Raw genomic sequence first — 72089 nt, forward strand, 5'->3', positions numbered from 1 at the left:
CGTTTTTCCCTGTCTGCATACAGGGCTAACAATCCCGCCTTTTCCGAGAGCAACACTCCCTCTGCTCTACTACGGAACTGTCACCGACTCCCTACATCCCAGAAGCCGTTCACAATACATAGAACTCAACAGGACTTCAACATATAGTGTTAGTACAAATATCAATCAATAATCAACAAGCCTATATACATGCAATTTCGCTAGATCAAGACAATAGCTAACCATCATTCTGCTACCAAGAAACTGGTGCAGATCAGAGCTTCCAAATCCCCTCTACTTCCACAGACGGAATGGTTTCACAGTCACACACGCATACACACATCATACGCTGGTGGGGCCCATTACACCAACATTTACCCTAAATCACACTATCCGTGCCTTGTAAAGGAGAAACACCTTTCACATATGCTCTATTTAATCTGCCTGTACTTTGAGGTCAATGAGACCAGCTAGTTGCTGTGGATCTAGCAAAATACATTTCAAAGGATTCACAATAAAATCAATAAACATGACCAGAAATAACCACCCGAGACAGGAATTCAAACAAATTGATCATTTATCTAAAATTTCAAGAAAAGCCAATTAAATGCAAATTTAATTTCTCTCATATTTACCTATTCTGTCTAAATGTCAGATCCTAAGTCAGAACCGGTCCTCTGGAGAAAAATTAGAGTTTCTGCCGTCATGTAGAGTCTTCGTCCTCTCCGTCAGCATAGGGACCTCGCATCATCAGCTCGGGAAGAAGTGGCACTAGACCTCTCTAGTCTACTATATTTATACTGAATTTTACATTTTAAAAAGTAACATTTCTTTATTCAGAACGGATGAATGGCGGAAATAATGTCATCTTGGTACTTTTTGATATTGTACGGGTTATTCTCACGCATAGATTGTCCCAAATAATGAATAGCAGAATTGAATGTTCATGACTAATTCGCAACATCCACGGATGTCTCTATTAGGTGAATTTGTTGCGAAAATGGGATCACACTAAGTTCGTATCAACTTTTCCGTCTTTCAGGGGCTTTTGGCATCATGCTTATGGCTTTTCAGTTCATCGGAGGTGCAAGGTCACAGGCAGAGCGAAGCCTTTCTGTAAATTTCCAGCAACTCCAATGCAGGCTGCGGGTGGTGGCCATTTTGTGGCAGGCCACAATGGACAACTTAAGCAAAAATAAACATAAAACAGAATTACTGCACGGAAATGATTATACAGTGCTATTGCCCTGCTAATACCCTTATGTGTATGTACTTATCTAGCCATTTGCGACATCAGAAGCCCTTAATGCATATTAATTATAAGCGCAAAACACCATAACATCACATAAGCAACATTGTTTTATGTCAGTTTGCTCACCAACTTAGTTCACTTGTTATTTAGCCATGCAATAGCATTCCCACGTGTAATTCTCTTGTTAATAAGGTTGATTAGACAACATTTGACAAACTTTTAATACTTAATAATTAATCAGTAGTACTTTTAGTTATAACATGCGAAAATGAAACAGGTATTCGGTTTTAGAGTAAAAACCCTGCTCCATCATTACCAGTTTATTCCAATCAAGATGGCTTCAGGTGTGCCATACTTTTGTCATAATGAAGACAGTAAGCGCTCTAGTTGTTTTTAAGAACACTCTGGGACATTCTGTCATTGGGCTTTACTTGGGCTACATCTGGGTGATATTTGGGCTACATTTGGGCTCTTTTGTCTCTGGGGGCCATCTTGGGAGACTTATTTGTTATGAAGTTTCCTAATTTCCTCATTTACTGCAGTCTCCTCAGTAGGAAATACTTTCAGTTTTTTACTTTGATTCCATCAAGGAGGCATTCAGATGTGCCACACATTTGCCATAAATTCAGAATGTTAGCACTCTTTTTGCTCATTCGATCACTGTAGTAAAGCTACTGCTCACCAGGGAAAACTGCTGCTGGTATTGAAAGTGCATGTTTCAGTCTGCATGTCAGAATTTTTTAATGAAATAAAAGAGGATTTCAGAAGTCAAAATGTGCCCTAGTTTTTCTTTCTGCAGCACTAATCATACTTGTTATGGAAAAATGAACCCCCTCATTTTGTTCCTTTTTAAATTAAATGTTTTAAGAGTTACCACTTTAATCCAAGCAAGATGGCTTCAGGCGTGCCATACGTTTATCATAAGTAGGACTGTTAGCGCTCTAGTTGTTCTTTGGAACACTCTGGGAAGCTGCAGTGGAACACAAAGGAATCAACTGACAGTCTCTGCCCTTGTTGGATGTACATGTTTTACTGAGAATGTCAAACTTCATTCTCACATGACTGAGAAAGATAATGTGAATTTACAGAAAATAAGCTCTCAGTTTATCTTATAGATCACCTTCCAAACCTCTGTGGGAAAAGCATGAGAAAATATTTTTCTCTCAATCATGATATCCCAGCAGAAGGCTTTTTCACATGGTGAAATCACCTTAGAACATACCACAATTCCTAAAATGAGTATGGCACCATCAACAAATGATTTATAATGTAACTAAAGTCTTAAAACCTTCTATTAACTGCAATGCTTTTTAATGAGGTGCTATCATGTATATTGGTCCCAAGATGGCTGCCAACACTTCTTGGATGAAGTGCTGACAGCCAATCAGATCTCAGGATGAGATGTGTGGTTAGGCTCCGCCCACATATATATATGATTTTACTTTTGATTTTCTCAGGAACTACTGAACAGATTGACACCAGACCTGCAAAAGGCACTTCCCTGAGCTGAGGACTACCTCTCTGCCAAATTTCAAGTAATTCTGTTCAGCCGTTCGGGCTGTACCTTGGACTAAAGGTCTCTATGGAAAATTGCATGGGGAAAACGTGTTTTGGGACCCCCCTTTTTTCTCAGCCCCCGCTTGGCGAATCCCCCTGAGACTTTCAGGGTAGGAGCGGAGCGGAGCGCCCCACCTATTTTGAAAATTTCGCCAGGATTCGGCAACCGGCGCTAAAGTTATTCTAAATAGAATGTTGCGGATTTCCTATGGAAACACGGTCCTAACTATAACTATCTACTGGCGACCGCCAGTAGATAATATACACATACATATATAAAAATGCATATGCATATATATATATATGTGTGCATATGTGTGCGTGTAGAGAGAGGTAGAGAGGTAGAGGTGTAGAGGTAGAGGTGTAGAGGTAGAGAGGTAGAGGTAGAGGTAGAGCGGTAGAGAGAGAGAGGTAGAGAGGTAGAGAGTAGTAGAGAGGGAGGTAGAGTGAGGTAGAGAGGTAGAGAGTGGAGAGTGAGTAATAGAGAGTAGAGAGTGAGTAGTAGAGAGCAGTAGAGAGAGTAGCAGAGAGTGAGTAGTAGAGAGTGAGTAGTAGAGAGTGAGTAGTAGAGTGTAGTAGATAGTGAGTAGTAGAGTGAGTAGTAGAGAGTAGTAGAGAGTGAGTAGTAGAGAGTGAGTAGTAGAGAGAGTAGTAGAGAGTGAGTAGTAGAGAGAGTAGTAGAGAGTGAGTAGTAGAGAATGAATAGTAGAGAGTTTGTAGTAGAGAGTAGCAGAGAGAGTAGTAGAGAGTAGTAGAGAGTGAGTAGTAGAGTGAGTAGTAGAGAGTAGTAGAGAGAGAGTAGTAGAGAGTGAGTAGTAGAGAGTAGTTGAGAGGGAGTAGTAGAGAGTGAGTAGTAGAGTGAATAGTAGAGTGAGTAGTAGAGAGTGAGTAGTAGAGAGTAGTAGTAGAGAGTGAGTAGTAGAGAGTAGTAGAGAGAGAGTAGTAGAGAGTGAGTAGTAGAGAGTAGTAGAGAGTGAGTAGTAGAGAGTGAGTAGTAGAGAGAGAGTAGTAGAGAGTAGTAGAGTAGTAGAGAGTAGTAGAGTAGTAGAGAGTGAGTAGTAGAGAGTGAGTAGTAGAGAGTAGTAGAGAGTGAGTAGTAGAGTGAGTATTAGAGAGTAGTAGAGTGAGTAGTAGAGAGTAGTAGAGAGAGAGTAGTAGAGAGCAAGTAGTAGAGAGTGTGTAGTAGGGAGTGAGTAGTAGAGAGATTAGTAGAGTAGTAGAGAGTGAGTAATAGAGTGAGTAGTAGAGAGTAGGTGAGAGCGAGTAGTAGAGAGTGAGCAGTGGAGAGTGAGAAGTAGAGAGTAGTAGAGAGCGAGTAGTAGAGAGTGAGCAGTAGAGAGTAGTAGAGAGTGAGTAGTAGAGAGTAGTAGAGAGAGAGTAGTAGAGAGTGAGTAGTAGAGAGTAGTAGAGAGTGAGTAGTAGAGAGTGAGTAGTAGAGAGAGAGTAGTAGAGAGTAGTAGAGTAGTAGAGAGTGAGTAATAGAGTGAGTAGTAGAGAGTAGTTGAGAGCGAGTAGTAGAGAGTGAGCAGTGGAGAGTGAGAAGTAGAGAGTAGTAGAGAGCGAGTAGTAGAGAGTGAGCAGTAGAGAGTAGTAGAGAGTGAGTAGTAGAGAGTAGTAGAGAGAGAGTAGTAGAGAGTGAGTAGTAGAGAGTAGTAGAGAGTGAGTAGTAGAGAGTGAGTAGTAGAGAGAGAGTAGTAGAGAGTAGTAGAGTAGTAGAGAGTGAGTAGTAGAGAGTGAGTAGTAGAGAGTGAGTAGTAGAGTGAGTATTAGAGAGTAGTAAAGTGAGTAGTAGAGAGTAGTAGAGAGAGAGTAGTAGAGAGCAAGTAGTAGAGAGTGTGTAGTAGGGAGTGAGTAGTAGAGAGATTAGTAGCGAGTGAGAAGTAGAGAGAGTAGTAGAGAGTAGTAGAGTAGTAGAGAGTGAGTAATAGAGTGAGTAGTAGAGAGTAGTTGAGAGCGAGTAGTAGAGAGTGAGCAGTGGAGAGTGAGAAGTAGAGAGTAGTAGAGAGCGAGTAGTAGAGAGTGAGCAGTAGAGAGTAGTAGAGAGTGAGTAGTAGAGAGAGTAGTAGCGAGTGAGTAGTAGAATAGTAGAGAGTGAGTGGTAAAGAGTAATAGAGAGTAGTAGAGTGAGTAGTAGAGAGTAGTAGAGAGTGAGTTTTAGAGAGTGAGTAGTAGAGAGTAGTAGAGAGTGATCAGTAGAGAGTGAGTAGTAGAGAGTAATAGTAGAGAGTAGTAGTGAGTAGCAGAGAATAGTAGAGAGTGAGTAGTAGAGAGTAGTAGAGAGCGAGTAGTAGAGAGTGAGTAGTAGAGTGTGAATAGTAGAGAGTGAGTAGTAGAGAGTGAGTAGCAGAGAGTAGTAGAGTGAGTAATAGAAAGTGAGTAGTTGAGAGAGAGTAGTAGAGAGTAGTAGAGAGTGAGTAGTAGAGTAGTAGAGAGTGAGTGGTAGAGAGTAGTAGAGAGTAGTAGAGTGAGTAGTAGTGAGTAGTAGAGAGTGAGTAGTAGAGAGTGAGTAGTAGAGAGCAGTAGCGAGTGAGTAGTAGAGAGTGAGTAGTAGAGAGAGAGTAGTAGAGAGTAGTAGAGAGTGAGTAGTAGAGAGTGATTAGTAGAGAGTAGTAGAGAGTGAGTAGTAGAGAGTAGTAGAGAGTGAGTAGTAGAGAGTAGTAGAGAGTGAGTAGTAGAGAGTAGTCAGTCAGTGTCAGTCAGTCAGTCACAGTCAGTCAGTGTCAGTCAGTCAGTGTCACTGTCAGTCAGTCAGTGTCAGTCAGTCAGTCAGTCAGTGTCAATCAATCAGCGTCAGTGTCAGTCAGTGTCAGTCAGTCAGTGTCAGTCAATCAGTGTCGGTCAGTGTCAGTCAGTCCGTCAGTGTCAGTCAGTCAGTCAGTCAGTCATTGTCAGTCAGTCAGTGTCAGTCAATCAGTGTCAGTCAGTGTCAGTGTCAGTCAGTATCAGTGTCAGTCAATCAGTGTCAGTCACTGTCAATCTGTCAGTGTCAGTCAGTCAGTGTCAGTCAGTCAGTGTCAGCTAGAGCAGCTCTGCTGACCTGATTCTCTGGCTCTAAAGCAGCTCTGCTGACTTTGTTCTCTCCCTCTAAAGCAGCTCTGCTGACCTGGTTTCTCTGGCTCTACAGCAGGTCTGCTGACCTGGTTCTCTGGCTCTAGAGCAGCTCTGCTGACCTAGTTCTTAGGCTACAGAGCAGCTCTGCTGATCTGGTTCTCTGGCTCTAAAGCAGCTCTGCTGACCCGGTTCTATGGCTCTAAAGCAGTTCTGCTGACATGGTTCTCTGGCTCTAGAGCAGCTCTGCTGACCTGGTTCTCTCCCTCTGGAGCAGCTCTGCTGACCTAGTTCTAAGGCTACAGAGCAGCTCTGCTGATCTGGTTCTCTGGCTCTAAAGCAGCTCTGCTGACCCGGTTCTATGGCTCTAAAGCAGTTCTGCTGACATGGTTCTCTGGCTCTAGAGCAGCTCTGCTGACCTGGTTCTCTCCCTCCAAAGCAACTCTACTGACCTGGTTTCTCTGGCTCTACAGCAGCTCTGCTGACCTGGTTCTCCAGCTCTAGAGCAACTCTATTGACCTGGTTCTCTGGCTCTAAAGCAGCTCTCCTGACCTGGTTCTATGGCTCTAAAGCAGCTCTTCTGACCTGGTTCTCTGGCTCTTGAGCAGCTCTGCTGACCTGGTTCTCTGGCTCTAAAGCAGTTCTGCTGACCTGGTTCTCTCCCTCTAGTGCAGCTCTGCTGACCTGGTGTTCTGGCTCTACAGCAGCTCTGCTGACCTGGTTCTCAGCCTCTAGAGCAGCTCTGCTGACCTGGGTCTCTGGCTCTAGAGCAGCTTTGCTGACCTGGGTCTCTGGTTCTAGAGCAGCTCTGCTGACCTGCTTCTTAGGCTCTAGAGTAGCTCTGCTGACCTGGTTCTCTGGCTCTACAACGGCTCTGCTGACCTGGTTTCTCTGGCTCTACAGCACCTCTGCTGACCTGGTTCTCTGCACTCACGATGCACGCACCCGACTTTGCAAAAATATATTTAAAAATAATATAAGTTTATTATAAGTACAAATATGTGATTTTTATGACTATCTTAGATAATCTCTTGCCCTAATATGTATATTAAAGACGCATACATATCATTTTGCAGCATAACATTTTTTTGCGGGAGTTGCGCACCCAGCGTGCCCCAGCACGTATATGAAATCACGTGGGACCCGCCACCGCGCAAGCATCTCGTACCGTAATGCGCATGTGTCGCGAATGAGTGGGAGCAGGAGTCGTGGACTGGTCGCATACCAATCGCGCACATCACATAATATTAAATGTATATGATGTAACTGAAAAACACGCAGCCGTCGCACACCGTACGCGGATCCTTCATGACTTTTCCAAAATAGCGGCTAGAATCCGCACACCCACCGTGATGTGTACGCTTTGAGAAATTTTTTTTTAAAGAAAATAATATAAATATATTAAAATAATTTTGTATGCTTTTTTTGCAATTTTCAGAAAAATATATAATGTTATTTAATGAATAAAATATTTGTAAATGAACAGTTAAAAAACTGTAGAAAATCAGTACAAAAAAATAGGTATAACTACTATCACACTTAAAAATTAGCATTTAAAAAACCTTTGAAATTCACTGAAAAAAAACATAGGTTTCAGAGACATTATAGTTAGAAATTAGCATTTAAAAAACCTTAGAAATTCACAGAAAAAACCTTAGGTTTCAGGGGTGTTATAGTTAACTGGCCATTTCACTCGTACAAAACCATAGAAATTCCTCTGTTATAGTTAGTTCTGCTAACTATAATTCGCGCGTCCGCAATGCACTGCTGATGATGTCGCATATTGCATCATTCATGACATGGTCAGTGACATCACTGATGACATCTCAAATGACATCACTGATGACATCACTGATGACATCCTCCACGTGACAATCTGACACACCTCATCCTACACTGGTATAACCTTTCATCACTCACTGTAAAATACAGAGTACCATATTTGAATCCATTGACACACCAATACCAGTTACTACGTACCCACTCACTGATTCCTAAGTCTACACACACAACTACCCATTCAACAACAGAATCATTTATACATGCAGTCACTAATTAATAGAACACTATTGTTAGACCTGTCTGCTTCTGAGAGTCCCCTCACACCATGATTTATTTTGTTCCCCCGTGCCTCCTAAAATTTGTCGCTTTTTATTTGTCTACCAAGACCTTTTTGTGTGTTGTCCCATGGGGTTAGATGCTCCTTGACGCTCAGTTGCTCACCAAGTTCCTGGCACCTATGTACAAGGCGCCTGACAGAACCGGTGGCATTACACACTGAGGTTGTCAACCCTAAAATGGTGGACACCATTGTCCCCTATGAGAGTGACTCCCATTGGAGTCCTTCTGACCTCTGACCCTTTGGAGGTTTTGGCGCACTTTGTGTAACCTGCAAACCTGACAGGAATCCCCTCAGAAGTTACAAGTACACAAAATGGCTGCCTTAGGAAGCCCAGTATGGTGGCTCCTAATGACCAAAAAGACACCTTGGAAGGGCCATGTCTTTGACACAGCCAGGGAAGGTTCTAGAACCTTCTGGCTCGTACTGGCACCCCAGGGCACTGGCTATAAAAGGCCCAGTCCCTGGCGGCCATGATGAGAAAAAGTGGAGATGAGAAGAAACATAGAAGAGGACTTGACCACCTGCCCTGTTCCCCCCCCTGAGGCAGCTGATAGCGCAGGCAGAAGTACAGCCGAGGTTGTTGGCGTGGACCCTGACTGGCGTTCCAGTCAGAAGCACGAGCAGTGACCTCTCGCCTTCAGCACCTGGCCAGCGAGTGCCCAATTGCCCCTCAGAGACTTTGGCCATAGTTAGAGCCTCCCCGCCTCCCCCAGTGGTGAGATCGCGACTGCGACCCTTGACAGGGCTCCTTCAACTTAAGTGCCTCCTGGCGGGCTTTCGGACGTCTCCGAAACCACCGCCGTCGAAGCGCTGATCGTGGACAGAAGGTGAGGTGCTGCGCTGGGGCGGGGAAAGGCTGGCCTTCATTTGGGCGAGAGTACCGTCTCTGCCCTGCCCGAGTGACTTGGGGACTGTTGTTGTGGGCGGGAGCCCCCCCATGAGTGAGATCGGAGGGAGGATCGCGGAGCCCCTGGAACCCCCCTTCGCCCTTGGGAGAAGGGCCATACCGACTGGAGCGCTTACCGGCGCAGCTAAAGTGAGGTGGGACCGTGTCTTCCCCTGAAGTTGCCGCATTGTTCCGGGACTGAGGTGCGGCTCCAATTTTGAACTGTGCGCGCAGGTAGTTTGACCCCTCCGGCAGCCCATTCAACGGTCTGAGGACTCATGAACTGAAGCCGCCTTCGGAGACCCCGCCTGCGTTGACAGAAGCGCACAGACTCCTCCGGCCGCAGTAGTATTAAACCGGCTGGCCGCGGAGTGTAATTGCCGTAGTCATTGTATGTCTTTATCTTCCAGATACACGCGCAATAGGCTTAAGTGCAACTAAAGGATTATCACGAGTATCTTGTGCCCAGAGAGCCCGAACCCGTGAACACTTCAAAAACTGTAAGAGCGCGCATTCCGGATTAAATGGCAATCTAAATGTGTTTACCCTGAAAGTGATTAATTGGTGGCAGCGATACCAGTATGACCCTGAGATATTTATGTGAAACGATCGGTATCTAACTTGCTATGCAACTGTGATGTTTTGCTGATATTTATTCCAGTCATTGCTGATATTTATTCCAAATGTATTGAATCCTGATATTTATCCAGTATATTTATTTATTAGAGTCCAACCATTTATTCCTACGCAACCAGTACACAGCTAATCAAACCCATGTAAGAAAGGTGAATGTGATTAGCTAATTGAACTTCTTCCAACCCAGAGAACTTTTACATAAACGAAACGTATTTATCTATAACAGTGGTGTGGTGTCCTTCTTTTTATGTGGTGTGCAGGGAGTTATTATTTGGTCATAGCCGGCTTAACACAACAGCCTTCTACCGCCTTGTCACTCGAGCCAAGCTACCCCCCTTTGTGCTGGGCTTGCCCACCGCAGGTCCAACAACTATCAAATGCACTTATACACATATATAGACATTGACACATCAGCAGTCATCTTAGTCGGTTATGCAGTCATCCTACTCACTCATGAAAATAATTAATCAGACTTACATTTACTCACTTACACAATTATCCAACAACACCTCATTTGTTCAAACACATAGTAACTCATAGTTAATATGTTAAAAACTCACCATTGCAATTATACACTGATTCATATAGTTACTCTCACAATCACTGACTCTTACACATACTTATTTATATACACCAACTCGCACATACAATGCCTTTTATTTTTTTACTTTGTTGATGATGTACAACTAAAACATATATTCGCTCACCAACACACAAATAAATACACTCAGTCACCCAAACAACTGTTTCCACATGCACTCTTAAACCTATACACCTAGTCAATCAACCATTCACACATCTATGCATAGAGTTACACACACCCCATCCAACCACACAAGAACTCAGTGTCCCATACAAATACTCACCCAACTAATCAATAACTAATATACACAGTCATGTAGTTAGTGACCAACTGATGCAGCATGTTATACAACAACAGAGACAGTGATGCACACATTCACATAGTTTAGTTACTAATCCATGTATTAAGTGAGACACTTTTAATTACTCACTTAAACAGACAGTCAGACAGCTACTAAATCCTCCATCCAGACAGTTATATATCCACTCAATCTTCAATACAGATTGGTATATATATATATATATATAATACATATTTAAATTTCAAACTAAACTACATTCACTGGATGATGTCATCAGTGATGTCATTTGAGATGTCATCAGTGATGTCATCAGTGATGTCACTGACCATGTCATGAATGATGCAATATGTGACATTATCAGCAGTGCATTGCGGGCGCGCGAGTTATAGTTAGCAGAACTAACTATAACGGAGGAATTTCTATGGTTTTGTACGAGTAAAATGGCCAGCTAACTATAACACCCCTGAAACCTATGTTTTTTTCTTTGAATATATATATATAAATCTATAACCCAGAGTGGGGGTAGCCAAAGATAGGACTACCTCAGATTTTTGCCCTTTAATAACTTTACACCAGTTTGACGTACTTCAGCTAAACTTTCCAGACCTATTGCCCCAGTGGTTAATTTGTAAAATGAAAAGTGCTGGGGCTCTCGTCAGGAGGCAGCGCTAACAGGAGAAATGTGCTGGTGCAAACTGCCTCCTGACTAGAACCCCGGCACTTATTAACATGGAGAGGACTTGGCCTACTGGGTGGAGCTGCCGATTTCAGAGCTGGAGAACCTGGTTCAAGCCTTGGTGTGTGCTCAACTTCCTGTGAGTCTGGGGAAAATCGTGTGCCTTCCAAATAAGTGTGTCCTTAACTGGTGTGCCGAGGATTAGGTGCTGGTGCTTAGCACTGGAAAGCACCAGCTCAAATTAAGCTAATTGCCCCCCTTGCATTGGCAGAGGGTGGAGAGTTTTCCAGCGTTTGGTCAATGAGATTCAAATAAAGAAAGGGGGGTCTCAAAACAGGTTTTGACCCCAATGCATTTTAAATAGAATTTTAGTATTGGATGCAGCAGTAAAATGGCTGAACAAATTATAATGAAATTTTACAGCAATGTACATTAAATGATGTAGTGATCCTTTTTGCTAGTGTTGTTATGAAGTAGTAATAAAGTTGCAAGGGCCAAAAACGTAGTTACATGTCTGTACCTTAATACTTCTAAAAGTAGCAAGGAAGCCCAAAAAATAAACTAGACTGCATATGTAAAGTTTCAGATTTAGTAGATAAACAAATGAAAGACCCATTTATAGTCACTTGCTAATTGAAACCAATGAACAAATACATAACAAATTGAATACGTCTAAATCTAAAAAAGTTGTCTTTGCATGCTTTCTGGCTGACAAAATAAAACTGTGCCCAAAAAGCCAAACAAAAAACATATTTCTTATGCACTCCTATGCAACAGAAGAGAAAATTGACCCCATACTGACCTACACAAACTACTACATGGAGGACATGATAATTAGCCACTAGGGAAAAAAATTATAATCTACATTTTTGTTTTTACAGTGATTGACTTTTATTCACTTTGGCCTTCATATGTAGCAGAATCCTACTAAAAGTAGCAAGGAATCCCAACAAATAAACTAGACTGCATATGTAAAGTTTCAGAATTACAGCATAAACAACTAAAAGAAACAGTTGTGGTCAAATGATTATGTATACCTGTAAGCAAATACATAACAAATATAATAGATATGAAGAAAAAATCACATTAAATCTGATTGCATCTCTTTAGCTATAGTTCGGATTCTCAGAAATAGGAATTCCCCAGATTTTTGCCTCTTAATAACTTTCCATACATTGACAAATCACCACAAAAATTTCCAGAACTATAGCATTTTCTACATTTTGTGATGACATAAATCTTTGTGGTAAATAATTAGGGGGTGCAAAGATAAATGTATTGTATTTGCGGTAGTGGGATTTACATGACACTTGGCAAGATTGTGCATCATGGTGCCTAGATGACCTTTTTTGGTACTGCGGGTAAATATGCTAAGGGCCCCATTATGACTTTATCAGTATGACCTTTGGATCACCAAAGCAGCATCCACCACAAGACTGCAATGCTGATGGTCTAAAACCACTACATTAGGACTGGAATGCCGAGCCGGCGGTGTGCCAGCCGTGGTCTTTATTGACTGCATGCTTTAGCTCACTGAGTGAGCCTGAAGCCAATGAGTGAACCTGAAGCCAATGCAGCAGCCTAGTAGCACCTGCACGGTCGTGCGGGCACTGCTCGCATGCATCATGACTTGCATGCCACACAGTGCACACACAAACGTGTAGGCATAGGGAGCACATCATGTGCCCCCAGTTACATAACAAAACGGGCAACGATGACTGGTAGGCATGTTAGGGCCCAACTCTTTGCCGTTCCACCAGCTTTTTCATGGCGATTTCCCTGCCATGAAAAGGCTTACAGAAGGGCAAGTCGTAATATGGACATGGTGCCGGACTCTGCACCACCTTCATTCCCCCCCCCACTCTGTTCACTGCCGGCACAGCGAGATCCAGGATCCTGGCTGTGCCAGAAGTGTTATGACAGGCTGGTGGCTGTACGACCACCAGAATCGTAATAAGGCGGTTGTACTGCCTAGGTTACGGTGGTCGAACCGCCGCCACGGGTTTCGGGGACCTCAAGACTACCAAACTCGTAATAAGCTCCTAAGGATTTTTACATTTTAAGGTATTTAAATTAGGTAATAGCTGGAAGAGCTATACTTTAACAGAATTCCACAAAAATTCATGAAACTACCACGGTACATGGCGATGACAAGTCAGTGCCAGATTGGATGATGACTGCCTGCGCAAAAGCTGAAGACAGCCATGTTATTTTAAGGCCATTTTGCAGTGTTCTGGCTTAGGCCTTAGATATTGGCAACTATAGGTTTTATATTTTTCCCAATGACTTACCACTTGAGTAAAGTGGTCAGAGGTAGGAAAGTATGATTATAATGTGTTCTATATATTTTTTTAAAATGTTACAAAGTACCGCAGTGCTGCCTAGGGAGTACCTGGTACTTACATTTTCTTTTAAATATCTTAAAAAATAGAAAAAACACTGTAATACCCTATATTTTACAAATAGAGTATAGAACAGTTTATTTATAATTTTAACATAGTTCATTCTGTAAAAGATGTGTACGAAGTACTGCAGAAATACCTAAAATACTGTACAAATGCTGTGCTACTTATAAAAAGCTTTTAAAAAAAAATAATTTCCTAAAAAATACAGTACTTACTAGGTACTAGCACAGTACTCTGTAATGAAATTTAAAAATATGTAAACAATTATAAATACATTTCCTTACCTATTACCACTTTAAAGTGATAATAGGTAGGGGACTACAATAAAGTCAACTATTTGACTATATATAAGGCCCAGACACAGAACACAGCCAAAGTGCACTGTGCGCCACTTCACTATATACCACTCTACTCTACGGAATTCCAGTATAAACCCCTCCAGTGTTCACCACTCCACTGTACGTCACTTCACTCATCGCCATGCCACTATACACCACTCCACTTTACCTATTCCAATCTACGCCAGTCCACTGCTTGCCTTTCCACTGAACGAAGCTACACTTTACGTCACTCCACTCTACTCTATCACACTGTATGCAACTCCACTGTATGCCACTACACTCTTAGACTGTATGCACCACCACTCTATGCCATTCTAGTTCACACCACTCCACTGTATGCCACTCCAATGGACGCTACTCCACTTTGCGCTATTTCACTCTACACCATCACACTGAACTCTACTCCACTCTATGCTATTCCACTGTATGCCACTCAACTCTTTAAAACTCCCCTTCACGCAATTCCACTCCACTGTATGCTACTCCACTTTACACCACTCCCGAATATGGCACTCTACTCTACGCCCCTTCATTCTACATTATTCCATTGGATGCCACTCCAATGTGTGCCACTTCACTGTATGCTATTACGGGAAACACCCATTACAACACAGTCATTACATCGCACTGCTTTTACAATGCAACTGTTACAATGCAACTGCCTTTACATCGCATGCCATTACAACACATGCCATTACAATGCATGCCACTACAACGCATGCCATTACAACGCACACCATTACAACGCATGCCATTGCAACACATTATAAAGTAAGTATTGGAGATTTTTTTGTTTTAGGGTGTGTATGGGTTTTGGGGTAGATGGGAATAGTAATTTTTAGCCCCACACTATGCAACACTTTCCCTACTGTTGCACTCACTGGAGTGGGAATAGTAATTTTAATCCCTACACTATCCAACACTTACCCTACTGTTGCCCTAAAAGTATTATGCGTTGTAATGGAATGCGTTGTAAAGGTATGCATTGTAATGGAATGCGTTGTAATGGTTGTTTTAAAAAATGCATTGTAATGGCATGCGTTGTAAAATCATGTGATGTAATGGTAGTTGCGATGCAAAAACCATGTTGTAAAAGCATGCGTTGCAACTGTTTGCGTTGTAACGTCATATATTCTGCTATTACACTCTGCCCGACTCCGCTGCATGCCACTCCAGTCTACATCACTCCCTTGTGTGTCATTCAACTGTATGCTATAACACTATTTGCTATTACACTCTATGCCACTCCAATACACAAGACTCCACTATACGTTATTGAACAGTTGCACTGTACACAATTCCACTGTACACGACTCCACTCTATGCTATTACACTGTATGTAACCATACTCTATGCCACTTCAGTGTACACCGACTTCACTGTAAGTCACTCCGCTATATGCTATTCTACTATATACTGTTCCACTCTATGCCATTCCACTGTACATGAGTCCACTGTATTGAATTTCACTTTATGCCACTATACTGTATGCTACTCCACGCAATTGCACTCCATTCTATGCTATTGCATTCAACACCACACCACTGTATGTCACTCCATTGTATGCTATTGTATTCTACCCCACTCCAGTGTACGCCACTCCAGTCTACACCACTTCACTTTATGCCACTGCACTGTACACTACTCCTCTACAAATTATTCCACTATGTGCCACTCCATTCTATGCCACTCCACTCTATGCTGTTCCACTGTGTGGCACTCTACTATACGCTACTACACGATATGCCACTCCAGTGTAAACCATTCTATGCCACTCCATTCTATGCTAGTTCATCGGACACCACTCCAATTTGCACCACTGAACTATATTATGGTGTTCCAATTTACCTAACTCCACTGTTCGCCACTCCAGTCTATGCTACTCTACTGTACACTATTCCACTCTACGCTCTTCCACTCCACTCCATGCCATTCTACTCTACGCCACTCCACTGAACTCTACTCTCTGCTATTGCACTGTACGCCACTCCAATCTATGCTTTACACAACTTTAACCTTCCCCACTCTACTGTATGGTATTCCACTCTACCCAGCGCCACTGTACATTGACTTTGCCACACATGGTGAAGGCAAAGTCGAGTTTGAGCAGTTTGTACTGCTTCTGCTGTCTGCAATGGTAGGCCTGCTTTTAGTAGTTTACTTGGATCATTCAGGGTGGCACAAATAGTGCTACAAGCCCTGGGGACCCTTTTACCACCCATGCCCTGGTTATACCACTTGTACTGTATACTAAGGACTTATAAGGGGGCAAAGACCTTGTCAATTGGGGCTGCCAATTTACACCTAGCAGTTGTAGGGAGAGAGTACTGGCACAGTGGCCTTAGCAGAAAGCTCCAATGCACTTTCAGAGACATAACCATCAGCATTGGAGCAAAAAGGTGGGAGGGTGGTGACCATACAAAAAACGCACTTCCCTACAGACTCAATATACCTAACTATACAAACCACAAATATCGAGAACGCAAATATCGTTGTGAAAAATATAAATTTTTAAATATATTGAATACAAAATATCTTTACCTTTAAATAAATATATATTATGGCAAAAATATTGATCCACACAATATCAAGTACAATATTATCACCAAAATAATAAATAGTTATTCATAAAAAACAAAAACACCTCTATTCACAAAGAAAACTTGTTATACACATACTTATTGAAATACAAACATATTATATCAACAAAATATTTGCCATTCACCTCAAAAATTTTAAATCTAATATACATACTATAAAACCCACCCAAAAAGTGCCATTAATATACAAACAAGTAAACACCAACCTACAAATTACTAAAAATACGTATATAATTAATTATAATATGGTGCTATATATTATACATAAATAGTAAAACACAAATTTGTGTTTAACATAGAAAGATTCAACTGAAAAATAAATCTCAGCACACTACATAAACAAGTAAATAATTCTTACATTTAAATGAAAATGTAACTGTTAACAAACTTAATAATATAAAATAGCAAATAAATAATAACACACTTTTCAACTTTTATCTGTTTTTAAACAGACTTCCTGAAAGAAAATATCTTCATCTTGAAAAACAATAAACTGTCACAAAATATCAAGTATCACAAACCTGCAAAAGAAGTAAGAAAGTAAGTATATATCAGTAAATACCTAATGATAAACTCATCCAAAATGCAACCAAAAACAGACCTAATGACCTCAACTCCTTCAAACTATCAAAGAAGTACCAAAAAAAATGTAACTCACAGTTTTGTTTTCAATCATCAGAAACAAAAGCACCTGCTGCACATTAAAACATATGCACAGGAAAAGCTACTGAACCAGGTGAAACATCTCACCATAACCTACATGTAAGTATACAACATAGAAGTAAATGCATTTTAAAATATGTTAATGACAATCATGTAAAACTTAAAATAAAATTATATTTTTACACTATTACAATAATTACAGATATAAGGACAAAGGTTGCCAAGTTTATCACTTACTGAAAGGAAAACAGTCAATAAACCACATGGCCTACACCTACAGCCAAAAAAGTGAATAATCAGAAACTATAAACAGGAAATGTATTGAATATTATTCTAATACATGCTATGGGAGGGAAACCACAGAAGATAATGCAGTAATTCATGTGAGAGAGTACAACCACCCTTCAAATGTGACAAAAGTAGATGTACGAGAAATACTGTAAGATAAAAGAGAGGCAAGCACTACCTCCCAGGAACCCACATGCAAAATATTGAAGGATATTTTACCTGGAGTCCCTGAATATATAAAAGGGTAACTAACAACTATCCCCACTTTAAAAAGATTAATTGCATGCATAAACTAAAAAAGCCACCAGTAATACCCTCTTGCTCCTAGAAGATACCAGTCAGATATACCTGAGCAATTAACAATTACACACATTGAGTAACCTTTTCTTATGCTTGCAAACCTATATATTGAGAAAAAAAAAATGTTCTCTATAGCAGACAACTTATTGAAACTTAGCCAATGTGAAACCTGGATGATGGATGGGACCTTTAAAAATGTGTCCCAAACAATTTACTCTGATATACACCATACATGGTGAATATCAAAACACAAATAGGACTTTTGTATATGCCCTACTATCAAATAAACAAAGCAGCACTTATTACAATTTTATTAAACCATGTAGCGCATGCAACAAATGACTACTACACCCCAAAAATAATAACAGACTTTGAACAAGGCATAATTAGAACAATTTTAAAAATATATCACCACATAGCTATACAAGTCTGTTACTCTCGTTTTAATCAAAGTAAATGGACACATCTCCAAAAATCTGCACTAGAGGCCTTATTACGGGTTTGGCAGTCCATTGAACCGCCTTATAGGTGGTAGCAGTCCGAGCATGGTGAGCTCAGCGGTCCGACTGCAGTACTACAAGTTCAGTAGACCGATTTTGAGAACAAGGCTGCAGGACCGCCGAGACTGCAAGCAGACTGCCAACTGCCGAGTTTGCAGTCAGGGAAAGGCAGCCACCATATGACAATACAGGGGAACTGCACCGCCATCCATATTATGAATTGCTTGTTCCACAAGTTGACCAGGGCAGTCTGACTGACTGCTTCAAGGTGGCGGGGACGTAGGATTTGAGGTGCACACTCACCCCATTCTTGTTCGTCCAGGCAAATTCTGAATCGGATCCCTTTCTCCAGGTCCCCCATTCACAGCAGGATCTTCACCCCGTGGATTATGACCCTGTTTGCAGAAATCTTCCGGTGAGTCCTTTTCAAACCATATACCCATTGCCAGGACTGCCCACATATGGGCTGTACCCCGCTATTAAATATATGGTATTTTTCCAAATATATCGTACATATGTATGCATCCGACACATCTGCAGTCGACATGCACATACAGGCATCAATACATTTGTAAAAAATATGCCTCACTACTGCAAAATCCCTCCCTCCACACTGCCGGCCCTGTGATCGTTGGCCTACCAGCACCATGGGCTGCTGACTGCTGACAAGGGCGGACAAGGTCCTACAGAGGTTGCACCGCCAAACTTGTGAGGAATCCCTTAGTCTAGAATATTCCACAAACAGCCAATTTGCCTTTGAAATAAAAAAAAATTATAGCCCTAGACTATGTCCCTGTCACATAAGTAACCAACCCCTGCAGTCTACTAATAGAATGCCCTTTCTTCCAATAACAAGAAGGGACACTTAGGGGCTGATTAGGATGGCAGAAGGACCAACACCACAGGACCGGGGGTGACGGTCCTTCCGCCATCACACAGGGATTTACCCACCGCCCTATTAGGATGGCGGTGGGTACCACGGCAGACGCAAAGTCCGTCCGCCACTTCATCGCCAAAGGAAACCTGTCCGTTTGCCTGGCGGATGGTGCAGGGTGCCTAAAATAGTGGCGGTGCCTTGCAGGCACTGCCTGCCAGATTACAATGCTGACGTCAGCCAGCCTTCCCATGGCAATGGAACTGCCATGGAAAGGCTGGCGGATGCTGGATTCGGGGACCTGTTGCGGGCCCCCTCTGTGTTGGGGGAGGTGTTGCTGCACTGGTGGGGCATTTTCCTGCACTGCATTGCAAGCACTGCTTGGTGCCTGCCACATAGTGCAGGGATATTCACAGGATGACATTTTGACATTGCATACGGTGATGCAGCTAGCAGCACCGTTCGCAATGTTATATGCCCTGGATGCTCCCGTCATTATGGCGGGCACATCCTAATTGCAGTGGTGGGACTGGTGCTTGTCTGGCGGGCGGTCCCAAACACCGCAATGACAACGGGCGGACTCAGGTCCGCCCACCATTGTAATGAGCCCCTTAGTCCCCTAATGAACTAATGGACTATATTGAATATACTTGGGTTAGGAGATTGCAATGCTCCGAACATAGACTACAACCCAAATTCCAAATACCAAGGTGGAATGACAATGACAGCCCTTTGGCATAGGAAGCCAAAACAAATAACGCAGTGGAAGGATGGCACAATGCCTTCTGATCCACACTAGGCAAAACTCAAGCTACACTTTACAAATTTATAGAAGTGTTGCAAAAAAAACAAAGCTATGGAGCAATCTGTTAGTCAAATTGAGCCTAAATGTAGCATACAAACCAAATAAACAAACCAAAAGAATGTACGACGTGCACCAATAAAAAGACAAACTCTTCATAAATAACAAAGGACTACATTACTTAGAAATGAGAGCCAAAAGCACAGTATAAAATAAATCTTAGCCTACTAGAGACCACAAAACGTACAATAAATTGTAAATCAACATACCAAATCTATTTTTTTAAATAATAGATATAATATTTTTTTAGATCAGTCAAACGACTTTTTAAAATAACAATGTTAATAAAGACTGATATCATGTCATTATAACTACATTATTATTTTTTTTTTAAATGAAGTATCAAACTGCTGTGGCTGCATATTCCTGATTCCATCTCACACCTCTTTGATGCACTACCCCACATTTGCTGCCTCTTTAACACACTCTTGCAAGTAACTTTTTTCCCTGGTTTCTCCCTTTGCCACTTTTTCCCATCTTTCTCTTCCTCCTTCTTTCCCACTTTTGACCTATTTTATATTTTGCTCTGGATCAAAATCTGTTGAGGAAAAATAAGTGCTGATCCTCCAACATGAGTGCTCCACCTGCAAACACTAAGCACTATCTTTGCAACATCTCTTTTTGTGCCTCTATACCTCTGTGTGTTTTTTCATCTCCAGTCTCAGGGCACTGCTGAATTGCCCTCAGCTATAATCACACATAAAAGCTGTGCTCTACAGGTGCCTTCTTTTACAAATACTGGTTGTCCTACTGAATATTGTCCCCCAGGATATTGCAGTACAAGAATATGGATGACAGAATATTGAAAGGTAAGTGCATATATAGAAAGTATAGATTTACTATTCCTAATGACAGATCTACATCTTTTGAAGAGATATATACTGTGTAGGTGCATATCCGTGGAGTGAGACAAAGAAAATCTACCAGTCGATATTTTGGATACAGTATTATGTCCTCAATATTCTGTGCCATCAATATTCTGATTTCGATATTCTGGTGCACACCATGTGATTGTATGTGAAAAAATATGCGGATTTTTTAACGTACATATTAGAGCACGCTCAATTAACTTTCCACAATCCAACTTTAAACCCTATCAATTAGATGGGATTTAAAGTAGAAGGGTGTAAAGTCTGAGTTGCAAATTTATGTATTTTCTTAGCTGTTCACGCTGTGTGAAATGCAAATATTTCAAGGTATTTTTTATAAACAATGAGCTGGCCTCAGCTCAGAGTTATCCCTCCCTCACTTCTTTCCTCAGGTGGAGGATGTCCAGCCTCCAGACTCAACATATTTTTGCCGGAGGATATCCTACTTAAGACATTCTGCATTAGGAAATCCTCACACTTGAAGGGCCGGAAGGATAAACCTTATCTCATGTAAATTTAGGAAACCTCATCTGCTTCATAAAGTGTGGGGTTTCCTAATTCCAACCAACTTCGGAAGCAACATTTTAATGTAATTTGTCATTAGTTTAAAATAACTTTATAGAGAGCTTGGAGTATATCCATCAAGAACACATTGGGAAATTAGTGCTAAACTGTGTGTTTTGAATATTTCACGGCTGCAGTAATGGTGAAAATGAAATGCCCTACTTATAGCTTCCAAATATTTTGTCCAAGGGGATGAATCCTCAGTGTGTTGACTCTGGCAGAATTATCTAGATATTAAACAATTTTTAAAAGATACACATTCTGTTTTAGCAGTCCTCTGTGACATTGCAAGCTATATTGGATCATTTCAGATTTACCATACTGCTGGTTGGGGTATTCGCAGCCCTATTTTGCAAGCAGCGTAACCTAACAAAATATTTGGCTCCTGCAAAACAAATATAGATCTCTAGAGCAGCAGTTATCTTACCAGACTACATTTCACAGCAGGCCAGTGTAGGCTGGAACAATGTCAATCCAATATAAGTTGTACCTGACTTGTGATGTATCCCAACATAATATGCTAATCAAAGCACTATGCCTTAATAAATTCTGGGGTTTCATGATTAGACATTGTTTCTGAGTGACTAGTATTTTTAGATATTAACAACCGCTCATGCATTTGAATAGGAAAGGCCATGGCAGTTGCTGGCTTAAAACAACATGACTCAATACCCTGGACAGTTGTGCAATCTTTTCACACCGTGACTAACTGTTTGACATGCCATATATAAAAGGTGTTGGACTTAGCCCTTTTTGCAGTGCCATCCCCAACTTTTCCGATTTCTCAGTCCTTTCTTCTGAACTTATTTTTGTTGGCTCGTCAGACTCTGTAAACTTTAACACTGCTGACCGGTGCTAAAGTACTTTTGCTCTCTCCTTTAAACATAGTGAAATTGGTTTCTGCCCCATTGGCACGGGTAATTTACTTTTAAATCCTTAGTAAAGTGGCACTACATGTACCCAGGGCCTGTAAGTTAAATATTGGACCTGTAGCACTGATTGTGCCACCCACTTAAGCATCCTTCTAAAGATGCCTCTATTGCATCCTGTTTGTGTAGTTTAAGCTGCCATTTCTATCTGGCAGGATACGCCACTTCTGACTTGATGGGGAGGGGCTGACAGCTACCACACTTGCATATCACAAAGTTTCTGCCTGGGCCTACTCACAAAGGGTTACACTCCAGACAAGCTGGCATCAGACCAGGATGGCATAAAATTCCAAACACCTTTGGGGATGGAAACCTCCAGAACCTTCTCCTACTTCAGAGCTGGCACCAGGTATAAACAATGGACCCTGAGACCCAACTCTTCAGTAGTCCTCTGCACCTATGGAAGACTTCAGTGGTCTTCTGCAAGAAAGAGTGCCAATCTGCTGCCTTGCTGCCTGAGAAAAAGGACTAGACTTGCATCCTGATCCCAGGACCACAAGAGTTAATCCAAGAGCAGTTGGCTGGCCTTTTGATCAAAGCCTCAGGGACAAAAGAAAATCCAAACATCTTGAACTCAGTACTTAGACTCTACCTATCATGAGTTTAGCCCACCAAGAGGTGCCACCCCAGTCCTGAACCATATGAAGTGGGCCTGCCAGCCCAGCTGGGGTCCTGAAGACAGACCCGACTCAACGCGATGCATCAACTTGCAGCAGCATCAATACAACCACAACTCAACACACCCCAGACAACAGACTCAATATCGCAGAACGCAATCTCCTCGGAACCGTCGCTGCATCATGCACTCTCAATGAGGTTCCCACATCCTTGTGGAGCTCCATTGAAGTGAATGCAATACATTGTTGTGGAGGTGTGCAGAGCACTGTTGTCAAACAGTGGAGACAGTGGAACTGCTGTCATGAGGCAGCCTCTGCATCTGCGTCGAAGGGTGTTGAAAATGAATTTCTCACACAGTCGAAGAAATGCATCGGTCTATGATGAAAACAGCTGCAAACCACACTTCTGAGGCCCAGAGTTTGGGGGAGGCGCCTCAGGAAAGGGTAGGACTCACAGAAGGCAGAATCCAGCAGCACCAGCAGGTTTGTAAGAAGTCTTTTGTGTCACTTAGACTTCAGAAAGAAGGAGGCAAGCCAGCGAGCCCTTGAAGATCACTTGGAGTGAAGGAAAAGTCCTTATAGCAGAGTCAGGGAGCAGAAGGGTAACAAGTAGAAAAGCAGTCCTTCCAGAAAAGATGGCCTGATGAGTACTTTAAGCAGCACATCAGTCCTTCTGACAGAGATTCAGTTTAAGATCCAGAACTGTCTGATTTTAGAATTAATCATTTTTATTGCGTGGTACTCATTCAAAATTACACAGCTTAACTGCCTACAACCATCGGCCGGCAGAGCGTAACAGGATGATCAGTACACAGCGTACAGGTCTACAGCCCGGACCCCGCGAAGAGACGTTTCAGTTCAGAACATACCTGCAGGGCAACTGCTCAGATACCACTTTTATAAGAAATAGAAAAACAAGAAAATAGACAAACCCCCAGCCCTCCACCCCCCAAAACCCCCCACCCCCTCCGCATCAGTCTCGGACTTCCCAGCCTAGTCACCCGAGGTCATCAGTCACAGCTCAGGATAAGTCAGACTACCCTAGTGGCCCCCGCCAGTTCCAAAGGGATGAGCTGAAGAATTTGTAAGTATTTTGGGCACGTGACTTCCCTCAATTCCTTTGATAGGAGCTGCAGGAATGGACCCCAGAGCTTTGCATATTCTGACCACTTCCCATCAATGCTGAGCGACAGGCGCTCCATTGCTAAAAGGTGCCAGGGTCTCCGGATCCAATCCAGCGTGTCAGGTGCGATCGGAGAACCCCATTGCGCCAGGAGAACCTGCCGCGCCGCAAGCAATGCGAATGCAATTTGTCTGCCCCGCAGCGAGCGCAAAGGAAAGGACTTGGGATGAGGAAGACCCAACAACGTGTACGCGGGTTCCCGGGGAACCGTGATCTGGAATGCCCCGTCAAGATCATCAAGAACCGCTGCCCAGTACCGCACCAGCTTCAGGCAATGCCACAGCAGATGTATCAGGGTGCCAGAATGACCACACCCCCGCCAACAGAGGCCTGATTTAGTTTTATCCCAGGACTTAATACGTGCCGGTGTATAGTACCAATATGCTACCACTTTATAAGCAGATTCCGCACCCGCCGTGTCAGAAGCAGTGTGATGGGCGCGGTAGAAAATATGTTTCCATTCCTTGTGCGTCAGAGGGCGCCCCAACTCAGTCTCCCATCGAACCTGCGCCTTCAACCGCTGCTTCTTAGGACGTACCATTATCATTGCATACAATTCCGAAATGAGTTTCCGGTCATCATTTTTGCAAACCAACCAGGGCTCGAAAGTGGTCAAGGGACGAGACATCAAAGCAAAATTAGAAGGTTGGGTCCCCCAGTGCGCCAATTGTGAGTAAAGAAAAGCGTCAGTCTTAGGCAAGTTAAAATAGTCTTTGCGCAGTTGAGCGAAAAGGATCAAGCCATCCAAGTCAAATAAGGAGACCACCCTCTTACACCCCTCCTCTCTCCAGCGATGAAAGACTGGAGACGCCCATCCCGGTGGGAAGTCAGGGTTATCCACTATAGGTGTCATGGGGAGGGAAACGTAGTCCAACCCTTGTGCCCTGCTAACTGATCCCACGCTTTGAAAGTCAGTGAGGTCACTGGCAACTAATAGAGACCCCATGCCCTATGCTTCCGTGGAAGCCAGAGTTCACGCCATACATTACAACCAGCTACTGTCTGGTCCATAAAGTTCCAGTGCTTGCTGGACAGCGGTCTATTCCACTCCGTGACGTAGCGCAGACAAGATGCTTGGTAATAGGCACCTAAGAGCGGGAAGCCCAGCCCCCCCACGGATTTCGGCGAGGTAACAAGGGATAATGCGAGCCTCAGTCTCCTATTGTTCCACAGAAATGTATTAAGGAGCCCCTGCAATTTCCGGAGGGTGCCCGGCGGAGGCTGTGTAGGGAGCATCTGAAACAGATAAAGGACACGCGGGAGCGCAGTCATTTTTATCGCCGCGAGTCTCCCATACCAGGCCAGATTAAGGCAAGACCAGTCGGATAACGATTTGGAAGTGTGATCCACCAACAGGTTATAGTTGAGGGAGACAGTTTTAGTAATAGAGGAAGTCAGCCGAATACCCAGGTATGTAATGTCGGATTGCACCCACTGAAAGTCAAAGTATTGTTGCAGGTCGTGGACCTCATCTTCAGGGATAGAGAGATTAAGAATTTGTGATTTCGAGAAATTCACTTTAAACCCTGCCACTTTACCAAATTCATGAAGATCCGTCGCCAAATACCGCAGGGTGGACTGAGGTTGGGTAAGCGAAAGAATAACATCGTCTGCATACATACTAATTTTGTGGATGTCAGCGCCAAACTTGATTCCCACTATATCCGGGTTCGAGCATATGCGTTGGGCAAAGGGCTCCATATAGAGCGCAAAAGGTAGCGGGGACAAGGGGCACCCCTGCCGCGTCCCCCTGGAGATGGGGAAAAGGGGGGATTTACACCCATTCACTCTCACTGACGCCTTAGGGGCTGCGTAAAGACAATGCACCCAGCGTACAAAATTCTCACCAAGCCCAAAGGCCCGCAAAACTGCAAACAGATAGTCCCAGTCCACCCGATCAAAGGCCTTCTCTGCGTCGATGGAAAGGAGAAAGGCCTGAGCTCGAGATCGATGAACCAGGTCTATAAGATGAAGAATTCGCTTGGTATTATCCCCGCCCTGTCGCGTAGGAATAAAGCCTGATTGGTCCGGGTCGATGATACCATCCAGCAGGGGGCTAAGACGCACTACCAGGATGCTCGCAAAGATCTTTGCGTCTATATTTAAAAGGGAAATCAGCCGATACGAGCCACAATCCCTCAAAACCTTCCAAGGCTTAAGGATGACCGTAATCGCTGCCTCTGACATGGAGGGTGTTACTTCTCCAGTGTCAAGGAAAGAGTTGAAAAGACGTGTTAAAAGCGGAGCCAGCTCTATGCAGAAAGTTTTTAAAAACAGTGTTGAGAAGCCATCCGGCCACGGAGATTTGGCAATCTTTAGACGGCTATTGCAGATATGACTTCCTCAATGCGAATAGCGGTATCCAAAGTGTCGGCCAAGGATTTAAACAATGGCGTAATGCGGCAGGACGTGAGATAGTCCGCCATCCCCTCCAAGCTGGGCACCTCCCTACTATATAATCTCTGATAACAGTGTCGGAAAGAATCCACACTAAGGGTGTCAGTGGTATGCTCAACCGCCTGGGAGTCCCTAATGGACTGGATCGTTGTCCTCTGTGCGCGCGCTCATAACCTATGGGCTAACAGCTTCCCCCCTTTATCCCCACAAAGATAACGTTTATGGCGAAGGCGCAGGAGGGCGTGCTCAGCTCTATCTAGGTCTATGTGCTTCAGCATGCGCCGCTTCGTTTCCAGCTCCCTCCAAACCATAGGGGTCCCTGTTCTTTTGTGCACAGACTCTGGAGCTCCCACGGACTCCTCCAGCTCCGCTCGCTTAGCCTTACGTAAATGCGTAAATGTTGCAGTCAGCGCGATGAATTCCCCCCGCACCACTAACTTTAGGGCCTCCCATACAGCTGCTAAAGACGTACTCCCTTGGTCATTATCTGCCAGGTAAGCGGTGATAGTGTCCTGTATGCGAGTAACAACCGATTCCGAGTGGAGCAAAGAATCGCGAAGGCGCCAACCAGGGGGTGGTGGGCCATGAGAGGTGAGTTGCACCAAAATTAGGGCATGGTCCGAGAGTAAACGGGGGTTGATAGTCGCTGCAGATAAGTGGGGCAGGAGAGAGGTTAAGGCTAAAAAGTGGTCGAGGCGGGCATAGGTTTTATGCGCTGCGGAACAGTAGGTGTAATCTCGCTCAGTGGGGTGCTGCACACGCCAGACATCGTGCAAACCGCGATCACTCATCCATCGTCTCCCCCCCTGCGAGAGCGCGTCCATATGATGGGACCGCTGCTCAGGCCTATCCATACACGGATCCATCACCACATTCAAATCTCCACCCACCAGGATCGAGGCATCCGGAGAAGCCAGAACCTCAGAGAGGGCCGCACGCAGGAATAGTTCCTAGTGCTAGTTCGGGGCATACAATGACCCTATTGTTAGGTGCGTGTCCCCCCATTGCACGCGGACAGCAAGGAACCTACCCTTAATATCAACGACCTGGGAGAGAACTTTGCAATGAGCGCGCGCGCTAAAGAGGATTGCCACCCCATGCTTTTTAGCCGGGCCTGAGGACCACAATTGTAATGGGAAGCGCTTGTCTCTCATTCGTTTAGTGTCCTTAGTAAGGAGATGAGTCTCCTGTAGCAGACACACATCACCCTCCGCATTTTCCAGGAGGGGCTATTCAATCCCCTGACATTCAGACTCACAACCTTTAAGATCCTACCCATAGGAGTCAGGGAAGAAAGAGCCGTGACCTAGTCGCACAGTGCCAGAGACATAAGGCGGGCAAGAAGGCAGTGACCACGGACCATACATCCCCCAAGAGTGATAGAGAACTGATGCGGAGCCCCAAAGCAACCCCATAACCCCCACAAACCCCCGTCCCCAACCCATAAGACACAACAAACACATAAGAAAAAAAAAACGCAGGAGCCCCGTATAAGGACAACAGTCTGTCACGTAGATCAAACGATGAAGGGAACATGGCACCATTCTGAATTGCTCCGCACTCCGAAGACAATATACAGCCAACACCCAAGGGGCAGATGGTGGTATTAACGCTCAACAGAGGACCTCTCTCCTCCGGCGCCGAGAAAGAGCCCACCTGATGCCAGCTATGCGTGGCTCAAGGGACGCCGGTACTGTCCGTCACCTGTGCCACCGATGTGACAGCCGCCTCTCTCTCCATGACACTAGTGGACATGTCGGGCTTCGAAGATTGAGGGGACTTCCCAACCCGCTGCCAGCCGTCGGAGCGCCTGCGCCGACGTGGGGGGGCACCAGCGTTCCCAGACTGAGGAGAGGACCGTTCCAACCCCAGGACATCATAAGCGACGTCCAAAGAACGGATCTGCAGGAGCTTGCCCTGATATTTGAAGATAAGTCAAAACGGGTGGCCCCACGAATAGGGGATGCCTTGCTCACGGAGATGATTAGTGATGGGCTTAAACTCCCTGCGTTTGACCAGGGTGGAAGCTGCTAAGTCCTGAAAGAGTGCTGGTTGGTGGCCCCAAAATTGCACGGGGTTAAGATCGCGGGCTTTCCGAAGGATTTGCTCCTTAAGTTGGAAATCGTGGACACACACCAGTATGTCCGGCGGGGGAGCTTTAGCACCTCTCGGCAAGCCAACCCGGTGGACGCAATCCAGCTGTATTTCCTGTTCCTCGCCATCCCCCAAGATCTGTCGAAAGAGCTGGCTGACATATTCACGGAGGTTATCCTCTTCCCCTTCCCATGGCACAACCCGGATTCCTATATTATTCCGTCGGGAACGGTTTTCCAAGTCCTCATCATGGGCTTGTAGATCAAGGTTTTGCTCCGTGAGGCGAATGACATCCTGCTGGAGCTGGTGTAAATCGTCCTCCCGCCCCAAATCGTGCTCCTCCAGGGTAGCGACTCATTCCCCAATGGCGTCCACGTCACGCCACACCTCCCGCAGATCGGAGGAGAGCTGGGAGCGAAGCTCCAGAATATCCTCCTTAATGGCCGAGAATAAGTTAAGCATAAAAGCTTTGGTCGCCGGTTGATCACTATCCTCAGGCTACGGCAAGTGGGGGCCCGATTGGGAGGCGGACGGACCCGCCGATTTCTGCAGATCTTTCAAGGGACTATCACGCCTATTCCTGGTGGAAGACATGGTGGTCAAGGCAAAAGCCCGCATAGAGAAACTGGGGGCGTAGCAAAGAGGCAAGAACAACCCTCCAAAAAGCAAGGCCAGAGTCCACTCCCAACGAAATCCAGACCCAGTATAAAGGGAAACCAACAAGCCCCCAATGCGCCTGCCCAACTGGTCCACGAGTCAATCCACAGGGAGACAAGTCAAAGTCCTGAGCGCCGCAGGGATATGGACTCAGAGTGAGAAGGAGGCCAACACGCCCACCACAGATCTTGGGACTCTCCCAGCCACAACCCCGCAACGGGCACAGGGACCAACCAAGGCACCAAAAGCTTCTACTGCGCCTGATGCGCCAGGCCCCCCACGACCAGCTGAAACCTCCAAGGGAGCTACCAGTCTAGCAGGGCCTTCAAAGCAGGAGGGGGAGGGAGGGGGGCAGCGCGACTCCACATCCTAGGAACGCCCCACAACGCGCAGCGGGGCCCCCTCCGTCCGCCTGCCGGGTCTCCCACCACAACACAGGCTGCCGATATACGGCCCGAGCACCACCTCTGTGAGAGCAGATGCCTCTCTGCACCCGCCGGTCAAACCTCACTGCCCACGCGCTGAGAATGGGACCCCTCAGAGAAGCAGGCCCCAGGAAACATCTCCGGCGGTCCCCCAGCCCTCACTCATGGCAGGCAATCACCGCCCGCTGACTCGCCCTTCACTGCCAACAGCGCAGGCCTCCCGGGCCTGAAACCCCCGCCAGGCCCAGAAAATGGCTGCGAGGGGGGGCCCACAACCGCAGCCGTCGCTCCTATATGGCCAAACAGGGGAGAGGCAATGGCCGCCCCAAGCAGCAGCTCCAAGTCGGGGCCCTCAGAAAGGCCCTGCGCTCACTCCGCTAGACGCGCAGCACTCCGTCCGCCGACTCGTGGACCGAAAATCGCCACGTAGCAGCTGCTGCCCCCACTCTCTTCAACGTGGCAGCGCTGGGCTGCACTCACCCCTTTCTCACCGCTATGCCTCCTCCGCACGCTGGGCAATCAAGCGGCACTGCCCTACACCAAGGAACGCCAAGGCAGGGTTACGCAGGGCCGGACCTTCCAGGTAGGCAAATGACGGCCGCGATGTGGGCCCCACCACTGATGTCGCGCCAGCACTGAGCCGAATCGGATGCGGACTCCGAGTCCACCCCGGCACCACCTCTGCTATGTCAACTGGCGCCCCAGCAGCCGTCGATGCACCACAGGGCCGGGGATCGCTGCGGGGTCCAGATCCAGCAAGGCCGCCGGGCCGCAGCGAGGCCAGGGCCGGATCGCCTCGCGGAACGAGTAAACCGCTTCTATACACCAAAAGAAGCGCAGCAGCGATAGCAGGGCGGGCAGCACACACAGCGGGGCACAGCGACCAGCTCCGATGGGCACCAGGAGGGACGATATCCAAAGCGAAAGTCGGGCGGCACCAGAGAGACAGGGAAACGCGTCTCACTCCGCCGCCATCTTGGCCACACCCCCCAAATGTCTGATTTTAGGGGGTCAGAGACCCAGTACTTATACCCCAAAGTGCTTTTGATGTAGGGAGTGACTTCGAAGGAACTCTCTGAAGTGCACAAGGATCCCTTTCAATGCAGTCTTGTCCACCAGGATACATGTGAGGGTAAATCAGTGTTTTGTATGTGGACAAGACACTACCTATTGAAGTGTAAGTGTCAGCCCCTTCCATTCCTCACTGCTCAGGAAGACCCATCAGAATGCAGATGAATGCAGATGAGTGCTCCAAGTGCAGATGAGCATCACCTTCTAGTGTGTGTGGCTGTCTAGAGGGAATGCATAATGTCTAGCTGTCACCCAACCCAGACGTGTTTTTTTATACAGGCTGTCAGGCATGACGAGCAGTAAGTACAGAGAAATGGTGACTTTCTAAAAGTGGCATGTCTAAAACAGAAAAGTTAAATCCAACTTCACCAGTAAGGAGGATTTTTCATTGCCATTCCAAACATATGAAACATGAAAAATCTACTCCTCTCTGATCAGGAATAACAAGCTTAAAAGTGTATTAAGGAATTCCCAGTGCTGGACTATTAGAGGGGTAGGCCTCACAGTAGTGAAAAACAAAATAGGCTGTTTGTCACTACCAGACATGCAAAAAGTAAAGGTAGATGTCCTACCTTTTACTTACATAGCACCCTGCATTTAGAGTTACTTAGAGCCTGGGTGACATATATAATAAAAGGGGAGACGCTTCGCCTGCACTGGGGGCCAGAGCAACACAACGCCAGGACAACTACCTGACCCAGGAGACAGTGGGTCACGCCGGCAGCAGAGGTCCCGCCCCCTGACACCGGGGCTCGTATTAAAACTTCTCGCGCCTCCCGCTTCGCAGGGGACGCTTCGCCTGCACCGGGGGCCAGAGCAACACAACGCCAGGACAACTACCTGACCCAGGAGACAGTGGGTCACGCCGGCAGCAGAGGTCCCGCCCCCTGACACCGGGGCTCGTATTTAAACTCACAGCACCTCCCGCATCGGGGGATGCGCGCGGGTGTGCGCTGGGCTAAGGGCCGGAAGAGGCCGGGCAGGGTTACCCCCCTGAGGTTCAGCATACGGAACGCTCGCCAACTAATGATAGCTGTTAAGGTACTGTGATCTGTATTATACCTCTTGGGGCCCCTGAGACCTGCACATAGGGATTTTATTCTTCCTTTTTGCTTCTGGCCCGACTATCCTACGCATCGCTATTTGCTGTTATTACTGTGTTGTTTGTGGTGGCCATCAGCATGGGCAAGAGAAAATCTACAGAGGGGGGGTCTGGTGATTAGCAGTAAAAAAGGGAAAAAACCTAAGAACGCAACACATGCAGCAATGAATTGTGTCCTGTCCCGAATAGAGGACATTGTTAATGATTGTGAGGAGTCTCTGACCACTGGGGTTGGGGATGTTATGACTCAAGGGGGGTGTAAAGTGGTGAAGCCTGCTCCTACAAATGGCAATAAAAGGATCCCTGCGATGTTTATTAACCAACATCAAAGCAGTAACTTGCTTGGTACAGCTGCTGTTCCATCGAAGGACATTGTTGATCCCTTAATTACTGAAGCCCAGGTTATCACACCCATTGCACCTGTCTTACATAACCATGAGCTTCCTTCCTATCCTGTTTTATGTTCTAACAGGTTTTCCTTATTAGATCCTAATCCTGATATTTGTATTTTACCTTCTGATAGGGTGCTTGTAACTTCTGCCAGTCCCGCCAGGTCTCCATCTCCATCTGGCTCTTTGGAAGACCTACTGGATAGGATCAAAAGGTTGAAAGAGCTGGTTGCAGTTCTTAATACCAGGTTGGCGTCTCTTGGTTTAAACCAAGGCATGCCCCAGGTCATTTCTGCCCCAGCCCCACCTCCGGGATCCATACCCATTCTGAAGCTGATTGACCCGGTTCCTCTTATTTGCCCCCAGCTGAATGATTCCCTAGCTAAGGCCCAAGGGAGGGTTCTGCGAGAGGCCAAAAACAAATCAGTGCCCACCTCCAGGTCCTCCGCCAATGACACGTGGTTTTTTACCCCCAACAGGCTGCCAAACATACATTTTCAAACTAGGGCTAACACTTACGCTATCCATCCCCCTAGTAGGGGTGAACTTGGCCCCCTTCCTTGTCCAGTGGCTGGTGGTTCCTCGTCATGTCATCTTCTCCCTAAGCCCTCTGTTTTTATGACTGGTGTCCCGAAACCGCTTAACCAGGGGGGGTATGAAAGTAGTGATTCACTGCAGAACAAAGTCATCCATTGGCTGAGGCACACTAGAGGGTGCAGATCAATCATTAGAGATGACATATTGAGAGTGCGACGATTGTCTAGAGAGGATTCGCTACTGGACTGTGTGGAGGTTGAGCTCAGAGATCTAGCCCTAGCGGAAAACCTAATATTGCTAGAATATAGGACATCACCTCCTGCACACTCCAGCATTCAAATCCGTAGCTCCCTGGTTTGGTCTTACCACAGCGAGCAGGGGGACTCTGGGCTCAGACAGGTGGATTGACTAATTAATCCTTATGTAAACACCGTTTCACCTACCCTCGAGTGTCCATGTCCAGAGGGATTGGGCCACAATTCTGGTCCCGTTTTAGATTCCATAGGGGCTGGACCATTTTCGCCAATGATATTTGGTGCAGCTCCTGGGAGGGGCCCAGACGGGAGGGGCCCAGAGAGTAGGGAAATAGTTATAGCTTCCCCCTCCACTATAAACACCCCATTAGCTATTCAGCTCATCTCTTGGAACATCGCCGGATGAAAAAGAAACCTTGCTGACCCTGCATGGAATGATTTTATCGATAAATATGACATCGTTCTCGTCCAGGAAACCTGCAGCTTGGTTCCTTTTCACAGACCCGGGTTTTCAACCTTTTTTGTTCCGGCCATTAGTTCCCCCAGAGGACGTCCATCGGGGGGGCCTTCTAATCTGGGTAAACATTGATTTGAATTGGACAGTCAAGCACAATGTATGTGCGTCCCATGATATTCTCCACTTATCCACCGGTGGGTCAGAACGCCATCCGGGCTTAGAAATCTTTAATATTTATGCTAGAGGGTCGTCTGGTGCACAATTAAGTCCAACGTTAACAACTCTTGAGACCGAACTTTCAGCCATCCGCGTCGGGTGTCATTGTCGCCGGTGATTTTAATTGCACCTTTGAGCCCCTTAGCAACGATGACATCTTGGGCACGGACGAGGTTGACTCTAAGCGTGGCATTCCTTCCCTTAGCCTCCAACCAGTAAAAAAGTGGGCAAAAAGGGCTGTGCAAATTAACGTCCTGACTCTAGAGTTTAATTTAAGGGCGACAAATGGCAGAACCCGCTCAGATTCTAAGGGAGCACCTACATTCACTAGAACTAGGGCCCCTTCGCGCATTGACCACATCCTGCTGAATGTCAAACTGTGGCCGGATCTCATTGATGTGGAAATTATTTCCAGGCATGAGAGCGACCACGACCCGCTTATCATGCAATTTAAGCGCGAGCTGTCTACCACATCTATTGAGCTTGATAATGGCCAGACATTATGGTCTAGAGAGGTTGTCCCATCTAATTGTAATAGATGGCTCAAATGGTCCAGAGTCGCTAAGCGAGAGCTGGATTTGGACAGGATCAAAAACATTGTGGAAGAAAGCATAAGTTTAATGGACGCTGCCCCTGCTAGTTCTTCCAATATCTTGCCTGTCAAGGGTTTTAATCAGATCTATTTGGAGGCCGTGGTTAAGGTGGGGAAGTTTTTCGAATCAAGTGCCAAAGGCGATTGTAAGCTACCCAGATCGAAAATGGTAAACCTGTGGTTTTCAAGCGAATGCAGGGAAAGGAGACAGGTACTTGCTAGGGTCTTAAAAGCAAGGGATCAACCCTCTATCATTTATGCCCGGAAATCTTATTATAGCGCCATAAAGAAAGCAAAGCGCCAATGCGAGGAAGATCATTGGCAGGACCTGAAGCGTGCAGCACGTTTAAAAGACTCATCCCCGTTTTGGGATCTTATTAACATCAGCACAAGGGGTGGGGCAGATCCAATCCCAAATCATATAACGGGGCATCAGTGGTTTGGGTACTTTTCTGGTCTATATTCTCCGGGTGATGAATCAACTTCGGAGGAGCTGAGTTCAGTCCCTGAGCCCTCAGCTCCTCGGGGTGGGGGGGCAGTTTGGTCTGATCGAGATCCAATTAGCAATTAACACGATAGCATCGGGTAAGGCAGCGGGACCTGATGGTCTCCCGGGAGACCTCCTTCTTTATGATAGGGAACTCTGGGCCGAATTTATTTTACATACTCTGAATAATATAGTGTCAGGGTACCCGGTACCAGATTCCTGGAAGGGGGCGGAGGTGGTGCCCATCTTCAAAAAAGGTGATCGAGAGGACCCTGCCAACTACAGACCTATCAGTCTAATTGATGTGATTCAAAAAGTGGTAGGCAGGGTCCTCCTGACCAGGATTAAGGCCTGGATTGATGAGGATGGCATTCTCTCACATTTCCAGGCCGGATTCAGGCAAGGGTTTGGAACGATAGATCAGGTTTTCAGATTCTGTACTATCTACTGGAAATCTGTTACTATTGAAAAGGGCAGCTTATACCTGGCTTTTATCGACCTCAAAACAGCTTTTGACCTGGTACCTCGGCCAAAGTTGTGGCAAGTCCTAGCTGATTTGGGCATTCCCCCCTTAATTTTGGACCTCCTTAAACGGCTCCACGAAGGCAACTTTGCGAGAGTAAGATGGGGGCACCAGGGTCAGCTGACTGAGAGAATAGCAGTGAGGCGAGGGGTCCGCCAGGGCTGTGTTTTGGCACCGACCCTGTTCTCTCTCTTTATTAATGGAGTGGTAGACTATTTGAGAGACGATGGGGTCGACGCCCCAGTCTTGGGCGGTGAAAAATCACCCTCTCTGCTTTTCGCAGATGACACGCTGCTGATCTCAAAGAGCCCCATGGGTCTTCAAAAATTGCTGTCCCGTTTTACCGAGTTCTGTAACATCAGGGGCTTGAAGATCAATACATCAAAGACCAAGCTAATGGCCATGTCCCCTTCCAAAAGATCTAAGAATAACATCAAGGTCGACAACTGTAATCTGGAGCTCGTGTCAGACTTTGACTATCTTGGGGTGAGGATTAATAATAAGTTGAAATGGGCACCTCACACATCCAAAATGCTGCTAAACCACAAACGAGCCGCAGGAGCTATTGCCAGACACCAGAGGCTGTCATATAGTCGGCCTATAGCTGCAGCAACCAAGGTATACCAGGGGAAGGCGCTATCTGCATCTCTCTGCGGGGCGGAACTTTGGGGATTTGAAAATCTTGCAGAGATGACTAAATCCGAAAATAAGTTTTTTAGAGACATAGTCTCGCTTCCTTTGTCTACCCCACTTGTCCCTCTCCGTAGCGATCTTGGCAGACATCCTATAAACGATGTGGCTAGGCTGCGCCCTCTATTGTACTGGGTGAGGCTCAGAAGGTCCCCGGACCTATGCCGATACGCCGCTGCTCTGGACGATATATTACATCTTGGAGCCTGTCATAAGATCTCGTGGGTATCCAATTTACAAAAACTGGTGCTGGAGCTGGGCTTGGGAGACTCCTGGGAGAATCAGCAACCACCTTCTAAGCCCATTGTTAAAAATATTTACTGGGATTGGGTCATCGCTATCACTCAGAGAGGCATCCTCACTGAAAAATGTTTGGATGCCAAACTTGCCCCCAAATTAGAGGCTTTTTTAGATATCATTGAATCGCCTAGCGACAGGTCTCTCTATCTTCAATTAAGATATGGCACATTACTACTTCATGACTTTCAAACAGGGTGGAAAGGTGGGAAGGGGGGTGATATAGGCTGTCCAGGTTGTGCCTCCCCCTCGGAATCCATCGGCCACTTTTTGTTTGCATGCCAGGCCTACAAACAACCCAGATCTAGATGGTTGAAACCCGTATGTGCCAATCTGGGTTGTAGGTCATATAGGGTGGCCTTGCGTATTCTAACTCATGAGACGACAGTCCCTAGCGTTATAATCGGGACCGCAAAGTTTCTGGGGGGAGCCTGGAGGATAAGGCAGAGACTTCTTAAGAAACATTAAATATTTACTGTGAATAATTTTATCCCTTTAGCCTACCCCCTAGTTTTCAGCTTGCAAAGTAACACCATCTACAGCCCTAAATTCCCCCCTTTTCATGACATTTTTATCCTTTGTACTTTGTTCTTTGATGTCAATGAACTATGCTGTATCAGATATTGTTAAAAATGTTATGCTGTATACATGGGGAACCCAATGTTGTAGTGGGTTCTTGTCTTTTTTCCTTTTTTTTTTCTTTTAAAGATTGTTTTTATAATGTTTTATACTTTTATGATTTTTTATATCGAATAAAGTTACTACAACAACAACAATAAAAGGAGAGTTTAAGGTCTGGTAAGTAGTTTTAAATGCCATGCTGAAGTGGCAGTAAACTGCACACCAAGGCACTGCAGCGGCAGGCATGAGACAGGCTTGAAAGGATACTTCTGTGGGTGGTATAATCAGTGCTGCAGCCCAATTTTAGCGTTTTAAGTATGAGCCCAGCGTATATGGTATACCTCTTAACAAGGGACTTACCAGCACAATAAACGTGACAATCAGGTATATACCAATGTCATCATGGTTTGTGAAAAGCATATGCAATTTAGCACTGATTAGAATTGGTAAAGTACTCAAAGTCCTAGGGCCAACAAAATAAATCAGCAAAAATGAGAGGCAAAAAGATGGGGTAAAGAACACCCTAATGTTGACAGGTCCAACACCATCTAAAGCTAAATATTGCCAAGGCAGAGCTTATTACCTGCAGAAAATGACAAAAATACCAGCCTTCCGCTAACATGAGGCCCCTCCAACAATGTCAAGACAAGTCAGAAACCTAAGGTTAACCATGAATACCACATGTTATCAAAGAAAATAGGGTGCCATCTACAAAATGAAAACACTAGGTTGCATCTTCCTGTACCATGGATAATTTCCAAGCTTGACTATGCCAACAGCGTATACCTTGTTACACCTGCATTCATCAAACTCAAAATACAACTCATACAAAATGCTGCTGCAAGACTCCTTCTCTGCCTTCACCTAAGAGAACACATGACTCCAATCTTGCAATCACCCCAGAAGGCTACCTATAGCTAGAAGAGCAATGTTCAAGGCACTTTGAATTATTCACAGAGCCTGCAAGGGAAAGTACTGCTATACTTTCAGGCTAAATTCAAGCAATACAAACAACTCATGATACTGAGCTCCAGGCTTGTACCCCTTATCTTTATACCACCTTACTATAATAAATCCTTAGGAGGTACTGCTTTCTCAGTACAAGTGGCCAAGTTATAGAACAACCTACCAGCCAGCATTCTAAGAATCCAGGAGCAGGTAAACTTCATAAGACAGTTGCAGACATGGCTATTTCCTAGACAAGTAAAGAATCACACATCCTGACAACAGAACCTGAAAAGACAGTTGCACTCTAAAGCTCAATCTTTAACTTGCAACCCACAGACTGAAAACAACCCAACCAGCAGACTACTTTGATGATAAATTAAGGAGGACTGACTTATGCTCCTATGGGGTATTATGTAGTTATTTAAGCTCAGACAACATTTCTTGCCCACACTACTAATACCATAGACATATCTGCTACGAGGGTTGTCCATCACCAGTACTATGCAGCCAATGAACCAGCCCTCACCAAATGAACAGGCATGGAGTAAATGAAGAGCTCTGTCCACAGTGCTTGTCAATTGGAGGGCTTTAATCTAGTCTATGCCTGCAGGTCCCAAATATCTATAGACTATGGCTGCTACTTTAAATCTCACAATGACTTTCAGATATGAGGAGATAGTAACAATGAACATCCCAGCAGATCTCTCCACTTCTCTCTCCCTCCAACAATGCCAGCAATGCCACCTATGCCCCAGACTTTTACCCAAAATTTTTGATTGGACAATTTAGTGTAGTAACCAGCAAAGCAGGCTATATCATAACAAATACCATAAAGACACATGCAGAGCTGTTTGAAGCTGCCAGCGTACTGAAAAACCATAAACTGCACATCTGTGCGTCCGACAGCTCAACATCCACAACACTGCTACGCAATTAATTTCGTAGCATGATAACGGCACATCGGTGGTCATCACAAACGACATGGAAACACTTCCCACATAGGATCACTAAACAAAGACAACACCCTTCCAACTACACACCACCTTATATGGCGTAGCTTGCTGTCCATGTAGGAGCACTCCAGTGCCAAAAACAGGGGTAGTAAGCGCTGTACAAATGTCCAATACAATACAATACAATACATGTCATTTGTGCATCACCAAGATTTGGTTTGATCTTAAAAATTCCCATCATATTTCGACATTATAAAACAAATTGTGCTTTCTTTGTGCATTTATAACTGCTGGTATATGTTGACATATTTGTACAGTTCATTTACAACTATTTAATTTTGTTGCGCACTGGAAACACATTGACTTCTTTCAATCAAACAGCCAATAAATCAATCAGCTTTTGCATAGTTCAGCACTGTCACCCCTATGGGTATCTGGGTGCTGTGTCTCAGTCGAAGAGCCAGGTCTTGAGTTTCTTTCTAAAGTCCGCCAGGGAGGGTGATGTGCGGAGGTGAAGGCCGTTCCAGGTCTTGGCCATGATGAAGAAGAAAGAGTGACCCCCACTGTGGCTGCGATGGATGGGGTGGTGCGTGGGCAAGGAGGCAGAGCAAAGGTGTCTTGCGGGCCGGTTGAAGTTCAGTCAATGTTTGATGAAAGATGGTCCTGGAGGGCTCTGTATGTGTGTGCGTGGATCTTGAACTGGCATCTCTTCTGCATGGGGAACCAGTGGAGGTTTCTGTGGTGAGGGGTGATGTGAGTCAATATGGGGAGGTCCAGGATGAATCTGCCTGTTGTATTTTGTATGGTTTGAAGTCTTTTGAGGAAATGGGTGGAGATTCTGGCACAGAGAGTGTTGCCATAGTTGAGGTAGCTGGCGATGTGTGCCTGCATCATGGTGTTGATGGGGATCCACATTATGAGTCTGTGGAGCATGTGGAGTATATGGAAGTAGGAGGAGGCGACTGCATTCATTTTTAATTTCAGGGTAAGTTGGCTGTCGTGAAGGATACGAAGGTGGGGTGCGTGGTCTGTTGAAGTGGGTGTCAGTCTGAGTTCGGCTGGCCACCAGCTATGGTCTCAGGAGGGATCTGATGTTGTCTGTGGCAGCGATCAGTGCAGTCTCAGTGCTGTGGCTAGCAAGGAATCCTGATTGTTGGGCATCAAAAAGTTGGTTATATTCCAGGTATTCAGTGAGCTGTTGGTTGATGGCTTTCTTGAATACTTTGGGTGGGTAAAGTAGCAGGGAGTTTGGCCAGTAGTTTTTGAGGTTGCTGGGGTCGGCAGAGGGCTTCTTTAGGAGGGGTGTGACCTCTGTGTGTCACCATATATCTGGGAAGGTTGCTGTGGAGATGGAGGTGTTGAGGATGCTGGTGAGTTCCCAGCTGATTGGGTTGGCTCCCAAGCTGAAGAGATGGTGGCGGTCGTTGGGTGCCCCAAAGTGTATGAATGACATGTTGGCTGTGGTGGTCTGGGTGTTGAGCGGAGACCAGGTGGTTATCATTTGGATGGAGTTGACTGGCAGTCAATGTTGTCAAGGCAGAGTGTGGGGGGTTTAGGTGTCAACATTGTTGTAGATGGGGGCAGTCTTGATGTGGTAGAAGAGAGGGTGATGCAGAGTTCTTGGGAGGGGTGGATGGTGTTCTCCGTAGCTGTCGGGTTGGAGTATTCCTTAACAATTTTGAAAGTTCCTTTGTGTGGTTGGCTGCACTGTTGATGCAGGCGGTGATGGCTACTCTCTTGGCTTCTTTAATGCGCAGACAGTAGTTGTTGAGGGCTGCTTTGTGGGTGACTCTGTCTGAGGGGTTCTTAGTGACACACCAACGCTTCTTGAATTGGTAGCAGTTGCACTTGATGGTCCTGAGCCCCGGCGGTGTCCCAGTTTTTGGAGGTTTTGTTGGCTCCATTAGTTTCAGCAGGGTGACTCTGTTGGCACATTTGTTGATCAAAGATGGTGGAGAAGTTCTGAACGGCCTGGTCGAGGTATGCTGAAGTTTCAGGTTGAGTGGAGTTGAGGGGCTTGTGTCTACAGAGTCTCGGCTACCATGCACCAGCTGCAGTAGGAGACGCTGTGGTGCTTAGCGGTGGGGTGCTGGGTGTCAGTGAAGGTAAAGTGAACAATGGCGTAGTTGGTCCAGATGAGTTCTGTGATGTCGGTGAATTTGATTCTGTTGCTGGAGGTAAAGATGGAGTCTAGTGTGCTTCTGGCTTTGTGAATGGGTTTGGTGACCAGTTGGGTGAGGCTGATGCTGTTGAGGTTTTCCAGCAGGGGGGTGGAATTAGCATTGCTGGGGTCACCGGCGTGAAAGTTGAGGTCACTGCCCAGGACGTAGTGGAGGGAATCGTTGGCGAGTGGGGCGATGAGGTTGGTGATGTCTTTGCAGTAGGGTGGTCAGGGTCCTGGGGGTCTGTAGGCCAGGGTGCCTGGTAAAAGTGACGTGGTGGCGATAGGGGCTTGTAAATATTTCCCACCCACATCTCCTGGACAGCCCCTCCCACCTCCTAGGGCTACGTATGGAGGCACCTGACGCTGATACACCACCAAGGAGCTGCTGGCCCTAGACACCACAACAACAACTGCATCGTGTCTTCTCTGCAATCAACCAAAGGACACTTCACCTGCCACCTCTGCCACTTTTCCTGCTACACAGGTCCCCCCACTCTAACCGGAGCCCACACCACTCCCACTTGGAAAGCCACAAACAACTCTGCGTCCTGCTCCACGCCCAATTCCTTTGCAAACAAAATTGAAAATCTGGGACACCATCACCACCCACTCACCAGACATTGCCTTCATCACTGAAACGTAACTCAACCCATCCTCGAACCCCAATATCACCACATGCCACCCCTGACATTTGCAAGATGAAACATCGAGACCACACCAGCAAACATGGTGAGGGCATCGCCATCATCTTCAATGAAACCGTCCAATGCACACTCACTAACGATGACCCAATACCTCTTATGGAACACCTCAACTTCTGACTACACACTGACGCTAAGATCACATTACCAGGCACCCTGACCCGCTAAAGTAAACAACATCTCCACGCAATTTGTCAGAAGACATAGCCTGACATTTAACCTATCTTGGAACACACAGCAAATTTAACAAGATAAAATCAAAATTTAAAGGCATTGTTTATTCATCTTCAGAACTCACACACCTTTAAATACTGTGCCAGCTGCCTCAGTTATTTGGAAGGGCCAAAGATAAATATGGCCTGACCCAGCACACAAAACCCACCTTCCCCACTTCCCAATCCGGCTACGGCCCCGGCTAGAATAATCCATGTCTTCAATATATATTTTTTTTAAAGTGAACTAGACTATTTTGGGCAATTTTGCTAACAAGCGCTAGATAATGCACAGATTTAAAACGTTCATTCACCAGAAAGCCTGGCGTAACGCTGCACTCTGCCACATCAGACACGCAGGGCTGTACCATATTTTCAACAATATGGTGCAGCCCTCCATTTACCCCTGCGCTGGCACTAAACTGTGCAGTCTAGCACCAACGCAGGCACCCTTGCACCATAGAACAAGAGGTCACCCATCCTGCACATAAACAATCTTTAAATTATGTTTTGCAACTTTTATGTGTGCTGCTTGATGCAGCACACATAGAAGTTGCAAAATGTAATTTGTTTTTATTGTTTATGTGAAGGAAGGGTCACCATCCTGCACATAAACAATCAATGGCAATTTACTGTTTCTATGTGTGCTGCACACGCAGCACACATGGAAACACAAAATCAAGGGGAAATAAAGCATTTTTCCTCATTTTGCCTGTTTAAGACCAGGTTTTCCCTGGTCTTAATTTTGACGCTGCCTCCTATTTATTCCACCCTTGTAAATAGGGGGCATCGTCAAAATCAATGGGTGTTGCGGTGGAACGCCCCCCACAACACTCATTGCCTTCCCTTTTCAGGCTAAGTACACCGTGAAAGGGTGCCTTATTTACAAGGCAGTCTTAGGCCGTGTTAAGTGGCTTAACTATGCCTTGTAAATAAGGCGAAGCCCCTTTTACCACCACAATGTCACTAACAGTAACGTGGTGGCGATAGGGGCTTGTAAATATTCCCCAAAGTGCGGATGTTCACCTGTGATGCTGAAGCATACAAGCTGTTAGATATTTGGGTTATTTTTGTGCATTTAAGTAGGTGCTGGCATCGTTTCGTGAGGTAGACAAACAAAACAAAACTTCATTTTGAGTGTGTCCAATAACTTATATCTGGCAATTCCTGTCTGAAGTCATGCCAACTAAAGACCTCACTCAAAGGGGCGCATATTTCCTCATGGGGGCCTGTAAGAGTTACCAGCACCGCGTAGAATCGCGAGTTGTGAGGGGATACCCATGGTATGGAAATCTAAATCTAGCATTTCGGGGGGAAATCGTTTCAAAATAGAGAAATCAGTATGAAAATAGTGACTCCTTTCTGTTATTCCTCATTATTTTATAATCTAACCAATCCTGAAATTACCTATGGCCATAAAATCAATAATTCCCGGGGCGGGAAAACCGGGGTGATTATTGGGCCACTTATAACGAGGTTCTTTTTACACTGGACTGCTTGCAAATTATGAAAGTGAATGAGAAAGGCAAGGAACGAAAAAACACATTCACTATCAGTTATTGAGAGCAATAACCAATCTGAAAGTGTAATGCATGGACGTCATTTAGGGATCGCAGCTGCGACCCCTGGCTTGCCCCTTGAGACCCCTGGCACTACCTTTGCAACCCCGGGCCTCAGAGGTGACAAAATCAGTGACATGAACATAGGGGCAGCTCGTCCATCAGGGCGTCGGCTGGGGCTCCATTTTCCTGTTTTTTTGTATTACATTAATAGGGAATAATATAATATACTATTCACTATTAGTGTAGTAAACAAATGATGTACAGTTAGCTGGAAAATGACTCCCTGTCCGGTGAGGTAAGAAAAAAATGAATTTAAATGTATATTTTGTGCATGCTTGCAGGGGAGAGTGTGTTTATATATGAGACAGTGCGTGTATGTGTGAATGTGTGTGTGTGTATGTGTAAGCATGTGAGTGTGAGTGAAAGTAAACGTCAAATGGCGTGTGATGTCGAATCCTCTACCCCTGGCATTTTGGTAAATTGACGTCCATGGGTTAATGAGTCTCATAATAAAATAAAGAGCTCCCGCTAGGTCTAAACAATCTCATCCCCAAAACCAAACAGTTTTCAGTGATCCAGTAAATCCTGGCTGCCTCGTGGTAGCCTGGCACAGACAGCATGGCTTTCCTGGGGGGAGAATGCATGTGGTCTGGTGCAGCAATTACGCAAACATCATTACAGTGAAGAAATACACTTCAGACGTCCAAATAAAGCATTACAGAAATATTATTAATAATACCATAACGCTCAGCCCATCACAACATTCAAAACCTCACACAGCTTTTAACACATAGTTAATCACAGCACATTGCTGCAGGAAGAGCTGTGGATCCGTCCAAAATAAGCTAGATGTAATATGCATACCTCTGGCTAAGCGTGAGGTATTGACACACACTGAATTACAAACAGGCGCCATTAATGGGGCCCAGCCTGGAGGTGCAGGCTGCTCAAAGTCTTTCAGAGCTACCGCACTACTCCACTTCCTGGCAATACACTAAAGAACTCTTCAAATATTTTCCATTTTGAGAATGTGAAACTGGACGTATTTGTCTGTCTCGTAAATAGGAGAAGAAAGCAAAAAAAGAAAAGATTCCTCAGGTTTGCTAAAGGCATTTTATAAAATTGCAAAGCGCTCAAGGCGTGACAGCGAATCCCTGACCCCTCGATCATGAGTCGAGTGGAATTTCTGAATGGCATTTTTGCTTTGTCCAAACAGGAGTGTGTTGTTGTTCTCGCGCACAGATGCAATGGGTGCAGAAACAACAGACCCAGTTTTACAGGCTGGTAAAATCACTTTGGGTGCAGGCTGCTTGCTTTACAACCCGGACTTGCTTTCCTGCCCCATGCTAAACTACAGCCTCCCTTCACCTCCCGTACATCCTCTCTGCCCCCAGCCTCGGAAGACCCTCACTCACATTTACCAGCTAATTAGAGCAGGTGGCAAATGTGAACAATAATTCTCATGAAATGACAATTCTGTGTGTAATTTCGCATTGTAAATCCAGGTCCACCCGGTTAATCCCCATTCCGCTGAGATGAACTCATAATTTGAATGGATTGTTGGAGTGACACTGCACATTTTCTACAGGTTCACATGTACCACCCTTCCAGTCCCTGGCAACTCGTGTTTGGGGACTAAATGGCGCCGTCTACTGATGTCACATTAAGTTTAAGGATAAGCAGGTATCATGAAATAAAGGAATATTTTCGAAACCTTATTGTTGCTGATTGTTGAGAATGTCAGATTGGGTAGGAGGACAATTGCTTTTCTTTTTTTACTGGATGGCCACTATGAAATCCACAAGTTATTCTGCTTTTCATGTTAGTGCTAAAAGAACAGAAATTTCAAAAGGCAGCAAATGAGAATATTTAGATAGCAGCTAGAGGAGTAATTCACAGCACAACCTTCTAAACAAGCATTTGCAATGCAATAGTTCTCGCCTTTACGACAGTTTGAGCTATTGATATTGTAACTAACAATGCCTTTTATGTATGTGTTGTTTTTAAAACACATACGTAAAAGGCATTGTCATTTACAATGCCAATAGCTTAAACTCTCACAAATGCGAGACCTATTGCATTGCAAACGTGTTGGTGCTCTAAAAACTGGAGAAAAAAAACGTTAGGAGAGAGGTGTCCTGCCTGCAACAGCAGTCAGGACAAAGCTATTTGAGAAAATAGTGCTGGAGGCTCTTATTAAAGCCTACCGAGTAACAACACTCGCATCAGGGGGTGTCGCCATGGGAGGTTACAAAATGAGACAAGGTGGTACTAAGGAGGGACTACTGAGCCTATTGACCAATGAACAGCCAAGAGAGGATGTAGCCTTATGGGCTACAGCTCTGGACCTCGAAGCTGGGGACCCTGGTTCGAGTCTAGGCAAGGATGCTCAACATCCTGTGATTCTGGGCAAATCCTTTAATCTCCCAGTGCCTAGCAAAAAATGAATGTGTCCTTGTGTAACGAAACTGGTGCTCATGTAAAGAGCTCTGATACCTGACATCTTCGGGTCTAGTTCGTGCTATATATAAGTCTACACAAAAGTTTTTAAAAAAAGCCACATTTTAAAGTGGACAATGACACAACCCAATGAAAAATATTGTCGGAGAGTGGGCGGAGCGTCAAGTCCCTACCTGAACACAGCATACCTGGCAGAGCAGCGCATGCACTGCCCCGCTCGATCCTAAAAAGAAGTTAAGCTCCTCTGGGATCATGCCAGACACAAATCTATTGTTCAGTTGTTTTTAAAGTAGGATGGCTTCGTCACATAAGCAAGTTTAAGGCAGTGTTGTTTGTATATATTTTAGTTAAAAGCTGCCCCTGATGTTTAGTATGTACTGCAAAATGCAACTCATCGAAGCTCTACTTGTAACACTGTAAATATACACTGTTTAATGCACTGTGGTACCAGCATCAACTACTGCAACTTTTTCTTTTATTAATTTTTTCTAGTATTTGTTATTTATGTAGCTGAAAACTTCTGACTGGTTTTAACTGTAAATTCTGCTGACATAAATCTATTTATGTGATGTAGCCATTGCCACTGACAAGGTCAAATACAGCCAACGCAGAGCAATTATGTTTTGCAGAGCCTGTTAACTGGCTAACTGCTGTGAGGTGCACAGCATGGCATGAGAATATAGTAACTAAAATGCTATTTGACAGAAATATCGTGTTCTAAACATTGTTTATAAAAATATTGACAAAATGAATTTAATATTAATAAATCTACACCCATTGGGATAATATTTTTGTAAGCAATAATTAGAACACAATGTTTCTTATTTCTGCTGGACTGCATTTTTTAAAACATATTCAGGCATACAGCCGTTCCCTATCCTTTGGTATGCTTTCCTTCATATTTTCATTCACCGAGAAAGGCCTCATGGATGTGGTCTCATTATGGCAGTAAATACCATTCAGCTTTCTTTATTAGTCCAAACTAGGTATGTCCAGCATACTGTCCAGCCTACTGACCGCGCTTAATTTGAGACAGTGGTTTCCGATGCTCAGCACCGGCATCTAATTGTCAATACCAGCATTTATGACAATCTGCTACATGGTAGCGCTGTCTGTTTAATTTAGAGATAAGCACAACAGCAGTTGTTTCTTAATTCAATATATATTAAAAATGACTACTACCTGGCGCACAAGACATTCTTATAGCTTTGAGGGCTTGGAATAGTCTGAATTGTCACAGTGTGATGGTTAGTAGTTGCGTTGGTACTGTCATTGGCAGTGCTGGCCGTGACAATGGGTGGTGATATATGCAGTGGATCCTGACGAGAACCCTGGTACTTTTATTTACAAATTAGGCACTTTATACATGGGTCGTTCCTCCATCTTCACAAGACTAAATGAGCTGTAGAACCATAGCAAACTACATACTACCAAGATGTATTGAATATCATTAAGTACAGATACACCAATGATTCACGCTTTGTCTCATTGGAAGAGTTCTTCTTTTATTTATAAAAAGGCATTTGTATTTACTGATTTTAACGTTTTCAAATCATCATTGGACCGGAAAGTACCTGCCTTCTTTGGGGCTGCAACATTTTCAGGATAATGTGGTTGTTAAGTTAGTGCAGGATTTGTGAGTGAAGCGCTGCATCTCAATAAGTTAATTTTAATATTTATGGGGATCTAGTGTATCAGTTTTGTAATGCATGAGATAAGGTCTCAGGTTTTCTGACCAGACACCAAAGTTGTGACAGTCTTATGGAGCAATTGGAGATGTTTAAGTTTTTGTTTTTGCCTTCCAGAGTTAGACTAAGTTTGTATACTTGAGACCTGAGTTAATAGTAGTGCCCTCCACTAGTGTGTGTTGTTAAAATGAAGGGGTGGGAATACATAGAGATATGGCAGACTTTCCAGAAATTGAAACTATACATTCGCTTTCAAAACCCGGGTCAGTATTGTGAAGCAGATTGCAGAATTTAGCATACTCTATGATTATGTGATTCAATCTCTCTTTCTTGCTTACTATTCCGTACATTTGTGTTTCATAATATAGATTCAGCAAAGAGATCATTTTAAACCCGACATCCTTGGTGTGATCTTCCCCCAAATGTTTGCTTTCACCCCTCTTGTTTTCTGAATTTGTTTGTGTTGGTCTACAGCTGATTGGCACATTTAGTTTACCTATAAATCCCTAGTATATGGTACTAAATGGCACCAAGGGTCTGTACATTAAATGGTACTGGTGGTCCTGCAGCACTCATTGTGCCAGCCACTGAAGTAGCACTTTAAAACTTGAATCACACCTGCCATTGCAGCCTGTAGTGCAGTTTTAAAGAATTATTTCAACCTGGCAAAACACATCTTTTGTCAGGCCTAAACCTGCTTTTTTAATCATTATAATATTATAATAATTATATGTCACCCCTAAGGTGGACCCTAAATGTCCATAAGGCAATGTGCATTCTATTAAAATATTAGGACATGTTGATTTCAGTTTTACATGTCTTGGAAGTAAAAAAAACGCCCAAATTAGTTTTCACTACTACTCGGTTTATCCCTACTATTACATAATATTGGGTTATCTTATTACATTTAACAAGTGATAACGTTTGGTTGAGAGCAGGTAGAAATGTCACTTTTAGACTCAAATGAATTGCAATTTAAAATCCTCTTTAATGGTAAAGTCGTAATTTAAGTCACAATTATGAAAATGTCACTGTTAGAAAGTATGAATCCGTTAAATGATATCTGTTAATTGTTCTACGCTACATTGTAATGCTTGCAGACTATATATAGTTATGCTTATATTTGTAGATGCCCCTGACGAAGGGCTTATGTGGACAGCCCGAAATGCATTGGGATTTTTTGCTGATTCATTTTTGAAGATTAAGAACTTTATAAAGCTTACTACAAGCAACTTTCTGTTGGTTTCTACTCAAATGAGAAGTGTTGGACTTGGCCCTTCTGGCAGGTTCACCCTTGAACTTTTTTGCTTTTTATTGGTGACTTGGTGTGGTGATTTTTTGGTTTCTGCGCACTTTCCCTGTGTCCCAGGGTAAAGTGCGTGCGCGCTCTGAGTGCATGCGGTGAGATAGGCATGCCCTCCCATAGGAATGCATGGGGAATGTATGTGTCCCTAGTAGTTCCTGATGCATGGGGTGTGCAGGCCCGAGTTTGGTATGTGCGGACTCGTGTGATTGAATGCTGCGCGATGATGTGTGCGGCGTGCATGTACCTAGTGTGGAAGTGCCACTTCTAGAAGTGGGCACTTCGGTGTGCAGTGTGAAATGGGTGCCTTGTCGCATGATTGGCTGGTTGAGGTCATGTGACGGGCTAGGGATTCCCCAGAGTCAGGATGAGTCACCCAGTGGTGAATGGGGAGATCAGCAGCTAGATGGGTGGGAGGAGTACACCTGGGTCCTGAATAGGGCAGGGTTTTCCCCACACAATGCTGGCTCCGCCCCCTGTGGTGCGACTGACGACCCTAGCCCTGCCAGTGAATAGAGTGAGGGGCTGAGCACATCAAGGGTGCTCCCCAACCAGCTGCGACTGGTTTGCCCCCTCACCCTGAACCCAGAACAAAGGGTTTTAGTGTATAAAAATGGGGCTGTGTCCCCACAGAAACTGTTCTCTGCCAGGATCTTACCTGAGGGGGGCTGCTGCTGCTGCTGGACCAGAGGACCGCCACTTGGACTACCTCCCTGCCTGGAGGCCCAGTGAGCTGGCTCTGGGTCCAGCCTTGCCCCCCACCCCTGCCCTGCTGCATGCAGGGAAGAACTTTGCTGGACTTAGGTGTTTACTGGCACCCCTAAGTGCCTGGAAGCGCTTTTCTTTCCCCCAAAGCGCTTGGATTTGCCTGTAGCGCTCAGGAGCGCTTTATTGCTGAAAGCCGGTGCCCACCCGGCGTTTGCCCCGTCTTTTCCGATCGAGCGGGAGCCACCCCGCTTAATTAATTATTTAATTGGCGGGTGCCCACCCCGCATAGTGGTGTGCTTGCGGGTGCCCACCCCGCTTATTTGCTTATTCTTACGGCGGGTGCCCACCCCGCCGTATACCGCATCTACGAGGGAGCCTACCCCTCTCATTGCCAAGATTTAAAAATCACCGCTGCAGCCCGGGACATCCAGGAAGTCAGGCGGGCTGCCGGGACAACCGGATCAGGAAGTAGGAGGGCGGGAGCCTACCCCGCCTCCCACCGAAGACTGGCGGTTTGATTGAAAGCCCCGGAGCCGGCAGGAGCCTACCCTGCGCCCCGGGGCCCTGAGGAGAAGGGCTGACGAGTGCGGCCGGAACCGAGAGAACAGAGGCGACGCGGGAGTCACCAAGCCCCAGCCCGGTGAGTGTGGAAGGGCTGGGGTGGGACTCCGTGTGCACACTGGCTGTGAGCGCTAGTGCGCTCCAAAGACGAGGCCCGCATCCCTACCGTGAAAGAGTCCCCCGTGTGGGACTCCGAGTCCCAGAGAGGCTCAGGCGGGCATTTCTCCCCCGTGAGCGGGGTACATATTTGTACAGAGCCCACGAGGCTCCAACGTTACACCCGCATCGGCACTAGAGCCTCGAGGCTCCACCAAAGGGGGCAGCTATTGTCTTTTGAGCGCGAGGCGCTCCAACGTGGGATTGATTTATCCGAGAGTCCAGAGGGACTCAGATTACGGGGGCATTTCCTGACCAGCGGAGCGGCCCCGGAAGGCAGCGGGCCGCTCCCACGTACACGGAGGCATTGCTTGGTTCAGAGCCTGCAAGGCTCAGGGCATTTCATGTTGTAGAGCCCAGGGAGGCTCCAGAGGCACGCCGGTGCCCTAGCTCAGTTTCTCCAGTTGCCCAGCACTTAGTGGGCAACTGCAACGTGTAGGTAGTGCCCTCCACGCTTGGGCTTGCGCAGCCTGCGCAGTCGCGCCCTGACAGTATTGGATATTGGTCATTTCTACACCCCTGAGAGGCCAGTTGGCCTGGGGACAGTTATCTTGTGCCCTCCCCTGGGGCGCCTGGTGATTTTCATACATGTACTTTTTGCGCCTGCGCAATGCCTTCATGATATTTTCTTTCCTAAATTGTGTTTACACCTCTGAATGTATTTTATGCATCATGTGTTTATGTGCTTAGACCCCTACAGGTATTGTGATACTTAGGTGGTTGTTTTTCTCCTAGTACAGGTGGTGCTAGTGAGGTCCTGATTCCCTGCGCAATATTTTCCTAAAGTGGTTAGGGTTGCGTAGGTGGTACTTACCTGACACCAGTAGTTACTGGTTGTGTGCTACATTTGCTATTTTGTACTACAGTATTATTCCTATGTTCTAAGAGTGCTAATTCCTGACAGTGGTCCATGTGGCCCTGTCCCCTGTACATATAATCCCTTGTAAATTCTGCCCGTGCCTGTTGGCACATTGTAAAGTGTGTGTTTTTATCTAATGTGTTGTGTAGAATACAAAGGTTATTTTTATATAATACCTTGTGTGGAGTTTCCTTTGTGGTGGGCCTTGGGTGTTGTTGCTGGGTGCGCGCGCAAACGCTTTACACATCGCCTCAGGGATAAGCCGGTCTGCTCGTGCCAAGCTACCAAGGGGGTGAGCAGGGGTTATCTTTGGCGTGTAACTCCCCAGCCCTGACTAGAGTGGTGGTTTCTGTCTGGCTTTGGCGCAAGCCCTAGCCAACCAGAAATCCCATTTCTAACATTGGTGATCAGCGGTGGGATTTGGACTTGCGTTTGCGCTGTACCGCAGCGGCAACTGGCCGCACTACAAAACTCTGCATTTAGATAAATCACATGGTATAGGGATTATTGTTTTAAGTTTGCTTTTAAATGTCATTTCTTTGGAAATGTGTTTCTTGTGCACTGTGAGTTAGGTGTCCCTAGCTCGGGAGGGTAGATCATCCCCCTAGTGCATTGTGTTTTCTGGATTCACCAGAGGGTGGGATCCAGTGGTGGCAGCGTAATAGTGTCCTGTACATTTGTCCCCCGCCCTGCGCCCAGAGTTGGTACCTGTGTCACGTGGTGGTCAGGTTGAGGAATCAGGGGTGGTAGAAACTGCCTTACCAGTCCGAGGGGAGGGTTGTGTGTGGATGAATGGTGTGTGGCACTAGGCAAGTGAGTGTGAGTTCTCTGGGATAGAGAGCTTGCTGAATCCTTTGTGAATTGTGTACTCCTGTGTTAAACGCAGACCCCTAGGTTCCCTGTGTGATCTTTTCTCTAGAACGTCTGCCAGAATGGAGCCTGCTTTTGATCCCAGTGATCTAGTTTATTACGGTATGCAGGAGTTGGAAAGGTTCTGTAGGGAGAGAAACATAGGGGTGAGAGAGTCAGACACTGTGTACGAACTGAGGAACCACATGATTGGATGGCAAACAGGTGAATGGGAACGTGAGCGCAGGGAGGAAGAAAGGGCCCGGGCCTCACTCCTGGAGGGTGGTGGGTCTGTGGGGAGCCCTGAAGATTCAGAAGGAGATGACAGTACCTGGACGCCAGTAGAGAGTGAGGACCCCGTAGGTAGGGAGTCCCTTGCTGGTTCCAGCATAGGAGCTAGCGCCTCATCCCTTTCCCTGTCTCCTGAGCACAGTGGTAGTTTTCTGGATTCCCCAGTGAGGGTGGAGTCCAGTGGTGGCAGCGATATAGAGTGCAGTACAGAGAGTCCCATTCCCAGTTCCCCGAGTATGGTACCTGTTTCCCAAGAGGAGGAGTATAGGTTGAAATTCAGGGGCAGTAGGAAACTGTCTCACCAGTCTTGGGAGGAGTTTTTGGAGGGATGTAATGAGGCACTGTCCGATTGGGTGGAGCAGAACTCGGAACGTACTTATAACGGCCTGTATGATCTGGTTCTCAAAGAACACCTGCTCAGTTGTTGTGTGCCGGGGTTGCGCCAACACCTGTTGGGGTGTGGATTGTCTGAGCCATTTGAGCCTGCAGAAAAGGCAGACCATTGGGAAGGTGCTAGAGGTCCTCTAGAGTCATTAGTGAGTGATTCCAACAATAGTGGGTCAGAGATCCTCCAGCCCAGCGTGGTGGAGGAGGCTCAGTGTAGCCCAGCTAGGTCCCAGGATAGCGAGGAGGGTGTAGGGGCTCACTGCCTGGCTCAGTGGACCAGGAGTGAGGGGGTGACCGAGGGTCCCCAGACGCCCGAAACCCTGCCTCAGGACTTGGATGGTTTCATGAGGGAACACCAAGTTGGGGACCTAGGCTGTCCTGTTAGTCCACTTGAGGAAGATCTCTTAGTGAGTAGAGGACCTGGAGCGCCTGTAAACAGGGCTCCTGTGGTTCTGGAGTCTGGCAGTACCGCTCCGGTAGGGAGGGTACAGGAGTCCAGCGTGAGTGATTGGGGGATGAGTTCCCCAGTGGAAGAGCCGGTGGGTCAGGGACTTCCCAGTTGGGCTAGGATCCCGTGTAGTGACCAGGGTGACACCACTTCTGTTCTGGGGGATCTCTGCGCACTGTCAGGTGGACAGGGGACGGGAGATCAGCGCCAGACAGACAGTCGCTCGACATATGTGTCATTTGATAGCCTCAGGGGGATGGAGTGTAAATCCCCCAAAGTCCTGGAGTGCCAGGCGATTATTCCACCAAAGGTTCTAGGCCGGAGGTTGGAAGGCCAGGTTCGGGATCAGCCTGACCTGAAGGGTGGGACGTCTGTAATCAGCGTCCCGACCGGTTCTTCTTCCAGAGGTACCGCCCCAGTTGGTAGGGAGCTGGGTTCTGGAAGGGGGTGCAGAGGGTGGGAGAGCCCACCTCTGGCCCCGGTACAACCTGAGGGGTTAAACCCTGGGTTGGAATGGCGTTCTAGGTGTACCCCTCGCCAGAGGAGGAGGAACCCTAGGAGAAGAGGTAGGGGGAGGAGAGCCTTCCCTGAGACTCCTGGTCCGCCTGAGGGTGTAGACCCTAGGCTGGAGAACCAGTGGCAGTCTAGTCCTGTCTTACAGAGAGGAAGAGTGGAGAATGGCCGCTATGTGCCAGGGGTTACTACCCCCCACTCTGTGATTAGGCAAGGACCGGTGGCACCTGGGTGGCCTAGGGCCTGGTCTTGGCCGCGGACAGCTTGGGAGTACCAGTGGGGTAGCCCAGTTGGTCCAGACAGATGGTGTTAGAAAGAATTCCATGGGTTCACCGTGGCGTAGAACCGGAGGGTGTCCCTGCAGTTGCGGGCCCGCGTCCGTGTTCTATCGCCCCAAGCAGGGAAGTCCATCACGGTGGTGATTGGGCTGCCCTGTGTTTTGGCTGGAAGGGGGTTGTGTTGGACTTGGCCCTTCTGGCAGGTTCACCCCTGAACTTTTTTGCTTTTTATTGGTGACTTGGTGTGGTGATTTTTTGGTTTCTGCGCACTTTCCCTGTGTCCCAGGGTAAAGTGCGTGCGCGCTCTGAGTGCATGCGGTGAGATAGGCCTGCCCTCCCATAGGAATGCATGGGGAATGTATGTGTCCCTAGTAGTTCCTGATGCGTGGGGTGTGCAGGCCCGAGTTTGGTATGTGCGGACTCGTGTGATTGAATGCTGCACGATGATGTGTGCGGCGTGCATGTACCTAGTGTGGAAGTGCCACTTCTAGAAGTGGGCACTTCGGTGTGCAGTGTGAAATGTGTGCCTTGTCGCATGATTGGCTGGTTGAGGTCATGTGACGGGCTAGGGATTCCCCAGAGTCAGGATGAGTCACCCAGTGGTGAATGGGGAGATCAGCAGCTAGATGGGTGGGAGGAGTACACCTGGGTCCTGAATAGGGCAGGGTTTTCCCCACACAATGCTGGCTCCGCCCCCTGTGGTGCGACTGACGACCCTAGCCCTGCCAGTGAATAGAGTGAGGGGCTGAGCACATCAAGGGTGCTCCCCAACCAGCTGCGACTGGTTTGCCCCCTCACCCTGAACCCAGAACAAAGGGTTTTAGTGTATAAAAATGGGGCTGTGTCCCCACAGAAACTGTTCTCTGCCAGGATCTTACCTGAGGGGGACTGCTGCTGCTGCTGGACCAGAGGACCGCCACTTTGACTACCTCCCTGCCTGGAGGCCCAGTGAGCTGGCTCTGGGTCCAGCCTTGCCCCCCACCCCTGCCCTGCTGCATGCAGGGAAGAACTTTGCTGGACTTAGGTGTTTACTGGCACGCCTAAGCGCCTGGAAGCGCTTTTCTTTCCCCCAAAGCGCTTGGATTTGCCTGTAGCGCTCAGGAGCGCTTTATTGCTGAAAGCCGGTGCCCACCCGGCGTTTGCCCCATCTTTTCCGATCCAGCGGGAGCCACCCCGCTTAATTAATTATTTAATTGGCGGGTGCCCACCCCGCATAGTGGTGTGCTTGCGGGTGCCCACCCCGCTTATTTGCTTATTCTTACGGCGGGTGCCCACCCCGCCGTATACCGCATCTACGAGTGAGCCTAGCCCTCTCATTGCCAAGATTTAAAAATCACCGCTGCAGCCCGGGACATCCAGGAAGTCAGGCGGGCTGCCAGGACAACCGGATCAGGAAGTAGGAGGGCGGGAGCCTACCCCGCCTCCCACCGAAGACTGGCGGTTTGATTGAAAGCCCCGGAGCCGGCAGGAGCCTACCCTGCGCCCCGGGGCCCTGAGGAGAAGGGCTGACGAGTGCGGCCGGAACCGAGAGAACAGAGGCGACGCGGGAGTCACCAAGCCCCAGCCCGGTGAGTGTGGAAGGGCTGGGGTGGGACTCCGTGTGCACACTGGCTGTGAGCGCTAGTGCGCTCCAAAGACGAGGCCCGCATCCCTACCGTGAAAGAGTCCCCTATGTGGGACTCCGAGTCCCAGAGAGGCTCAGGCGGGCATTTCTCCCCAGTTAGCGGGGTACATATTTGTACAGAGCCCACGAGGCTCCAACGTTACACCCGCATCGGCACTAGAGCCTCGAGGCTCCACCAAAGGGGGCAGCTATTGTCTTTTGAGCGCGAGGCGCTCCAACGTGGGATTGATTTATCCGAGAGTCCAGAGGGACTCAGATTACGGGGGCATTTCCTGACCAGCAGAGCGGCCCCGGAAGGCAGCGGGCCGCTCCCACGTACACGGAGGCATAGCTTGGTTCAGAGCCTGCAAGGCTCAGGGCATTTCATGTTGTAGAGCCCAGGGAGGCTCGAGAGGCATGCCGGTGCCCTAGCTCAGTTTCTCCAGTTGCCCAGCACTTAGTGGGCAACTGCAACGTGTAGGTAGTGCCCTCCACGCTTGGGCTTGCGCAGCCTGCGCAGTCGCACCCTGACAGTATTGGATATTGGTCATTTCTACACCCCTGAGAGGCCAGTTGGCCTGGGGACAGTTATCTTGTGTTGTGCCCTCCCCTGGGGCGCCTGGTGATTTTCATACATGTACTTTTTGCGCCTGCGCAATGCCTTCATGATATTTTCTTTCCTAAATTGTGTTTACACCTCTGAATGTATTTTATGCATCATGTGTTTATGTGCTTAGACCCCTACAGGTATTGTGATACTTAGGTGGTTGTTTTTCTCCTAGTACAGGTGGTGCTAGTGAGGTCCTGATTCCCTGCGCAATATTTTCCTAAAGTGGTTAGGGTTGCGTAGGTGGTACTTACCTGACACCAGTAGTTACTGGTTGTGTGCTACATTTGCTATTTTGTACTACAGTATTATTCCTATGTTCTAAGAGTGCTAATTCCTGACAGTGGTCCATGTGGCCCTGTCCCCTGTACATATAATCCCTTGTAAATTCTGCCCGTGCCTGTTGGCACATTGTAAAGTGTGTGTTTTTATCTAATGTGTTGTGTAGAATACAAAGGTTATTTTTATATAATACCTTGTGTGGAGTTTCCTTTGTGGTGGGCCTTGGGTGTTGTTGCTGGGTGCGCGCGCAAACGCTTTACACATCGCCTCAGGGATAAGCCTGTCTGCTCGTGCCAAGCTACCAAGGGGGTGAGCAGGGGTTATCTTTGGCGTGTAACTCCCCAGCCCTGACTAGAGTGGTGGTTTCTGTCTGGCTTTGGCGCAAGCCCTAGCCAACCAGAAATCCCATTTCTAACAAGAAGCTATCTGCGATCATCAAAAATAAAGGCAGAAGACTTCATCTTTTTGTACAAAGTTGTGTTTTTGAAAATATGACATATTTTACAACGGGCTGAGTACCAACATCTACTATAATGGGCATGATTGCATAATATTTCTTTGTAATTTTGAATACGGTCAGTACGCTTTCCAGCGACACCACGTAGTGCACCCGGTATCTCCAGGTACTTATCTGGAAATTTCAATTTTTCAGTTCAAATGAGGTGGTTGGCAGAGCCACTTACCTGGTGCACACACTATTGATTATTGTTCTTTCATATAAATGATTATCTGAAAAGTTGACTAATTAGCATAATTGAGTGCATCCCCAGCTGCTTTATTTTCCACTGTGAGAAAGTTGACATTTTCCTATCCCAACCATTTGTGCCTCTGCCAGTATTCTGGGACACATGACCATGAATAGCTCTGCTGTTGGGCTTTGTATATTCCCCACAGATAGTGAGACAAAAGGGGACACAAAGTCCTGAACTTCAAAGGCTGGCATGAGGTATACATATTGGATGCTCAGAACACCTCTTCAGTACACTCCTGGACATCCCGAAAGATATCAGAGCGCTTTACAGTAGTATGAAGGAGAGGACATGAATGAGGTATCAACATCAATTGGGAAAGGAAAATAATACAGTAAAGTGATGAATTCAAACAACAAAAAGGAGTAAAATATGCAGTAAAGAGGAGCCATATCAAATAGAGGTAACCCTGGAGATAGCAACAAAGTCAATCAGTCAAGTGAGCCTAGCCACTTAAGGTAGGAATTTGCTAATCAGAAATCTCTTAGCTTCCATTTTGAACTCAGTTGTTGAGGAGAGTCTGCATACTTTCGGTGGGAGAGAGTTCCATATCTTTGGGGCAGCACTAGAGAAGGCTCAGTGACAAGCTCTCTTTTTGCTAAGGGTGAGAGGTTTCAGGAGGAAAGTTGTGGTGCTTCTTGAAGCTCTCTCCCCACAGGATAGTTCAAGTTTTTGCGCCAGGTATCTGGGAGTCTTGAAGTGGATGACTTTGTGCGCCAGAACTGCAATCTTTAGCTGAATTCGTGCTTCAAAGGGTAGCCAATTGAGAGATTTTAAGACTGGGGATATGTGCTCTTTTCGTTTGGATCCTGCCACCAGACTAGCTGCAGTGTTCAGTGAGGCCCTTAATGGTGCCAGGGCGTATTTGGGAAGGCCACAGAGGGTAGTACTGTCATAGTCTAGCCTCAGCAAGACAAGCGCTTGAACCACCTGCTTGAAATCACTTTGTGGAAGGAAAGGTTTGATATTTCTGAGAGTCCTCATCAAGTGGTTTGCTCCCTTACATACATTGCTGATATGAGTGTTCATATTCAGGTGCTTGTCCAAGGTAACTCCAAGAGATTTGGCTGAGTCTATGATGATCGGCGTGCAGTTGAAGGCAGTGAGGTGAGTCAGCCAGAGGTCTAGCTTGGGGAGGTAGTTCGGAGGGGAGATGAAGAGGAACTCCATTTTGCAGGCATTGAGCAGGAGGTGGTTCTCGGTTAACCAATTTTGAGTAGACGTTAGGATAGTGTTGAGTGAAATGATGTTATCCGGGGATAAGATTTTCAAGTATAGTTGTGTGTCGACAGCATACATGCGGCAGAGAATGTTTGTGGAGTTTAGTGAGTTAGCAAGAGGTTCCAAGAAGAGGTTGAATAGGATAGGAGAAAGGGCGGACCCTTGGGGGACCCCCATGAGAACTGGAGAGGGCTGGGAGAGAGAATGGTTTGCCTTAACTCTTTGTATTCTGTGATGAAGGAAGGATGAGAACCATTGTAGCACCAGATCGTAGAAACCCATTCTGTTTTGCAGGATGGATAGGAGATTGACATGATTAACCGTGTCGAAAGCTGAGCACAGGTCAAGGAGGCTAGGTAGATAGGATTCATTTTGGTCGAGCATTTTCAGAATGTCATCCATAACGTGTGAGAGGGCCGATTCGGTACTGTGCCCCTTCCGAAAACCGGATTGATGCTGGTCTAGAAGTTGATAGTTCTCTATGTGAGCACAGAGTTGGGATTGTACACATTTTTTTAGGAGTTTCGCTAGGGTGGGGATGTTGGAGATGGGACGGAAATTATTGAGATCGGATTTATCGGCGTTGTTTTTTTTAAAAACAGGTGATACCTGAGCTGCTTTTAGGCAGTCAGGGATCATGCCTTGAGACAAGGAAGCATTTACAATCCTAGTCCAGGTGGGGATGAGAGCGACCTTGATCTCTTTGAAGATGGCCGGAGGCAGCGGGTCACCAAAGTGGTTGGACGGATTGATGGTATGAAGAATTTTGTAAATGTCTTTTTCACTAAATGGGGTAAAGGAGCCCCATAACGCATTGTTCTAGGTGTTCATGAAGGTCGGGTTGCACTTTTCAAAGAGGTTAGTGGCGGCAATAGAAGGGGGCAATAGGGCCTTCTTGGAAGCGAGGTCAGTGGAGATGAGTCGAGATTTCTCCGTGAAGAAAGCATTAAATTCTTCGCAGGAGGGAGGGTTGCCCCCCGGGTCTGAGAGGTTTGGACCATTAACTGATTGCTGTTTGACCAATTCGAAAAGTTTCCTGGGGTGGTTTGCCGCTTGGTCTAGTTGTAATCTGAAATAGTCCACCTTGGCTTTCTTGATCTGCTTGTTGTAGAGGCTCCTGATATCTCTAAGGAGTTTTAGTTGGTCCGAGGAGGGAATTGATCACCAGGAGCGTTCAGCTGCCCCAAGGTTGCGGCGTTCAGTGCTTATGTTATTATTATACCATGGTTTGGATATTTTTGAAGAGGCATTTTTAAATTGGAGTGGAGCAATGTCATCCATGATGTTGGCTATGGTCACATTGTAGGCGTCAGTGAGTGTACTTTGCACCTCAACCAAGTCAGCTTGGGAGGAGAGGATGGATTTAAAGTGGGCAGCGAGATCATTGTGGTTTATTGATCTGAGGTCCCTTTTCCATATCTTTGATTTCAGAGGTTGAGCCTTTTTCAACACCACCTCCCTGTTAATATAAAAGAGGATGCTGTGGTGGTCAGACCAGTTACACAGTGTTATGGAATCTAGGGTGATGGTCTGTTCCTTGGAGATGATGAGGTATAGAGTTTCTCCTTTAGTATGAGTTGGTTGGTCACAGTGCTGAGTTAGTTTTAGATCATAAAGAAATGATTTAAGGCAAGAGACCGTGGGGTCATTGGGGTTAGACCAATGCAGGTTGAAGTCACCAAGGAAGATTTGTGGCACAGCTGAGTCGACATTGCTGGAGTTGATTTCCATTAATTGCTCAATGAAAGGAAGATTGTCTCCCGGGAGGTGGTAAAAGGTGTGTAGTTTGCAGATTGGTAGGTTCTCACTAGAGATGCTAAGGCAAAGGTATTCACAGGAAGAAGGGGAAGAGGACTCCAAGTGAGAGATCAAAAGAGTATTTCTAAAGATACAGGCTAGGCCCCCACCCAACTTCAAGGCTCTGTCTAGCCTGATTATATCATGAGTGGGGGGTACTAGGAGGTCTAAAATAGGAGTGGAAGCGGGATTAAGCCAAGTTTTAGTGAGGATGATAATATCTAAATCGTGGTGTTGGATGAGGTCGAAGATATCTGAGGCGTGTTTACTGGCTGAACTGCAATTTAGCAGAACACATTTGAGACGTATTGGATTGGGGGTGGAAGGAGTCTGGGTGACGTTCACCCTGATAAGGTTGACAGTATTGCTGCATCTCAGATTGCGGGGAGGTTCTCTGTAAGGGTTGGAAAGAATAGAAAGAATTTGCCTCATCAAGGTCTTGTTAATTTTAGACCAGGTAGTGCTAGAGATGAGACGGTCATGGAGGTCAGTGGATGCCGGGTGGGTCTCACTACTTTTGGGGCTGGGTGGGGAGTTTAGAGAGGGAATAGATTTTGAGATGGGGTTGGGAGGGAAGATAGGAGAGGGAATAGAATTCAAAAAGGAAGGGGATAACAACTGACCACTGTGCTCGCTATCACAAGTAGTGGCTCTGGGCCAGTTTGTAGAGGTGAGGAGAGAGCTGATCATGGGGAAGAGATCATTTGAGAGGGCTTTCAGGTCATGTAGCTCTGAAGTGAGATGGCTTAGCTGTAGAGATATATCATCGAGGCGCGCCACCAGGTCTGAGTGTTGGGCGAGGGGTGTAAGGTGTAAAGGAGGGGCTACCAGCGAAGGGGGGAGTCAGGGAAAGCCTGAGAGGTCCTTGATGGTGGTGGGTAATGCAAGAGGAGGAAGATGAGCAGTAAGTATTAGAGGGTCTTGTAATGGTGAGGAAGGAACCTTAGCACATGGGGAGAGGTCAATGAGCTAAGGGTTGGTTAGATTAGGGGCCAAGGAGGAACGTTGCCAAGATACGATCGATGAGGAGATTGAACCCAACTGAACGTCAGCCGTCTGACTTGGAGTTCTCGGGGGTTGACATAAACCAACCGGGGACGAGGCAACTCTGGGGTCATCTGTCAGGGAGGTGGAGAACTTAAAACTGTTAAGGGGTGAGTACTAGATACACCCAGCGAAGAGGTAGTGGTTGAGTAGGGGTCAGTGGGGTCAGTGGAGTTGCCGTAGACAGCTTTCCTGAGATTGGGGTACACAGTGGCCATCTTAGCTAGGTTGTCATTAGAGGCTTGTATTAAGATGATACCATTATTGTAGAGGGTGATAGTGGTGGAGGCTTTGAGGAAGGGCGAAGGGAGAAGTTATTAGTTTGAGACCATGTGGGGTATTCTTAGCTCCAGTAATTCGTAACCGGGAGTAGAGCACAGTTCGCCAGCAAGCCCGCTTTCTGGTATAGAAGATGAGGTCAACCGAGGTTAACCCGAGTACCCTTCTTAAAGCAGAAGTAGGGGTCGGATATCAGAGTTTCTGGACTGGCTTTGAGTATTCGATGTTTATGCTTTTTAGCCGCATTTTTGGAGAGGTTGGTTGGGTAATTGATGATGAAGGCGTTGAGGCCATTGGGATCAGGACTTATCTCCATTTTGAAAAGGAATCCTAGTGAGAAAGATAGCTCGTAGGGGAGAATATGGAAAGAAGAGAATGCGGTGAGGGGGCATGAGAGCAGAAAGTTTGGGGGCGCAGAGATCTTGCTGTGCGAAGCCAAGGATAAAAGCCACCTATTCAAGACATTAGAGAGGTGGCATGCTCCTCATGTAAAGCAGGCATAGCATCGATACCGTTGTTGAAAACTGAGAGTGAAGCGAAAGCACCAGGTGGAAACCAGTTTTAAAGACAGTTAAGGTCCTTAGAATGGTGGAGTGCATGTATGAGCTACAGGAACATAAGAAGCTCCTGAGCCTTGAACCCGGACTTGGCCTTTGCTTGAGTGACTTAAATTAAAACTGTCTGAATTAAAAGTTTCCGTGAGGACAGCAGCTCCGGGCTTGCTGCCAATTGCCCTTGGAAAAGAATAAAGCCACAATGAACTTTGATAACTTGCGGTGGCTTCACTATGGTTCCAAGGAAGAGCATTCATGAATGTATCGTTTCCCTAGCTTGAGTTTCCTTCTTCCGTGTTTTTATTTTTGTGATTTTTCTGAGCGGAGGTTTTCTAAATGTTGCCAGACAACATCCTTTCCTGCTCGCTCTGCTCAGCGGCTCAACGGACGTTTAGAGTTTGTTTGTTACTTTTATTTTGCAAGTTTCATTATAAATAATGTTAGACTAGAGAGGGTCTAAGGCCACTTCTTCCTGAACCTATGTTCGTGAGGATCGATGCTGATCGAAAGGACGGCGACTCGGGAGACTTTACTGAGAGACCTGTCCTGACCCATTTAGCTAGAATAGGTAACTATGAGAATAATGATTTTGCTATTGATTGACTTTCATTTGAACTAATTTAGATAAAAGATGATCTTTGTTTGAATTCCAGTGTCGGGTGGTTATTTCCTTGTCATTTATTGAGTTTCAAATGTATTTTCTATGTCTAAAATCATGACTCAGGACAATTTCTTTAAGGTCGCATTGACCTCGTTTTAGATGCAGATTGGTTAGGTTTCTCTCATATATTCAGTGTGGATAGAGTAATAGAATGAATGTCAGTGTGATGGGCCCTAGCGTATGATGAGTGTATGTGCGTGCGACTGTGGATTTACTCTGTCCGTGGAAGTAGGGAGAATTTATATGCTCCGATCTGCAGCAGTTTCCTGGTAGCAGTATGATGGTTAAGATTATTGTCTTGATCTGATACATTGCTTGTACATAGGCTTTTTGATACATTGATTTATTGATTGATGTTGGTATATGTACTAATACTATATGTTGAGATTGTCGTATTGAGTTTTATGTAGTGTGTACGGCTTCTGGAACGTGGGGAGCTGGTGACTGTTCCGTAGTAGGGCAGAGGGAAGTGAGTGCTGCTCTCGGGAAAGACGGGATTGTTGGCCCTGTACGTATGCAGGGAAAAACGTGTGACAATTGAAGTTGCGCGTCACATTGTCTGGGTTCGGAATCAGTGACATCGTCGTGTGTTACTATTAGAGACATATTTTCAGTATAAAAGGAGTGCGTATGGTAGCGAAGGCTATCTGTGAAACTCTGGTCTTAAGTCCCAGGGATCCGTAAGGTTTGCCGTTAAAGCTTATCGCTGGAGAAGTAATAGGTATTCTCTGAGCTTGTCTGAAGGACTGAGCAGAGGTAAGCGCTGCTTGGTTAACGTGTGTTATAATTCTGTAGTGGGACAGACTGTTCGCTGTTCTCGGGAAAAGCAGGATTCTGTGTGCATGTGCTACATTTTCTGGTGTGAAAGTGCGTGAATGTATGAGCATTTAGTTGATTGTGAGACTCTTTGGAGCAGTCCTAGAGGAAACAGTTAATGGATGCATGTTAGAAGGGCAGAGTAGAGGGATGTGCTACTGTGTCAACGAAAGTAATAATTCCGTGGTAGAGCAGAGGCAAGCGCTGTTCTAAAGAGAAAGCGGGATTCTTGTGAAAAAGAATTTTCTTTACTATTCTGTGGTTAGCGAAGCAGACAATGGAGATGTTTATATGTTGTAACTAATAGATTTTGTAGAATCTGAAACGAAGTCTATTGAGAAGGCTTTGTAAAGGAGGGGTAGACGAGTGACAGGAGACAGGAGTAGAAGCTGCAGCCAGCGACTACTGACGTCATACAGACCGCGCTGTGATTGGGCAGTGGATTGGAATAGTGCTCGCGCTGGGATTGGTGCGTTGGTGTGAGCCGCGCAGGGATTGGAAGGAGTACAGGGTGACGTAGACGCTCCAGGATTGGTGCGTTGGTGTGAGTCGCGCTGTTATTGGATAAAAGATCGTACAGTTGCGGAAAGGACTAGAGGGTTGTAGTGAACGCGAAAATGTATTATCAACCGGAGGAAAAGAAAAATAAATCCTTGTTCGGTAAAATTAAAAGATGGTTCGACAAGGATAAAAACATAATAACTAGAGAAGGTGAATTGCTACCTCCGACAAGAACTCCTGCATCCTTCATGGTTGCGAAATATGGGTATCATATCTGTATATGGTTAGACAACTGGGCTAAGTACACTAAGGAGGATGGTGTTTTAGCGTTCCCGGAACATGGTTCATTTAATCTGGCCGTGTTGAGAAATTTACGGGAAAAGATGATGTGTCTAGAGCCTAGACCAAGGCCGACACAGTTCGAGGCGTTGGTGGAATGGGAAGATGAGGTGCATGAGCGAGAAAAGCAGAGGAGTGGAGGCAATTATAGGTATATGTTCGGGAGGAAATATGATCGTGAGACTCATCATGATCGAATGAGGAGATGGCGAGATGCTAGTATGTCAGAGGGATTATATCCTATGAGAACTGTTGAAGAAGCGGAAGGGAGGAAAGGTGCAGAAAAGGTGCCTGATACAGAAGTGAGAAGGTATGGGGCTAATGATTACGAGGATGAGGTCTTGGATGACATGATTTACAAGAGACCACCTCCATATAGACCAGAACCAGAAGAGAGCACGCCAGTTGCTACTCCGATAAGAGATACTTTACGAATTGTTAAAACTGAGGTTGTGACACCTGATCTGAAAAGTGGTAGCTCTTTCACGGAAAGGGAGAGAGAGAGAGAGCGAGAGAGAGAGAATCGAATCAGTGATGAGAGAACAAGGGAATTAGCCAGAACAACATCTGAGCTGACTGAGAAAATTAGAGAGTTGACGAAAAATCTAGAAGCTGTTACAGTGCCTGTAACCATTGGTCTGGTTGTGCCTATTTTTGATAAGCAAAGAATGGGTGAGAATGGTTTGACAGTTCCTTATGTAGGAAATGGTTTGGTTGGTTCTTGCACTTTGGAGGAATCAAGAATGAGGACGGGAGAAAATAATTTGAGGCAGTCGAGACATGACACATGTAGTGGAGGATCAGATGTACAGCCTAATTCAGGATTGAATACTGGTTGTATGGGAGGAACGATTTTGGAACCACAGAGGATGCCAGAACAAGTGGGTGCAGTGAAAAAGTCTACTGAAATAACAGCTGAAGATTTGAATGATTGGTTGAAAGTTCTTCAAAAGAAGGATAAAGATTCACAGGCAATTGATGTAGCCAGGTTGCGCATAGAATTGGAGGAACTTATTGCAGGAACAATTCCTACAGAAATATTGAAAAACCATCATGATGGAGAGTTGTTATTTATGTGCAAGAGTATCACCTGGAGGGCTAAAAGTACACATGACAGGTTAAAAGCAATAGCTAGTGAACAAGGAGTTGACATGGATAAGGTGAAAGCTTTGCAGAAGCCTTACAGGGTGGATTTCACCGACAAGGACATTGAGAATCTAAATGGTGTTGGTAGAACAGGGCAGATTAAGGAAATGATTGCCTTATTGCGAAAATGGGGTGATGTGGAAAAATGGAAGGATAGATGGTACAAGAAAAGGGAAGATTCAGTGGACAGGACTTACTCAGCTTTCCCCATGAGAGAAAAAGAGAAAACAGTGGATGCTTATCCTATGAGAGAGATTCCTGGAGGAGGATATGTACATGTCCCATGGACTAGACAGGATATTTTGTCATTTACGAATGATTTCCCTCGACTGAGAGAAAAACCCGTCGAGTGGTATAGGCAGGTAGACAGGTTTGTGAAATTGTCAAAGGTGCTGTGGATTGACCTGAATAGTCTGTTTGATATAATTGTCCCAGCAGACTTGTGGGCAGAGTGCAAAATAGTTGTAGATTGGCCTGCTAAGGAGTATCCAAGAGATCTGAAAACAGGAGCACCAGATCCAGAGGTGATGAAAAAATATGACCAGGTAATTGTGTTCCTGAAAAATAAGGTACCCCCAAAAGAGACAGACTGGGTTAAGATAGATCGAACACATCAGGAAGCAAAAGAATCAGTTCATGCTTTTTACGAAAGGCTGATACTGGCTTTTAAACAGTTCAGTGGAGATGAACACGTGGGTGACAAGGATTTGAGTCATTTTGTATACAGATTTGTATATGGCTTGAGACCTGAAATCAGTGAAAGGATTCGTGAGCATACAGTTGATTGGCAGAGTAAAAAGATTGATGAAATCTTGAGACATGCAAAGTACTTCAGTGATGAGATTGAGGCAAAACAAAGAAAGCTGAAAGAGAAAGCAATGTGGGCACAGATGAAGGTTGCTGAAAGACAAGAAGCGCAGATGGTGGAACAAGCGAATAATCCAGGAAATAGACCCAGATATGCAGGGAAAGGGAAGGGGAATCTAGAAGAAGCAAAGAAAAAGTTCCCTTGTCACAACTGTGGACAATTGGGGCATTGGAGATCCGAGTGTACCAATCCACCATTAGTGAGTAATGAGAATAAACCCTTGAATCAACAGGTGCAGAACGAGGGGTGTAATCAACAGCAACAACAGCAGAAGGTTGTCAGACAGCAGAGCCAAGAGCCAAAACCGTCCTAGCCGCAGAATAGAGGGTCCCAAAAGTATAACCAGGACTCAGGATTCTACAATGATGAGCAGGTAAACAAACCGAGACGTTCTAACCTGGTACAGCAGTACTGTTTAAAGAATGAGGGGAGTGAGTCTGAAGGGGACTATTGACGGTGCCGAAGAGAGGAGGAAGAGTGCATACTTGGTGCAACTCTAGAAATAGACCAGGCAGGACCATTTGTAGATGGGAAAATAAATGGGGAAAGTGTTACTTTTTTCGGTAGACACAGGAGCAACGAGATCAACTGTCAGGTCAGCAGATATTAGAAATCTTCCTCTCTCGGACGAAGCAATCCAAGTGGTTGGTGTAGCCAATACACAGATTAAGACTCGTCTTACCGAACCAGTAAGGGTAAGAATAGGGAAATTTTCAGACATGCACAGGTTTGTAGTCTGTGACACTAGTCCAGTGAACTTGTTAGGTAGGGACCTATTGTGTAAGATGAATTGTACAATTTTTTGTACTCCGGATGGAATAGCTTTTGAGACACCAGATGAGGATGTCTTGTACAGGATGACTCTAGACAATAGAGAGACTGGGGAGGGACGGGATGATTAGGTCCTTCAAACAAACCTGGTACAATGCAAAGTTCAGGCTAATTGCAGAGAGCATCTGTCAAAGATGTTTGATTTGTCAGCAGGTCAATACTGGAAAAAAGACAGTGGTGAGCTTAGGAACAATAGGCAGAGAAGGAGGTCCTTTTACCAGAATGCAAATAGATTTCATTGAAATGCCCCAAGTGAACAGATTGAGGTATGTTCTAGTGGTAGTCTGTTTGTTCTCAAGATGGGTGGAGGCCTATCCGACTAGGAGGAATGATGGAATAACAGTTGCAAAGTTACTGTTAAGAGAGTTGATTCCTAGGAACGGGTTCCCAGTGACAATTGAGTCAGACAGAGGTGGACACTTCTACAATGAGCTCATGGGTTTAATTTGTGAAGCATTGAGCATACAGCAGAAGCTACATTGTGCATACAGACCAGAGGCTTCTGGTGTTGTTGAACAGATGAACGGCACAATCAAAAACCGAATTGGTAAGATGTGTTTAGCCACTGGAATGAAATGGCCTGATGTCTTGCCTCTAGTGCTTATGACTATTAGGTCTACTCCAGATAGAACCACAGGGTTGAGTCCGCACAAAATCTTAATGGGACGTGCGATGAGACATGCATTTGTGCCTGTCAACAAGTTGATGACAATAACTGATGACATGATTTTGGATTACTGTAAAGGCCTGGCTGACGCAGTTCATTCTGTGTTTCACCAGGTTGGAGAAGACGCTACCACACTTGAGAAGAAGCAAGCCCATGATCTGAGTCCAGGGGACTGGGTGAGGATTAAGGTGCACAGAAGAAGAAATTGCTTGGTTCCAAGGTGGGGAAGGCCAAGACAAGTCATTCTGACTACGACAACTGCAGTAAAGTGTGCTGGTGTGAAGAACTGGGTTCATGCAAGTCATACTCTGAGAGTTCCAAATCCAAAGGTAGGGACTGGTAAGGAGTATTTTGAAGAGTCAGATTCCAGTGATGATGCAGAAACTGAACCAGTGAGAAGAAAAAAGAATCCTGAAAGGGGGGAAGGAGAAAGAGTCAGGTGATTCTTTTTTCTTTCCAAGAGAGGCTTCAAGAGAAACATTGAGAGTCTCAGAGGAGAGATCAGATTCTGTAAGAGTGCCTGAAGTTCCAACGAGCAGTGGAGAAGAAAGAGGAGAAGAGAGCAATTCCACAGAGACTACACCTGAATCAGATGAGGAGGTTGAAAATCAACTTGAGATTACACCTGAAGAAGCAGGGTCAGTAGGAGATAGAGAGGGACAGATTGCGGAAGACCCCCGAGGAGGTGTAGGGGACATTCCTGATAAGCTAGGTGAAGGGACAAGTAGACAGCAAGAAGATTGCGTGTCGGAGACCCGAGGAGGGACAGAATTAGGGAAATCTCAATCGGTGGTGGAAAAGACTGTGGAGCAAAAGAGAATTGTTCATGGACAAGAGGCAAATGAGACAGAATCAGATGAGAGTGAGAATGAGAAATTAGAGGGTCGAGTTCTGAGAAAGAGAACTTGGATTGGAGAGAGAAATAATAAAGAAGTGAGACCGAAGAGGAGTGTAAGAGGAGATCTTTGGCCTAACAGAATAAAGAGGCTAAGGTACAGACTGACACGAGCAAGTGCAAGTGCAAGTTCAAGTTCATCGAAAGCTGAACAGGTGAACGAGGTGTCCAGTCAGAATCAAGCAAAAGGTGAAAAACAGAAGGTCTCAAAAGAACCAGAGGAGATCAAGAGAATCAGAAAACCTAACCAGAAGTATAGGTCACCGGAATGGACGTACGTGGCACTGTCTGAAGGTGAAGAGGCAGAGAGTCAAGGAAATCCAGAGGGGACCGTACGAGAAGTGGTTGAGGAGAAAACTGTTGGAATCCTGAAGGTTATCTTGGCTGACATTGGAGAAGAGTCGGATGCTCAGGATGTTGTTGAAGATCTGATACAATTTGATGTTGCTGAAGAAGAAGTGAAAAGTGATGAAAATCCAAATTGAGTGAACTAAAGGAGTCACTTGGAGGAAAGTGAAAAGAAGAAAGTCTAAATTAGCTGTTTGAAATAATATAGGGATCTACAATTTCAGTAGTGGAGTAGAAGAGGCTAAGTCAAAAGACACTGCCAAAGTAGTAAAATGGCTAACACAGAAAATAATCAAAGTGGATGTGCCTTCTTGAAAAGATGGTGTAGAATGTGCTGCTGCTGTACGGGATTATTAATGCTGTTATGGGGTGTACTAGCTTTACTAGTTACTTTTAGGGTTACAATAGATACTTTTGGAATACATACTGAGAATATGACTAACATAGAGAAGAATTCACAGAAAGTAGTTCCAACTAGAAGTAGTAACATTTATATACATAAAGATAGGTCAATTAATGATTTTTCTAGCAATGTTTTTTCAAAGTTGTTGTATGAATACGTAAAGACAATGGAAGTTAGGGATTGCTACGTCTGTATGCAATTACCTGCATCCGTTTCAGAAGGTGTTACTTATCACCATTTACCAGTTACGTATGGGATTTCATGTAGTGTGCTAAGTAGTGTTTTTTATTTGTTAGGGAAAATAGATTATGAGATGTCTAACAAAGATAACATTTTTGGGCAATTACCTATGGATAAGAAGCTGAATCCAGCAAAAGAAGCTAACATTTTTGGTGAGATTTTTATTGAGGCAGAAGAATTAACATTAGATTATATTTTTAGAAACAATTTAACTTGCAGTTTGAAAGAGGAGGAAAAGGCTTTCCTAGACTTGGTAGAGAAAAGGAGAGTGAGCATGCATGAAAAGGCAGGGAAATATGAAGTGAGTGAGACAATATGGGATATTGAGATGGGAAAAGAGTTGAGGAATGGGGCCAGTCCAACTTTGGCTTTAGATGCACCACAGAAGGGTAAACTATGCATTACCAGAAAGAAATCCCAATATGATAATTACTTTGTTGGGACTAGTGAGTGTCATGATACATACTTTATTACAACAGGATGGGGTTTTAAAGGTGGTGAAGATCCGGTTTTCCCGGGAGTGTATTATATTTGTAGGAATAAGGCTTATTACAGGTTGCCTGACCATTGGTATGGCACGTGTTATGTTGGCCTGGTCTTTCCAAAGATTTTTCATATAGATAGAATAGAAGATGTAGAACACATTAATCTACTAACACGCTTTAAGAGAGAAACTTGGTCAGAAATTGTAGGTGATATTTTTGGAGCTTTAATTCCCGCAGTGGGAATTTCTTTAAATGCATATGGAATTCGGAAACTGTCAACAGTGGTGGATCGCTTATCGACAAGTACCGCTGGAGGGTTTCTTTTGGTAAATACGGAGATGATTGCCGTACGTGCCATGTCTATGCAAAATCGACTTGCCCTTAATATTCTATTGGCCAAGGAGGGTGGAGTTTGTGGAATGCTGAAAACTCAACATTGTTGCACTTACATTCCTGACGAAAGCAGAGATCTAAAGGTCTATATCAAAAATATTACTGATTTGCATGAAGAATTAGTACCACTGGAAGCTGAAAGTGTCTGGACTAAAATAGCTAATAAGCTACTAGCTGTTAAGAGTTTTATTGCTAAGATAGGTAGTACCAATATTGGTAAGATATTATTTCCTTTGACATGTGTGATTGTTGCCTTATTGATGCTTAGATTAGGGCGTTTGTGTTGTAAAAACAGGGGAGGGAAAAAGAGAATAATTAGAGGAAATACTGCAAAGAAACAAAAGAGGTCAAAGAGAGACCCACAAGAAATAGAATTAGAAGAATTGAGGGAGAGTGGTTTCTTGGAGTCGAAGAGGGATGATGAAAGAGAATCTGGTGTTTAATGTTGTGTCATAAAAGACATTTCAATTTCTCCCAAAAATGGGGACTACATTTTTTTTTTGGGTTGGTTTTTTGTGGTGATATATATCACCAAAGGGGGGATTGCTGGAGCAGGGTTTTCTATTGAAAATTTATTGAGATTTAAACTCCAGTTTATGTTATATGTCATGATTAAAATTATTGATTTATAATCATTAATTACTAACTTTGTTAGAAGTCTTAACTAATCAACATTACTAATGAGAGAAATTACACGCGGGAATGCGTTTACGTTGCTTTATTAATACGTGAACTAAATTGGTGAGCAAATTAATTAAATAAGTGTTGCAAAAGTGTTATTTGTTTCGTGTTTGCGCTTTTAAATAACGTGCTCTAATGCTTCTTTGTGTTGCAGACGGCTAGGTAATTACATACACATAAGGGTATTAGTGGGGATTAACACTGTATAATCATTACGATGTGGTAACGTTGTTTTGTGTTTCTTTTAATTAAGATGGTCCGTTTTGGCCTAAACCAAGATGGCCGTTATTTGTAGCGTGCACTCGAGTGATTGAAATGTGACGAGAGGCCTTGCTGAACATGGTTGGAAGTCACCTGACCACAGCCTCTGTCTGAATTAAAAGTTTCCGTGAGGACAGCAGCTCCGGGCTTGCTGCCAATTGCCCTTGGAAAAGAATAAAGCCACAAAGAACTTTGATAACTTGCGGTGGCTTCACTATGGTTCCAAGGAAGAGCATTCATGAATGTATCGTTTCCCTAGCTTGAGTTTCCTTCTTCCGTGTTTTTATTTTTGTGATTTTTCTGAGCGGAGGTTTTCTAAATGTTGCCAGACAACATCCTTTCCTGCTCGCTCTGTTCAGCGGCTCAACGGACGTTTAGAGTTTGTTTGTTACTTTTATTTTGCAAGTTTCATTATAAATAATGTTAGACTAGAGAGGGTCTAAGGCCACTTCTTCCTGAACCTATGTTCGTGAGGATCGATGCTGATTGAAAGGACGGCGACTCGGGAGACTTTACTGAGAGACCTGTCCTGA

Source organism: Triturus cristatus, chromosome 6, assembly GCF_964204655.1.
Source record: "Triturus cristatus chromosome 6, aTriCri1.1, whole genome shotgun sequence".
Lineage (NCBI taxonomy): Eukaryota > Metazoa > Chordata > Amphibia > Caudata > Salamandridae > Triturus > Triturus cristatus.